This window comes from Chenopodium album, chromosome 8, assembly GCF_948465745.1.
Source record: "Chenopodium album chromosome 8, dcCheAlbu1.1, whole genome shotgun sequence".
Classification (NCBI taxonomy): domain Eukaryota; kingdom Viridiplantae; phylum Streptophyta; class Magnoliopsida; order Caryophyllales; family Amaranthaceae; genus Chenopodium; species Chenopodium album.
Window position 1 is genome coordinate 31,993,293 of NC_137841.1, and position 72,089 is coordinate 32,065,381.

Below are 72,089 nucleotides of genomic sequence, written 5' to 3' on the forward strand. Positions count from 1 at the left end.
TGAAGAAAGCTACCGGATAATACTTTCCATGCCTGAGGAAAGTCGACGTATGAATTTAGCGTCATTCTATGCTTGAAGAAATCCACTGATAATGCCTTCCATGTCTGAGGAAAGCCGACAAAGGAATTTTGTGGTTTTCTATACTTGAAGAAAATCAACCGATAACGCTTTCCATGCCTGAGGAAAGCCGACTTGGCGGTTTTCTATACTTGAAGAAAAAACCCACCGATAACGCTTTCCATGCCTGAGGAAAGCCGACTTGGCGGTTTTCTATACTTGAAGAAAAATCTACCGATAACGCTTTCCATGCCTGAGGAAAGCTGACGATTGCTTAAATTGGTAAGTGTATGATGGTTCGATTATTCTCGAACGTGGGCTGCATATGATTCACAATTTTAAACCGATTTTCTGACCATATTAAATGCATAAAATGCCGAAAAATAGACTTTGACGCTTGCCAGGGGTAAAATGGTAATTTTAGTCCCCCTTAAATATCAGTTGGAATTTTCCGCGTAATTCTAGCGAAAAATAACCGCTCAATAATCTCGAAAAATCAGTCAAACTAGTAAAAAAGGCCAGGAATATTCCCTGACCAAGTGCAGAATTGCCGCGCCACGTCAAATACTTCCCGCGACCGGGAATGTCTCCTGTCAGATGGGACAGAATCCCGTGTAACGGGAACTTTTTCCCCCCTTTTTTTTATTTTGCTGTTTGAATTGGTCAACGTGCCACGTCAAATTGTGCCGTTACAAAATAACGGTAACCGTGGCACGGTTTACGGGGTCCGTTGCACGGTTACTTTTTGCTTTAAAATCACATTTTTGCTTCACATCTTCGCTATTTCTCATCTCCTCTATATTTCTCCATTTTCACTTCTTGCTTACAAAAATTGCCGTGCCACGTTTAAGGTAAACCGCCGGCCGTCAAAGCTCACCGTCACACGGCGGTTCTGCAGATCTTATTTTTTTCTTTTTTTTATTTTTGCTGCGATTTGTTGCTGCTGTTGTTCGCTTCTGTTGTTGCTGTCTCCGCCGGAGCTGCCGTCTGAACCGCCAGAGCTCCGTCGCCTGTGAAGTTCGCCGTGACACGGGACAGCCTCGCCGTGTCACGGATTTTGTTGACCGTGTCGCGGCGGTCCTCCTAGTGGCCGGAAGTTTTTTCGTGCTTTTGGAGTTCGAATTTTCACCAATTTGCTGTAATTTCTTGCTATTTTCCTCATTTTCGACCCTCTACAAGCATCCATGTAAGTTTCCTTTGATTTTTGCTTTAAATTTGCTTTACATAAATAATTTCATGACAAACCCTAAAAAATCAATTTGGGGGTTTTTGATTTTGAAGTTTTATGTTGATATTCTTGCCATGATTTTACTTGTATATGTTCATGTTTTGCTCTTGAAATGGAGAATTGAGCAAATCACCATTTTTGGGTGCTACTTTGTGAAATAATGTTCATGTTTTGCTCTTGAAATGGTGGTGAATCTTGTGAAATGATGTGTTGATTCATATTTTGCGTATGTACTATATTGTCATGGAGAACATAGTATCATGCGGCTAGGAGAACTGTAGTATTAGTTTGTCATGGAGAAACTAAATACCATAATTTTGCAAATTTTTAGCCTTGAGGTAAAAATTTAGCATATAATTAAATAACTTAGGAAATGATGCTAAGTATTTTTATTTTTGCAACTTGAATTAAATGTTTAGGAAATGATGCTAAACATTTAGATTTTGATAATAGCATGCCTAGACGACGAAATTGCGATCTTTTTACCCGCGGCCGCCGTCGGGCTTTCCGGGAGGACACTCCCACTGTCCCTGAGGGCATGGACGACGACGTCTTAGAGTCCGAGCCTCGGACTTCTACGAGTAGGGGTAGGTGGGTTCCACCTCCGTGGACTCCGGACCAGTTGGTTTTCTGCCGTGAAAACCACGTCTCTCATCGCGCACTCTCCGGCATAGTCGATGGCACGCTTCGCCAACATGGTTCCGGAGCCGGCGATTTGATCCCTCGACTTCACCAGGTCATTACGAGGGATCCTGCTACGAGCGCCTTATGGGAATCGGCTGGCTTGGTCGATTTCTACGCGGCGGTTGTAAGGTTTCGCAGCCCCCGGGGTTGCGGCGCGACAGTCGTTCGCGCATTGTTGGAGTATTTCTGGGATACTACCAACACCTTTCATTTTGCTTGGGGGGAGATGACGGTGACCCCTCTAGACTTCAGCATGATCAGCGGGCTGCGCTTCACCGACCGGGCTGTAGGTTAGATGTCCGATCTATCTTGGGGATCGGCTGAGGTAGCTGATTTGTTGGGTCCGATTGTTCAGCACATCAGGACCCGATCAGTATCTCGAGGTGGTCATAGGAGTGGACGATCGAAAGCTGGCTTCAGTTCTAGCTCGCGGCTTCGAGATGGAGGATACGACGGCTGAGCAGCGGGTGCGGATCTTCATCTTGATCCTGATTTCTATGACCCTCTCTCCCAACAGGAGTTCACGCGTGCTCCTTTGTTACCTCCCCACTTTGGCCAGGATCCCCGAGATAGGATCCTATAGCTGGGCCAGTCTTGGGTACGCAGATCTTCTTTTGTCTCTACGTCATGGCTGCCGGCAGCTGGATGACGAGTCCCCTATCCCCGTTGATGGCCTGTGGAGAGTCGTAGAGGTGATGATCTTTTCCCTTTTTGTTTCACTTTAGCTTGTTCGACTCATGTGCTAAAGATTACTTTTATCGCAGCTATGGTTCTATGAGTACTTCCCAGGCTTGGCTCCTTGTCGGCGTCGCGGAGCGGTCCATGATTTCCCTGTCGCGGCCAGCTGGCGTGACCGAGGAGAGTCGCGGGTGGAGTCCGTTCCGGCACTTCGTGGGCTACTACGCCGAGGCACCTCTTCCGTTGGCGTAAGGATTAGTTTTGTTGCGTTCTTTCCTTCTGATGTTGTTTCCGTTGTTTCACGCCTACCCTTTTTTTTAGGGTTTCCAGGTTCCCATCGATGTCCAGTATCGTCCTTGGGCCGGGATGACTGATCTACCTGAGGCCCTGCGTCTTTCAGTGTACCGTACCATTTTGGTTGGTACCGGACGCTTTGTTTGGTATTTCGGGGAGCGAGTCGTCCGTTAGCATAGCGGCGATCGCTTTGTGGCGCCCTTATCTTCGCCAGAGTCGATGCTGGACTCCCGCTTGATTAGAGAGCTGATCAGCAGGGGAGAGCGCTATACTCTTCCATGGAAGGAGCTGGTTCACATGGAGAGTGACTATGCGCGGGACTTGCTTCCCTCTCTAGCTCCTCCACCCCGTCTTTCTGAGGTATGATTTCTTTTGAGAATCTTCTTTACTAGTCTCTGTTTTTAAATAGTCGAATAACTTGATTATTCGATCATATTTTCAGACGACCATCCGCCCTGTGGGGAGGATTGAGATTCCTCCTCAGTCTGTCCGCTATCCAGGGCCGATTGGTATCACGGAGGACCATATTGCTGACGCGCCGGAGGGTTATAGATAGGCGCAGGAGTCTCTGCCCGAGGTCTTTGAGCCGGTGAGTTTTCTTCGACGCTTTATCTATCCTTTTAATACTACTTGTTACTGACTTTTCTTTGTTTTATCCTCAGCCTAACCGCCCGGAGATGATGGTATTCATGAAGCTGGTGGACGCCCTGAAGTATTGCATCATCAAGCTTCGACGTGGTGCGAGTTGTCGGAGCTCTAGCGACGTTCTTGAGGTATCACTTATTTTTTCATTTCTACCATTTGTTTTATTTTGCATTGTTGACACCTTTTGATTTTGTATCTTTCAGGAGCGACGGAGGTCCCGCTTGCGCTCGAGGCCTAGAGACTCGGACGAGGAGGAGCTTGGTCGTGGTAGACGATCTCTTGAGGCTCACCGGCGTTCTCATTTTCAGCGAGAGCCTCAGACTACTCAGCCATTTCAGGAGGCTCAGTGGCAGCAGGGTCAGTCTTCCCAGCGCTTTCCGGGCCAGAGTCAGGGGTAGCGACAGTCGTTTTCACAGCCTCCACAGCCTGAGTTTGGGTCTGTTATGACTCTTTTGGATCCTGGTTCATTTTCAGCTCCGTTATCCAGGATTCCTCCACCGCTGTCGGGCTTGTTCTCTGTTCCGATGTATGGGACGATGCCTTCACCGACGATTTCAGTGTCTTTGGGCCAGTCTACTCCGTTTTCCGGTTGGACGGGTCCTGCCTTGATCTTGGCTACTGCTGGGGCTACGGGGACTAGTAGGGACGCTACTCCCCGTACTCGGATGGTCGAGGGACTCTTCGGTTCGCCGTTCCCATATGCACAGGATGGACCACATGCACAGGGTGGAGATGAGACTGATTCTGGCTCTAGGGACTTTTGACCGAGGGTTTTTGTTTGTACATACTATGATGACACTTGAGGTATTTATGTATTATGACTCTTTGTACATTATTTACAGTTTATGTATTTATTATTGTGTGTTAGTGTGTGTTTGAGACTCCTTGTGTGTGATTGTATATTTATTAATGGTACGACGAAAAAACATAAGTGGAGTAATGGAGGGTACCGACCTTCCCCAAAAGAAAAGAAATAAAAAGAAAAAGAAATAAAAACAAAGAAAAAAAATAAAAATATCTTCTCACCCAGAAAAGGAAATAAAGGAAATAAAATAAATAAATGAAATTACCCTCCCCCAAAAGAAAAAAGAAATAAAGTGATGAATAAATAAAATAAAATAAAATAAAATAAAGATAATAATAATATAGATAAAAAAGGTGAGAAGTTTATTAGCAATAAAACTCTCGAATAAAACTGGAAAATAAACGGTGAAGATAAAAAACTATAAAAAAAATCCGGATAAATACGGGAAAAGATAAAAAAAAAACTGTACACCGTGTCACGGAAAAACTTGCCGTGTCACGGCAAAATTCCACCGTGTCACGGGACGCGTATTAGTCAGCGGTTTGTTTTACGCGTATGAAAAGATAAGTTCTCGGTAGTTTCGAGCGCTTTTGCTATAAAATAAGACAAGATTATTCATGATATGCATAATTACGAAACACAAAATAATTTCGAATTTCATATTTCAATAATCATGTCTCAGAATTTTGTTAATACATTGCGCGACTGGTCTTATTCTTTGACCAATGCTGAAAAAAGAGAGTTAGAATTATTTCATGTCAGGGGTTTACTAGCCCTGCGACACGTAGCTATTGAACATGATTTTCTTAGGGCAGCATTAGATTATTGGAGTCCAGAAACACACTGTTTCAAATTTGATTATGATGAAATCTGTCTTCTGCCGGAGGAATTTGTTGCAATCTTTGGATTTCCTGCTAGAAATCTTATTGCCATGCCTACCCTGCGTGAATATTATTACCAAGATTTTGAACGCCATCTGAATCTAACAGATCTAGATTTAAATAGAATTGTTTGTGGTAATGAAGTAGACTTAGAAAAACTTGCTAATTTATATTTTAATCGCCCTATCTCTGAGTCTTTTCATGCATATCGTAGAAGGGCATATATTTTTTGCATGTTTAGCAAGCTACTATTTGCAAACGGTAGGATAGGACATGCTTGTCTAGCGTCTGTGCTTGAGCATGTTGAATCCGGAAGATCTCCTATGCCGACGTGCCTTGGAGAAACATTTCGTGGTCTTGACGAGGCAAAAGCTGACTAAAAAGCCGTGTCACGGGAATCTGCAATTTTTTTTTTTTTGGGCGTGACGCAGTGCTGAACCGACGCGCGTAATTTATCAACAGAGGGCGGATTTTTTTTTTTTATTTTAAAGTGGCCGGGCCCCCTTGAGGTGTTGCCTACGTATCCTAAAAAGGAATCTGGCCAAACGTAGCTCTATTGGGTCATGAACCCATGCGACTAGGCATAGAATTTCTTGAGTTGATCCAAGTTGGTTAAATTATGGAAGCTGTTACCGTCCATGTCTACCAATTGTGCCGCTCCGCCAGACAGGATGGCTTTAACAATGTACGGGCCTGACCAGTTCGGCCTGAATTTTCCACTTGGATCTAACACATTTTTACGAAGTGCCTTAAGCACTAGGTCACCCTCTTTGATATTTCTGGTCTTGACTTTTTTATTAAAATGTCGTGCCATACGCTGTTGGTAGGTTTGGACATGATGCAAAGCTGCCAAGCGTTTTTCATCAAGCAAGACCAGTTCGTCGTATCTTGCTATAATCCAGTCGACTTCATCTAGTTGGCTTTCCAATGCGATTCGAGCTCGATTGGTTGTACAGCTTCAACTCCATAGACCAAAGAGAAAGGGGTGGCCCCTGTCGATGTACGAACAGAGGTTCGATAACCCCAAAGGGCGAAATGTAGCTTACTTGGCCAATCCTTATAATTTTCTGTCATCTTTTCGATGATAGTTTTCAAATTTTTGTTGGCCGATTCGACTGCTCCGTTTGTTTGTGGTCTGTAAGGTGATGATCGGTGATGTTTGATATGATATTTCTGTAATAATTCCGCGCATTCGGCTTGGAAATGTGTTCCATTATCACTGATCATCTGATGTGGTACCCCATAGCGGCATATGATATTTTTCTCAATGAATTGAGCTACGTGTTTTGCCGTCAGCTTGGCATATGAGGCAGCCTCGACCCATTTGGTGAAGTAGTCGATTGCTACGAGAATGAATTCATGCCCCCCTTGTCCTGGTTGCGTTATTTTTCCAATGATGTCAATGCCCCAAGTGGAGAAAGGCCATGGAGAGGTATACGTGTAGAGAAGCGAAGGTGGAACATGCTGTAAGTTTGCGTAGACTTGACACTTCATACATTTCTTGACGTATTCGTGACAATCTCTGTCCATAGTAGTCCAATATTAACCTTGTCGTTGAATCTTTAAGACTAACATCTTTGCATTCATGTGAGTTCCACATATACCAGCATGAAGGTTTTCCATGGTTTTATGTGCTTCTTTCTTGGTTATACATAAGAGATTCCTTCCCATTGCAATACTCTTATGTAGTTCTCCCAGATGAGCACATACTGTGAGGCCAGGAGCCTCAAAGCACGGCGTGCCCTTTTGTCAGTATTAGGAGGGTATTCTCCTCTTGCCCTTTTGTCCGTACACCATGGCTCTTCGTCTTCTTGCTGTGGTTCTTGTTCATCGTCAAGTGCATGAACATAAGATGGTTCATATCTTCTCTCTATGGTCAGTGGCATTCTGATTATGTCGGCTGGAATTTGCACCATTGATGCTAATTTAGCTAGTGCGTCGGCGAACTGGTTTTCTTCTCTTGGCAAATACGTATATTCCACTTCATCTAGTTGCTCCGTGAGAGTTTCTAAATGAGCTTGATACGTAGCGAGACTTTTACTTCTCACTTTCCATTTCTTGGAGATTTGGTTAATGATTAGTGAAGAATTACCGTAGATTCTGAGTTTCTTAATTCCCAAGGCGACAGTTGTTTCTAACCCCAAAATGCATGCTTCATATTCTGCGGCATTGTTGGTGACATCAAAGTCGAGCTTCATGGAAATTGGGATGTGCTCTTCATTGGGTGGTACGAGCAAGACTCCTACACCACATCCCTTTTGGTTTGAAGCTCCATCGAAATAGAGCGTTCAGCTATCATCTTCGGTCATGAGTAAATCTTCGTAAGGGAAATCGTACTCATCTTCTTCTTTTTCAGCTTCTTTTAGCGGAAAGTCTGCTACGAAGTCAGAAACTGCAGAACCTTTGATGGCTTTTTGTGGCACAAATATCAAGTCAAACTAAGCCAGATTGACTATCCACCTTGATAATCTGCCGTTGAGTGTTGCTTTCTCGAACAAGTATTTGAGGGGATCCATCTTGGACACGACATGCACTGTATGAGTGAGCATGTAATGTCATAGTTTCTGTGCGGCCCATACAAGTGCGAGACACAACTTCTCGAGTGGTGTGTATCGCGTCTCATATTCTTGAAGTTTCTTGCTCAAGTAATAAATTGCATTCTCCTTGCTTTCGATCTCTTGTGCTAGCATTGCCCCCATCGTTTCTCTTGTGACCGTAAGGTAGAGTCGAAGAGGAAAGTCAGGTATTGCTGGCACTAGCACGGGTGGGTTTGCCAAATACTCTTTGATTTTGTCGAAAGCCTTTTGGCAATCATCATCCCATGTGACTGGGACATTCTTCTTAAGCTTCTTGAATATAGGTTCACATATTGCTGTGAGCTTTGATATGAACCTACTTATATACTACAACCTTCCAATGAAGCCTCAAATCTCCTTCTCATTTTTGGGTGGTGGCATGGCCATGATCGCTTTTACTTTTGAAGGATCTATTTCAATCCCTCGAGAACTGATCACATATCCAAGTAATTTGCCTGACGTGACTCCGAATGCACATTTTGCTGGATTTAATCTCATGCTGTACTTACGGAGTCTTTCAAAAAACTTGCAAAGTGAAACAATATGGCCTGGGCGATCCTTAGACTTGAAAATCATATCATCGACATAGACCTCCACTTCTTTGTGCATCATGTCATGTAACAATGCTTTAGCTGCTCTTTGGTAGGCGGCACCCGCGTTTTTAAACCTGAATGGCATTACCGTATAGCAATATGTACCCCATTGCATGATGAATGTGGTTTTCTCCATGTCTTCTTCGGCCATCAATACCTGATTATATCCGGCGTAACCATCCATGAATGACAGGAGTGCATGGTTTGCTGTATTATCGACCAGAATGTCAATGTGAGGTATAGGGAACCCATCTTTTGGGCTTGCTTTATTGAGATCCCTGTAATCAACACACATTCTGACCCTTCCATCCTTCTTTGGAACTGGAACCACATTTGCTATCCATTCCGGATACTTGGATACTCTGATGAAACCTGCGGCCAATTGCTTCCTGATTTCTTCCTTGATTTTGAGAGCAACATCTGGTTTCATTCGGCGCAGCTTTTGTTTGACAGGCTTCATACTTGGAATGAGTGGTATTGTATGCTGAGCTATATCCTTGTCAATTCCTGGCATATCTTGGTATGACCAAGCAAATACATCAACAAATTCACTAAGCAAATTAATTAGCTCTTTGCGTTCATCTTGACTTAGTGTTAATCCAATTTTTACGTCTTTAACAGTCGTATCATTGGAAATGTTAACTGTTTCTGTATCTTCAATAACTGCTGTTTTATTTTCGTGTTCTTCCATTGCTTTTATTATTTCTTTGTCATTTTTATCATTAGCAAAGCAATATTGATCAGGGCTAGGGGAATGGCACGCATCGTAAGCAAAGGTACTCATTTCATTGAATTCATTGGCTAATACATCAAAAGAGGCAAGGTCGGCTGCGACCTCACCAGAATTATTAGGACTAGAAAGAGAGGGACTCAACAAGAGACTTAGGGTTGAACTCTATAGCAGAAACAGGGTCGGCCTCAGACTCTAAGGACTCGTCTACAGACTTAGACTTAGACTCGGACTCGGACCCAGACGATTCAGACTCATCAAACATAGGACCCTCGCCAGCGGTTATTTCCAACTTCTCTCCACTCGGCGTAGTGATCTTCAATGTCTTGCGCCATCCCCTTGAAATGTTGTCAGCTTGGACGATTAACTCGGAGGGATCAAAATCCTTGTTCGCTATGATGGCTTGAACGAGCTCGGAGTTATCATTGCAGACCGGCTTGGATTCATTTTTCTCCATTCCAAAAAGAAGGTTGATTCCTATATCATCAGAGTTCAGGCTAGCTAGCTTCTCGGCTGTGGAGAGCTCTTCATCGATGAAGTCACAATCGAGGAACACCTCGAATCCCGGTTCACGGATCCCATTATGGACAAATGGTTCAGGGAATTCATAGCATGGGAAGTCTTCCCCTTCTTTGATGTACTGGCCATTGAGGGTGAACGGATATGGATCCATGGCCATTTCCATCTTCGTGATTTGCGCGTTGTTGCGAGCCTTCATTTTCAATGCAGCTTGTTTCAGATATTCCTTTGTTGGCTCGAATCCCAAGCCGAAAGTATCCTTTTTGAGCGCACCAGGATGGCCCCAAGATTTAGCCATTTTCTTCTTGAGCCCAAGGGTCATTCCAGGGAAGTGACCGTGCTTCTTCAGAATGGCGTTGATACTGGTGTTTGAATAGGGATCGAAGTCGAGATGGAACTTTTCCTCTTCTTCGATCACAAGAACATCATCTAGTGAAAACCCCCAAAGATCTTCATCTTCTTCGTCATGTTCAACATGGACGATAGGAGTATCAATAACTTGAATGCGCATAGGAGAAGTATTGATAGTAATCGGAACCCCTCCAACTATGGCTTTCACTTTCTGGTGAAGCGATGACGGAATCGCCTTTAGCTCATGAAGCCAAGGGCGTCCTAACAACAGATTGAAAGAGGCCTTAATGTCCACCACCTGAAATTTGGTGCGACGTTCAATGGCCCCAGTAGTTATATTCAATATGATAGTACCCACGGCTTGACGGCGAGTATTATCGTAAGCTCGAATCCCTTGAGTGGAGGGAGTCAATTCTTCATTCTTTATACCGAACTTCTTTGCAGTACGGAGTGGGCACACATTGATTGCAGAGCCATTATCAACCAGGCTCATAGGAACATTCATCTGCCTACACACTACAGTGAGGTGTAATGCCTTATTATGTTGGTCCCCTTCCGGGGGTAGATCCTTATCAGAAAAGGAAATCAGATTGCTAGTACTCGGCAGCTCAGTAGTGAGAAAGTTGACCAATCCTTGAGGAGTCATGTCATCATCGACTCCTATTTTCACCAGAGCATTCATCACAGCCTTTCGATGCTCGTGGGAAGTGGCCAAAAGCTTCCATACATTCATCTCCACCTTGGTCTTTTGCAGTTGTTTGACCACATCGCTATTCACAGGGTCGATGGGATCAACTAAAGGATGTGATTGTGGTGGAGGTGGAGGTGGATTAGGTTGTTGCAACTGTCCACTTCTGGTGAGAACCTTGACCTCAAAGTCCCCCCAAACATCTTCACTGGTGCCGAGAGATGAAGAGGCTATGTCTTTGAGATTGACGTCTTCATCATCACTATCCCAGATCCCATTCACTTCTTCAGTACTTGAGATAAATACAACTTCCGGCAGAGGTTCATTCACAGGTTGAATGAGTATTGACGGATCAAAGGAGACTTCATCTCCCATGATAGCCAAAGCATCAGAAAGAGGACCTGTTTGAATGTTAGGCTTCTTGCCCCCTGGAGGGACAGGAAGTTGGTTAACATCAATCAGGTCTTGGATTGCATCTTTCAGCCTCCAACACTTCTCAGTGTTATGGCCCTTGCCTTGATTATACTTGCAATAAGCATTGGGGTCATAGCTAGTAGTCCTATTCTCAAGTCGAGGTTCTAGAAATGGTCCGATTGGCATAATCAGTCCCTGACCATGAAAACGGTCATAAGCAGCATCATAAGTCATTCCTAAAGGCGTATAAACCCTCCTTTGCCTTTGGAATCTTTGAGGAGGAGCATTAAGGGCCAGCAGATCATTGATGTTGATATTGTTGGTAGCATTATTGGGCTTAGAAGACGAAGAAGAAAGAGTGTCGTTCTTCTTGTTTTTCCAAGTGCTGTTGTTATTGTTACTACCAACAGACTTCATCAGTTCATCTTCGATATTAACTCCAATATCGTATACAGCTTCAAAGGTACTTAGAGGCAGAAACTTTAAGTGTTGCTTGTACTTATGAGTCAGATTGGCAATGAACAAGCGAACCATTTCCTTCTCCTTGGGAGGATCCACCAAGAGCGCAACTGTTTCTCTCCACCTGCTTAAGTAAGTGGTGAAGCCTTCATTCTCTTTCTGTTTGAGAATGGAGAGTTCACGTTCAGAAGTCTTGGCCTAGATGTTACACTTGTACCGGTTCATAAAGCTTTCAGCAACATCCTCCCAGGTAACGACATGCTTGGACTCCAAAGAATAGAACCATTGTTGACAGGCATGCTCTAAGGAAAGAGGAAACACCGTAGGGAAGAGTGTCACATCTACTCCCTTAAGAGCCATAGTTGCGGAAAAAGCCTTCAAATGGAAAAGCGGATTATCAGTAGGCTTGAATTTGGGAATGTCAGCAGTGGAAAACTTCTCAGGAAGCTTCTCTCTTATGGACGAAGAGGTGACAGGCTGTTCCATATAAGTGAACTCTTCAGAAATCTTGCTCATCTGTTCCTTGATCTTGTCCATTGCAGCAATAGTGACATTGTTTTGATTGTCTTGCTCTACAGTGCTGACTCTAGTGGTGAGTGTCTGCATCATGTCAGACAATCTTTCGATTGTCCTGTTGAGGTTCTCAATGTCTTCCTTACTGGCCATTGGTTGAAAGTAGACTGGAGATGGATCTTGTGGAGATGATTGAGGTGGTTTCCTTTTACGCCTATTTGGTATAAGAGGTTGTTAAGGTATGGACTCGAACTATAACAGTCTACCCCTGCTTCTTGTCCAAGTGCTGTGACACCGAAACAAACACACCTTTAATGACTAAACTTAACCTTAACCTATCCGGATTAAAAAATAAATTTTTTTTTTTTTAAAAATCTATAATTTTGAAACTCTAACATGGGAGGATACCATCCGACTTACTCCGAAAAAAAAACGACACAAAAACGAGACTTCCCTAAAATACGGTCAAAAAGTGGTGCACGACTTAAAAAAAGTGTGTGAACACGATATGTGAGTGATTAGGTGAGGTTATAGACGCGTTTTTTGACCGTATAGCTAGACACGACACAAAACTGGACACAGCATTCGCACAAAAATCGAAAAAAAAAAACTGACAGGACACTTTCCTGGGCACCGTGTCACGATGCAGACTGTCGTGACACGGCACAGTCTGCCGTCAGACGGTAGACTTCCCCGTGTCACGGCACTGTTCACCGTGGCGCGACAGAACATGCCGTGACACGGTGCGCAGTTCCAGGTCAGTTTTGTGATTTTTTCAGATTTTAATCGATTTTAGGTCCGTACTAATTACTATGTGAAAATAAAAACCCTCGGTCTTGGGTTAAACAAAAGAGAAAACACATGAGGGTTAGCACAAAACAACCACAAAGCATTTAGGCACGATGATGTAAAAAAAGTTCGCAACCTAGAGTCGAGATCTATGTTCAACTATTGGTCAAGCTTTGGGTGTCAAAAGGGTACCATGGTTAAGAGTTTGGACGCGTTAGCAAGGCTGCCTCCCTTGAGGGTGTATGCCGATGGGCGGCTCCGCGAGTTCGTGATGAAATCGAACTCGACTCCATGGTTTGAGTGGATTTAATAACTCGGATGAACCCTTATTGCCATGAGCGTTTTTTGGTTGATAGAGCTTAAATCCCCCGGGGCTAAGACGCATGTAGAACACATACGTTTTTTCAGAAAAATCGAAGGAAGTCGACTGTGAGAAAAGAAAATAAGACACCGGACTGATTTTAGGACTGCCGTGACACGGCAGAAATTCCCGTGTCACGGTACTGTGCACCGTCAGACGGTGCACTGTACCTTGATACGGCAGATTCTGCCGTGGCACGGCAGTCAGAAAATCTGACTAGTGCCCTGTTTTCTTTTGCGCGCAACCAAGTTATCCAATTTTTCCTACGGGACAGACCTGAACGCGACGTTAAAACGTCTATGCAGATGCAAAAATGCCAAATTAATCACAGAAATATTTTTTCAAGAATCTTTCAAGTCTCATCCACTCATCTTAATTAAATACCGATCACTCAAATCGATAAATAATTAAGAATCCTCCCTAGTGGAGTCGCCAAATTGTAGGCGTCGTTCGAAGTGCGCCAACGTAAAAAGCATGTTGTTAATATGCTTGGCACTCATAGGAAGTGGGAATTGACATTACGATTAGGGACAAATAAAGTAGGGAGCCGCCAAGAAGTTTTTAAGGAACTTGTAAACCGTTCACGGATCATAAAAAGGCAACCACGATAAGGGACAACGATAGGCAACAACGATTGACCCGTGAAGGTTACACCCCATTCATAATCCATGAGATTACTAACTCCATATGGTTCGGAACCACGAAAGGAGGATCGGGGATGATGGTACGAAGTGAGTCATGGAGTCACATTCGCCCGTATTGGCCTCTTCTCGATTCATATATTGAAAAGCATTCCTGTGATCTCAAAGGCATACAAACAATAATTCAATTCGCTCCAAACTATTATTTAACTAAATTGGTTTAATATTAATGAACACATAATTCTAAAATATTGTGATCACTTCAATTAATAATAAGATTAAAAGGATCCTAAACCGGTTGTCTAAATTATCTTATTAGTCGTGATTTTCAATTATATATTCCCTTTAACATGCAATATGGTGATCAAAATAAATATAATAGAACAAATATTAATATTAAAACCAATTTAATCACAATTCCAACAACATAAAATCGTTAGAAAAATAATAATAATAATAAAAGAGCATGATCCTTACTTTGATTCTGTTTGTTTGCAACTACAAAATAATAAACGAGTTAGTAACTTCAAGAAAATAAAATAATAACTAAATTAAATTAAATTAAAGAAAATTAAGTTGATTTTGGGGCCAAACCCTCAAACAATTCTACCTTTCACGCCTTGGCTTAAGGACAGAACCTCGAGTAAAATATGTATTCCTTTGAGTGCTTGAAGAAGGAATTTTAAAGTGAAAAGGGTAGGCTAGTGTTTAGGTTAATAGCATAGAAGAGAAAAAGTAAAAATAATAAAATTCTCGGTGCCCCGTACATCAGAAATGAGGGGGTATTTATAGGGAAAATGTGCTGAGGGAGCACACGGAACCCTAAAATGATAAAAACCCTAAAAAAGTATCCCGTGACACGGTCAGACTATACCGTGACACGGACAGACTGTACCGTCAGACGGTACACATTCCCGTAACACGGTACAATTTTGGAGTGACGCGGGAAATTTTCAGAAAACGGGATGAAAAACGCGTTAAGGGCTTACGCGGAAAGGACACGGAACGTCCCGTGTCACGGCAAACCTCCCCACGGGAAGTCCCACCGTCAGACGGGAAAGATTCCCGTGACACGGTGGCAGTCTGCAGTGGCGCGGGAACTTCCAGTCCCTTTTTCCGTCTAAATTCATTTTTAACCCTAATTTCTTTTGGCTTTTAAAGTGCCGATTGATAATTTCGGGCTATTTTTTGACTTTTATTATTCGGGCTAAAATAAGAAAATAATTAAATAAAAATAAATAAAAGGTTTGGGCCAAAAACAGTAAAATAAAAACGTTTGGACTTAAAATAAGTTGGGCTGAAATTAAAACTATGCTTTTACCAAACATCAAGACTAATCCATGGACCGTTCAAAAGTATGAATTTAATAAAATACGATTTTTTAAGCACTCTCGGGATTAAATACTTAACCCAACCAATAGTGGCGGTGAAAGGTTATTTATCATTGGGTTTGGATTAAATACTAAACTCGACCAATAATGATGTCTACACACATCATTACCCATCCAAGGGGCTCATTAGCCATGAGGGGTGTTAGAAACATCTTCGCCAGTCCAAGGGGCTCATTAGCCCTAAGGGACATCAGACACATCATCGCCCACCCAAGGCGTTGATCATTAGCACTAAGGGGCGTGAGACACATCATCGCCCATCCAAGGGGCTCAATTGCCCTAAGGGGCGTTCGACACATAATCACCCATCCAAAGAGCTCATTAGCCCTAAGGGGCGTCAGACACATCATTGCCTATCAAAGGGGCTCATTAGCTTTAAGGGGTGTCGGACACATATTCGCCAGTCCAAGGGGCTCATTAGCCCTATGGGGCATCAGACACATAATCGCCCATCCAAGGCGCTTATTAGCACTAAGGGGAGTGAGACACATAATCGCCCATGTAAGGGGCTCATTAGCCCTGAGGGGTGTAAGACACATCATTATTCATCCAAGGGGCTCATTAGCCCTCAGGGGCGTTAGACACATCATCACCCATGCAAGGGGCTCATTAGCCCTAAGGGGCGTCAGACACATCATCGCCCATCCAAGGGGCTCATTATCCCTAGGGGACGTCAAACACATCATCGCCTATCGAAGGGGCTCATTATCCTTGAGGGGTGTAAGACACATAATCACCCATCAAAGGGGCTCATTAGCCCTAAGGGTGGTTAGACACTTCATCACCCATGCAAGGGGCTCATTAGCCCTAAGGGGCGTCAGACACATCATCACCCATCCAAGGGGCTCATTAGCCCTGAGGGGTGTAAGAAACATCATCACCCATCCAAGGGGCTCATTATCCCTAAGGGGCGTGAGACACATCATCACCCATCCAAGGGGCTCAATTGCCCAAGGGGCGTCAGACACATCATCGCCCATCCAAGGGGCTCATTATCCCTAGGGGCATTAGGCACATCATTGCCCATTAAAGGGGATCATTAGCTTTAAGGGGCGTGAGATATATCAATGCCCATCCAAGGGGCTCATTAGCCCTAAGGGGCGTCAGACACATCATCGCCCATACAAGGGGCTCAATTGCCCTAAGGGGCGTTAGACACATAATCGCCCATCCAAGGGGTTCATTAGCCCTGAGTGGTGTAAGACTCATCATCGCTTATCCAAGGGGCTCATTAGCCCTCAGGGGCGTCGAACAAATCATCGCCCATCTAAGGGGCTCAATAGCCCTAAAGGATGTCAGACACATCATGGCCCATCCAAAAGGCTTATTAGCCCTAAGGGGTCTCAAACATGTCATCGCCCATCCAAGTGTCTCATTAGCCATAAGAGGCGTCAGACACATAATTGTTTCGGGGTTTTTGTCCCTCGGGAGAGTTACAGCACTGAAACTGGATTCAACTGAGGACGCCTGTACCTGCAAAGCAAACGGACCTCCGGATGGTTGGGGGTCCGCCTCCGAAGATTAAGTCAGCAAACGTTCGGAAATAAAACGTGCGGAAGTAAAGTTATCTGCTTGGATTCCAAGCTCAGGTAAAGTGAGATAAGTGACGTATTGTCTCGTATTGCGTGTCAAAAATTATCTCTCTGTCATAAATGGCATAATGTCCCTATTTATAGGGTCCTTTTGAGAAGTGTGCCATCCTAGGATCTGGTGACCTAGGAATTAGGTCACGCCGTTTTGCGGCGCCTCGGGATTTGGGCCTTAGAAGGCCGCCATCCCAGGGCCAATGCCTGAGTGACACGTGTCACTGTGCCCAAAGGGTTTTGAAGCACTTTTTGTGTGACACGTGTCGCCACCTGAATGGTCCCTGCTGGACCTTCAGTCCACGTAGGACGGAGAAGAGTCCACCCTCCACGTGTCATCATTCCATAGGTGTAAATGGCACCTATACGGAGTACACGTGGCACTTTCTGATTGGGCCACCTGGCCGGGTATAAAACACCCAAATCATTTGCTCCTCACAGGGGTCACGTGCATTGCACGTGACTCCTGTGACAGGTGTTAGTATCTGAGTGGTCAGATTCAAAAATTTACTGGAAGGAAAAAATTAGGGTTTTACCCCCCTATAAATAGTGAGGTTTGACCCCCCCTCTTGGATTCACACCTTGGCAAATCTCTAGAGAATCTTGGACTTTTTGACTTAAAGAATCTCAAAATTCCCTAAGCGTTTTTCAAGCATCCGACACTCGGCTACCAGTCCGACCGTTCTTTAGTCAACCAGGCGTCTTTCTCCCTTCTTCTAAAGGTAACGCCTGTATTTTCTTTTTACTCTTCATTTTTTCTTTGTTTTCGAAAAAATGGCTCCCCAATTGCATGCGGCACGGCGTAGGATAGTGATCAGCCGGTCACCGGGGACGGCTGAATCTAGAACTAGCAGTGCCGAATGCTTGGCCAAAGACCCTGCTTTGCGAACTTCTCCGAATCCGACCGTTTCCGTGTCTGTGCAGGACACTATGGCCAGAATCAAAAGAACAGCAAGGCAGTGTAGCTCCGATGGAGTTTTCTACCATTCGGATGGGTCGACTTTTTTTTCAGACGGCTCAATAAAAGTGCCTCGAAGTGAGCTGTCGGAACACCCTGACAGCCCTTCCTATCTTCCTCCTAACCCCACCTATTACCATTCGCCCACATCTAGTGGAACTCCCAGTGATGGAATCCTGGGGGAGGCGGATGAAGAATATCAACCCGGGCCTTTTGGACAGGTACCGGAAGAGAGTCTAGGGGAGGACCCCGCTGGCACCAGTCGGCGGTCCCCTAACTCTGATGAGAGCTCTGATGACGAGTCGGCAACATCATCTTCTTCAGAGAATGCCTCCGTAACTTCAGAGGAGGCTAGATCAAACATAGATTCTGCTAGAGAGTCCCTGGCAGTGGATAGGGGGGAAAGCTGGGCCGAGCCGAGTGCTTCCAGGCGCTTGGAGAGAGCCCCCTACTATCAGCATGTTCCGCCAGGCAGGCGGAGCGCCATGGCATCCGGCCTTGCCAATTTTAGGCCAAGGTCGTCCTAGGCTATGGCTACACTTTGTCGGTCCCTAACGAGGGCGACACCATAACCTGGCCGAGCCTGGCCAGCTATCAAGACAAAGCATTCGGCTGTTGTGAAGCGGCCTTCCAGGCTGGCCTCCGCTTCCCTCTCCATCCGGCCGTGGAGACGATCTTGGACGGATACCAACTGGGTATCTGGCAACTTGTACCCAACTCCTGGATCAATATTCTGGGGTACGTTGCCGCCTGTGAGATGTTGCAGGTGGAGGCGAGCTTTGAAGCGTTCGCCCACATGCACTATCTGAGCAAGGCGCCTGCTAGGGGCGGCGAGGTGATGGCTGTTGGCAAAGAGAACAAGTGGAAAGACTGGAGGACTAAGTTTTACATAGTCAAGTCTGCCGACAGCCGCCTGAACCAAAAGTATAACAGGTGGAATAAGGATCCACCTCTCCTAGCAGGCAGGAGCGCATTGCCGCCTATTCCCAGGCGGGCAAAGGAGGAGATCATGGACGCGGGGTTGTTTACCGTGTCCTTGTGGACGAATGATGAGGAGGACAAGGAGGTCACCCCTCAATGCTATCTCCCTTTGTACAAGTGGTTTGAAGAAGGGACATTCTTAGCCGCTTGTGGGCTAAGTTCTGAAATGCCGAGAGGTAGTCGGCCGTCTGTTTTATATGCAATTTACTTTTGCTTTTCAGTACCTATTTAATGGTGCTAACACTTGTTCATTTTTGCAGACAAAGCAATGGAGAAGCTCTCGGCCACAAGGAAACCGGTTGTATCTGCTGCTCGATACAGGTCGAATGTCCTAAACAGGGCAGAAGCAACCACTCACACCAAAGTGGATGAGCAGAGAACTGGCGGCACCTCCAAGGTAGGAAATTGTTATACTTTCATTCTTGGCCAATATTTAACTTGCCCGAATGATTTCTAACTTGCGTTTGTCTTGTATTGATGTAGGGTGCGCCTTCCAAATCTCCTTCAAAACCATCCGACCCTAAAATCCAAAAGACTAGGGCGGGTGATGTGAGCGCATTCGGCAAGGGCGGCCGGAAGCACGTTGCTCATAAGCCCAAGAAGGGCCAGACGCCTCTTCTCTCGAAGCTGAAAAGGAGATCAGCAAACCGGATGCCCAGAGGGCATCGAAGGGTGGCTTCAAGCAACCCACCACTGCTGTCGGCTCAGCAGGAGAGAAGAGGAGCCTAGGGAGAGAGGAGGAACAGAAGGACGACGGTAAAACCCATTCGCCTCTATTGTTCTTCCATTTAGATGTACTTAAGTTATTTTTCTAACTTTCTTTCCTTCTCAGTTCCTGTGCAGAGGCCGACTGGTAGTCCAAATGGCCAAGTCCATGCTGAGGGCGGTTGATCCTGACGACAAGGCGTGTGTCAGAGGAGTCGGCACCCTTGACTTGGATGGAATCTTGGGGAACCTCTGCGAGGTATGAGTCTTAGCTCAAGCAATATTTTTTTTTTTTTTTTGTCTTTTTCTGCCTGGTTTTAACCATTCGGCTCTTTTGCAGGCCATGCTGCGCGTCCAAGGGCTCAGGCAACCCCTCAAGGAGAAATCCAAAGAGGTAACAGTCGCTAAAGCTCGGGCCGAGTCCGCCTTGGATCGAGCTCAATTTGATATTGCTCAGAATGAGTATCTGACGCTTGATATGATGTATTCGCAGGCGGAAGCCAATATGCAGGTGAAGAAGGACCTGGACTCGGCCCGCTTGCGCATCACTTCCCTTAAGAAAGAGATTACAACTCTTAAGGAGAAGCTCGAGCCTCTTCAAGATGCCAAAGAAGAGGCCGAGAGAGCCAAGCAGAAGGTGGGCCGCTTGGAGCAGCGCCTCAGCAACCAGGAGCATCAGCTGAAGTCCAAGTTTGAGTCCGTGGCTGATCAAGAGAGAGAGGCTCTTGTTAAGCAAATGATGAGCGATTATGAAGCCATCATGCGGGACACTTGGGCGGCTGTACAGCCGGACTCGGACTATCAGATTTGGAAATCCAAATTTGACGAAGTTAGCAAAGCATTCGACGCTCGCCTTATTGAAGAGGCTGAGAATGCTGAGGCCGAGGAAAGTTCTGGGTCCGACTCTTCTGTGGAGTCGTCCTCTGGTGGCGAGAAGGAGGATCAGGCGGAGGGGTAAGAGAAAAAGGATGAAGAGCAGCCGAAGGACGACAGGTCGGCTGCCACTGAAGAGGCTCTCCCCTGATCACTTAAGCTTTTATGCTTTTCTGCGGTCGAATGGCCATGTACTTTTCTTTTCCGGCTTGCGTGCTGAGTATTTGTATCTTTACCGACCAAGGGGTCGGGTAATTTGACAATCTTTCTGGCTTTGGCAGATAAAAATCTTAACCAAGCGTCTGGTGACGATTGGTCTTTTTAATTTGAATCATTCGGCCATTTGGCTGAAGTTATCCATATTGTTGTCCTTTGCATTTTGAATTTTTCATTGCATGTTTTTGGCTAAGTATTATAACCTGTATACCATGCGAATGTTCTTGCCCCTGGACGGATGTCGAGTGGTTTCGGTTTATTGGATTGATTGACTATGAAATTTTTGATACTTAGAAGAGTATGCATGGTTTCTAAGTCAATCAATCACTATGGTGATTGCCCCAAACCACGCGGCAGACGTCCATCCAGAATTGGCAAACATAAGTGTTCATTCGGCCATTGGCTCGAACTAACTCAAATTTCCAACTTAGCTAATTTGCTAAGGGTAAACCTCTGCCTGTTCTGCCCCATAAGCAAAAACAAGCGCCTCCGGCCATAGGCCTCTTTGAGATAAAATGCTAAGTTTGTAACTTAACCAATTTTCTTTAAAAATAATTGTTCGTCTGTCTTGCCCCATAGGCAAGGATCAGGCGTCATCCGGCCAATAGCCTCAATAAGTGCCAAGTAGTTAACTTAGCTTGTATATTAATCAAATATTCCTCCTATTTTGCCCCTGAGCAATAACAGGCGCATCCGGCTTTATGCCTCGCTTAGCCTCTACTTATGAAACAGTGACCATTTCTGAACTGCGCTAGATAGAAAATTCAGGTCTTTTAGATTTCACTTTCGATTAAAACAAACGACTGCGAATGCTGCCTTAGCATTCGGTAGGGCCGCTTGATATATTCGTAGAGCAATGTGCCACCCAAATGGGAGATGCTTCTCCTCGACAAATTCGCCCAAATGGACGTCGCCGGTTATCTGACTCATGTTGGAGCAGACGGTCATACTCATGTTGGAGCAGACTGTGACCATTCGGTCTCTTTTTGTTTATTAACATCCGGCCATGGGCCTCATCATGGTTTTATCTGGCCTTAGGCCTCTTAAATGATTAAGTAAATATTCGTCAAGTGTTGGTGTAAAATTGATGAATTTCGTAGGAACGACTGTTCTAGAACAATCGGTTCCTTCAGAAGGATTGGAGCGTCTGCTGTTGAGATAAATGCTCTACAAACGTATTGGCCGTCTGTATTGTATACATGAGACTCTAAGAGCTTAAATAAAAAGACAAGTTGGGAAATGAAGGCATATTCTTATTAAAAATACGTGAGATTTACAAAATTGAGGTTTTTACATTCGTACTTAGAAGTAGTACTTTTTCAAGTTGTCTACATTCCAAGTTCTGGGCAGCTGCCTGCCGTCTGGGTCTTCCAGGCGGTAGGTGCCGTCTCTTACTTCCTCATAGATTCGGTAGGGGCCTTCCCAATTTGGGGTTAGCTTTCCCTGTTCGTTCGCCCTACCGACTGCAGGTTGGCGACTTTACACTCAATGACAACAGGGTCATCATGCGGCCGACGGACTTTGCCTCTGTCCTGTTCGGTGATGACAACTTTAGGAAAGGTGGATGTGCTAGCTGTATCCCCCTCCTCAACAGAATTGACCATCTTTCTTAGATGGTCCTTGGTACCCCGAATGGTCGGGCCACCACCGACAAATCCGCCTGCTATGGTGTACACCGGTTCTTCATCAGTTTCGGCACTCACAGCAGGCTGGGGAGTCTTTTTCTTGGACTGCCCCGGATTTGCTTTTGAAGTCACTTTGGACTTCACATAGGACTTCAGCTGTCCTTTGTCGGCCAGACGGTCGAGCTCCCGCTTGAGACTAAAGAAGTCGTTCGTGTCATGGCCAACATCCTCATGGAAATGGCAATGCTTGTTCTTGTTCCGATTTTCAGCGGAACCTTTCATAGCAGTCGGCTTTTCAAGAGTTAGCCGATCCTTAATTTCCAAAAGGATGGAGCAGCGTCCTTGTGGAATTCGTACCTTGGGACGTACGGTTTCCACTCTTTTTTCTTTTTCTGGGCGGTTGATCAGAGTTATCAATGGCCCAGACTTGCTTTTTCTTTTTGCTCTCTTCTGGCTTAGGAGCCGGCTGAGCAGGCCGACTCTCTTTCTGCCGGTCGGACTTCTTATGGTCCGACTGCTTATTGGAGGAGCAGAGTTCGGTCGCCTGTATGTAGGCTTCCGCCTCTCGCAAGGCTCCTTGTAGGGTAAAGATTTGTTTGCGGACGAGTTCGTACTTAAAAGTAGACCCGTCCTTTAGACCCTTAAAGAAGTCTGTGAAGGCGACCTCATTAGACAGCCCATGAATCTGGATTCGGACCAGATTGAACCGCCTGACGTAGGATCGCAAACCTTCTCTATCTCCCTGTTGTACATTGCCCAAGTCAAGGCTTGTCTTTTTGGCAGGGATGTTCATGGAGAAGTTTGATGCAAACAAGAACGCAAGCGTCTTGAAGCTATTTATGCAGCCAGCCGGCAGGTTTCCAAACCACTGCTGGGCTATGCCCTTCAGGGTGGCTGGAAAGCAACGACACCATGCGGCATCATCCAACCCCTGTAAATACATGAGGTGGGTGTATGCCAACAGGTGGTCCTCTGGGTTGGAGGTCCCGTCATAGGCTCCAACCAGAACGTTTTTAACTTTAGCCGGCTGCACGGCTTCAGTTATTTCTCTGGAGAAAGCAGAGGGTTGATCTCCAAGGTGTTGCAGCCTAAGCTGCCAGTCCATCGGATGATAGTCGTATGCCGCATGTCCTCCATAGAGGGTAGGTTGCATGTAAGGTACAACTGGCGCCTGGTACAATGGCTGTGCCATGTACTGGGCGGACTGAATCACATGCGGCCCAGACTGAACCCTTTGGCTGCTTGCTGGGGTCTCATGTACAGACTAGGAAAACCGCACAGAGGTATTCCGAAAGCTATCATGATAAGTCGACGTTGAAGCCGACTCTGATTGCTGGGTTCTCCTCTCCTCAATGTATTGCTGAGCGTCAGAGAACGTTTTCTTGCTACCATCCGGCTGCATATGCCGGATTGGTTTTCTTGCGCCCATTTCTGGGAAACGGAGCCGATTAAGGTCAAATTGGGGCCTGGCCTTCTCCTTAGGAGCAGGATGAGGAGTCGGCTGTCGGTCCCTGACCGACTTCTGTTTGCCAGCTTGGGCTGGCTTCTTGGCCGACTGCTCCTTTTTAGGAGTAGGCGACTTCTTTGAGGCGAGCTGCTTGATTTTACCCCTGAGGCTGCTCAGGAGTGACATTAGCTAATCCCGAGTGACGGGAGTTGATCCTGCCGGCTGGGAAGGATCAATCGGCCGCCCCGAGGGCTTTTTTGGCTGACCAGCAGTTTTGCTTGGTCCTGCCTGAACATGGGGACGCTCTCGCCGTTCCTTACTGCGGATGCGTTTAGAGATGAGGGATCCATTTGGATCCACATAGGTTTCGACATCAGCGTCGTCACCTGAGTCATGGTCCGTTTGGACCAGTACATCATTTGGAGGCCGAATGGCCTCCGAATTTGGTACAGGTTCTTGTGAAGCAATTTCAGAGGTACTCTCCCCACAGACGGCGCCAAATGTTTCGGGGTTTTTGTCCCTCGGGGGAGTTACAGCACTGAAACTGGATTCAACTGAGGACGCCTGTACCTGCAAAGCAAACGGACCTCCGGATGGTTGGGGGTCCGCCTCCGAAGATTAATTCAGCAAACGTTCGGAAATAAAACGTGCGGAAGTAAAGTTATCTGCTTGAATTCCAAGCTCAGGTAAAGTGAGATAAGTGACGTATTGTCTCGTATTGCGTGTTAAAAATTCTCTCTCTGTCATAAATGACATAATGTCCCTATTTATAGGGTCCTTTTGAGAAGTGTGCCTTCCTAGGAACTGGTGATCTAGGAATTAGGTCACGCCGTTTTGCGGCGCCTCGGGATTTGGGCCTTAGAAGGCCGCCATCCCAGGGCCAATGCCTGAGTGACACGTGTCACTGTGCCCAAAGGGTTTTGAAGCACTTTTTGTGTGACACGTGTCGCCACCTGAATGGTCCCTGCTGGACCTTCAGTCCACGTAGGACGGAGAAGAGTCCACCCTCCACGTGTCATCATTCCATAGGTCTAAATGGCACCTATACGGAGGACACGTGGCACTTTCTGATTGGGCCACCTGGCCGGGTATAAAATACCCAAATCAATAATCACCCATGCAAGGGGCTCATTAGCCCTAAGGGACGTCAGACACATAATCACCCATCCAAGGGGCTCATTAGCCCTAAGGGGCTTGAGAAACATTAGCGCCCATACAAGGGGCTCATTATCCCTAGGGGGCGTCAGACACATCATCGCCTATCAAAGGTGCTCATTAGGTTTAAGAGGTGTCAGACACGTCATGGCCCATCAAAGGGGCTTATTAGCCCTAAGGGGTCTCAGACACGTCATCGCCCATCCAAGTGTCTCATTAGCCTTAAAGGGCGTTAGACACATCATCGCCCATCTAAGGGGCTCATTAGCCCTAAGGGGAATCAAACACATCATCGCTCATTCAAGGGGCTTATTAGCCCAAAGGGGCGTCAGACACATCATCGCCATTAAAGGGGCGCATTAGCCCTATGGGGCGTTAGACACATCATTAACCATCTAAGGGGCTCATTAGCCATGAGGGGTGTTAGACACATCTTCGCGTGTCCAAGGGGCTCATTAGCCCTTAGGGGCATCAGACACATCATAGCCCATCCAAGGCGCTGATCATTAGCACTAAGTGGCGTGAGACACATCATCGCCCACCCAAGGGGCTCAATTGCCCTAAGGGGCGTTAGACACATAATTACCCATCCAAGGAGCTCATTAGCCCTGAGGGGTGTAAGACACATCATCACCCAACCAAGGGGCTTATTAGCCCTAAGGGGCGTCGGACACATCATCTCCAGTCTAAGGGGCTCATTAGCCCTAAGGGGAATCAAACACATCATCGCTCATCAAAGGGGCTCATTAGCCCTAAGGGACGTTAGACAAATCATCGCCATCAAAGGGGCTCATTAGCCCTAAGGGGCGTTAGACACTTCATTACCCATCCAAGGGGCTCATTAGCCATGAGGGGTGTTAGACACATCTTCGCCAGTCCAAGGGGCTCATTAGCCCTAAGGGGCATCAGACACATCATCGCCCACCCAAGGCGCTGATCATTAGCACTAAGGGGCGTGAGACACATCATCGCCCATCCAAGGGGCTCAATTTCCCTAAGAGGCGTTCGACACATAATCACCCACCCAAGGCGCTTATTAGCACTAAGGGGAGTGAGACACATAATCGCCCATCTAAGGGGCTCATTAGCCCTGAGGGGTGTAAGACACATCATTATTCATCCAATGGGCTCATTAGCCCTAAGGGGCGTTAGACACATCATCACCCATGCAAGGGGCTCATTAGCTCTAAGGGGCGTCAGACACATCATCGCCCATCTAAGGGGCTCATTATCCCTAGGGGACGTCAAACACATCATCGCCTATCGAAGGGGCTCATTAGCTTTAAGAGATGTCAGACACATCATGGCCCATTCAAGGGGCTTATTATCCCTAAGGGGTCTCAGACACATCATCGCCCATCCAAGTGTCTCATTAGTCTTAAGAGGCGTCAGACACATCATTGCCATTCTAAGGAGCTCATTAGCCCTAAGTAGAATCAGACACATCATCGCTCATCCAAGGGGCTTATTAGCCCTAAGGAACGTTAGAAACATCATCGCCCATCCAACGGGCTCATCAGCCCTAGGGGCATCTGAAACATCATCGCCCATCACAGGGAATCATTAGCCCTAAGGGGCGTGAGATACATCATTGCTCATCCAAGGGGCTAATTAGCCTTAAGGGGCGTGAGTCACATCATTGCCCATCCAAGGGCCTCATTAGCCCTGAGGGATATAAGACACATCATTGCCCATCCAAGGGGCTCATTAGCCCTAAGGGGCATCAGACACATAATCGCCCATCTAAGGGGCTCATTAGCCCTGAGGGGTGTAAGACACATCTTCACCCATCCAAGGGGCTCATTAGCCCTAAGGGGCGTTAGACACATCATCACACATGCAAGGGGCTCATTATCCCTAAGAGGCGTCAGACACATCATCACCCATCCAAGGGGCTCATTAGCCCTAAGGAGCCTGAGAAACATTAGCGCCCATACAAGGGGCTCATTAGCCCTAAGCGGCGTGAGACACATCATCGCCCATCCAAGGGGCTAAATTGCCCATGGGGCGTCAGACACATCATCGCCCATCCAAGGGGCTCATTATCCCAAGGGGGATCAGGAACATCATCGCCCATCAAAGGGGCTCATTAGCCCTAAGGGGCATAATACACATCATCGCCCATCCAAGGTGCTCATTAGCCCAAAGGGGCGTTAGACACATCATTACCCATCCATGGGGCTCATTAGCCATGAGAGGTGTCAGACACATCTTCGCCAGTCCAAGGGGTTCATTATCCTTAAGGGGCATCAGACACATAATCTCCCATCCAAGGCGCTTATTAGCACTAAGGGGCGTGAGACACAAAATCGCTTATCTAAGGGGCTCATTAGCCCTGAGAGGTGAAAGACACATCATCACCCATCCAAGGGGCTCATTAGCCCTAAGGGGCGTCAGACACATCATCACCCATCCAAGGGGCTCCCTAAGGGGCCTGAGACACATCAGCGCCCATACAAGGGGATCATTAGCCCTAAGGGGTGTGAGACACATCATCGCCCATCCAAGGGGCTCAATTGCCCAAGGGGCGTCAGGCACATCATCGCTCATCCAAGGGGCTCATTATCCCTAGGGGCATCAGGAACATCATCGCCCATAAAAGGGGATCATTAGCCCTAAGGGTCATCAAACACATCATCGCTCATCCAAGGGGCTCATTAGCCCTAAGGGGCGTCATACAGATCATCGCCCATCTAAGGGGCTCATTAGCCCTAAGGGGCGTTAGACACATCCTTACCCATCCAAGGGGCGTATTAACCATCAGGGGTGTTAGACACATCTTCGCCAGTCCAAGGGGCTCATTAGCCCTAAGGGGCATAACACACATCATCGCCCATCTAAGACACATAATCACCCATCCAAGGTGCTCATTAGACCTGAGGGGTGTAAGAAACATCATCACCCATCCAAAGGGCTCATTATCCCTAAGGGGCGTGAGACACATCATAACCCATCCAAGGGGCTCAATTGCCCAAGGGGCGTCAGACACATCATCGCCCATCCAAGGGGCTCATTATCCTTAGGTGCATCAGGCACATCATTGCCCATCAAAGGGGATCATCAGCCTTAAGGGGCGTGAGATATATCAATGCCCATCCAAAGGGCTCATTAGCCCTAAGAGGCGTCAGACACATCATCGCCCATCCAAGGGGCACAATTTCCTTAAAGGGCGTTAGACACATAATCGCCTATCCAAGGGGCTCATTAGCCCTGAGTGGTGTAAGACACATCATCGCTTATACAAGGGGCTCATTAGCCCTCAGGGGCGTCGAACACATCATCGCCCATCTAAGGGGCTCATTAGCCCTAAGGGATGTTTGACACATCATGGCCCATCCAAGGGGCTCATTAGCCCTAAGGGGCCTCATACACGTCATCGCCCATCCAATTGTCTCATTAGCCTTAAGGGGCGTCAGACACATCATCGCCCATCTAAAGGGCTCATTAGCCCTAAGGGGAATCAAACACATCATCGCTCATCCAAGGGGCTCATTAGCCCTAAGGGACGTCAGACACATCATTACCCATCCAAGGGGCTGATTAGCCATGAGGGGTGTTAGACACATCTTCGCCAGTCCAAGGGGCTCATTAGCCCTAAGGGGCATCAGACACATCATCGCCCACCCAAGGCGCTGATCATTAGCATTAAGGGGCGTGAGACACATCATCGCCCATCCAAGGGGCTCAATTGCCCTAAGGGGAGTTCGACACATAATCACCCACCCAAGGCGCTTATTAGCACTAAGGGGAGTGAGACACATAATCACCCATCTAACACTAGTAGAAAAAAAGCATTAGGCACCCCCCATATGGCACCGGTTCAGGCTAAACCGGTGCCCAAAACCGGTCCAGAAATGGGCGGGATTTTAGAAGAAGAGAAAAGGCACTGGTTTGGCCTGAACCGGTTCCTAAAATTAAAAAGGCACCGGTTTGAACCGGTGCCAATTGAACCGGACCCAATTCAAAAAAAAAAAAACGCAGACTACCTTCTTCTCCTTCCTCTCTTTCTCTTTCCTCACTATGTTCTCTGGGTACATTAGAGAATTGTGAATACATTAGAGAATTGTGATTATATTAATTAGATAATTAATGACGTTGCTAATCTTTGTTTTTTTAATATATAGATTCATATGTGAATTGAAGCACGAGTTTAATTAGCTTGAGGACTACATATTGAGCTCAAGTGGGTAGTTGCATTGCTATATTGGTATGACTTATAAAATTTACTTAGCTATATTTCTTTCTATTTATCCATTTAATAAAAGTTTATTCATGAAATTGCAACTTGTGTATTGTTTAATTGCAAATAAATACAACAATATGTAGAATACTTGCATCATCATATGCCTAGATACCCGTTCAATGCTTTCTCATTAGGAGAAAGTCTTGAATAGTCCCCGGTTGGGACTGTTCTTGAATGTGTACTCTCACTTAGGTGGTGAATGTATGTTTTCTTTTCGATTTTAAGGAAAATCTTGGCTTACCATTTCCTCGCTATGTTCTCTGGGTACATATGTGGGTAATTAATTATCTACATCGTGTACTTGGAGAAGTAGGGGGAAATGCTGCCGGATTTTCCTTAAAATTGGAAAGTTGACATACATTCACTAGTGAGAGTAGACATTCAAGGATGGGTTAGGTTGGAGTGATAAGGACCCTTTAGAAACATGCATTTTTTCACTATATGAATGGTATATTCACGTTTTGTACTTGAATTTGATTTACATAAAATATGTAGCACTTACACATTATAATTATATGGTGCTATATATATGTTTAGAGACAATTTACTAAATGGAGAAGGATCGTGGTTGGATGTATGGTAGACGCGATATATTGGAATTTTGGAATGGGGTTCAAGAGTTTTGCGAGAGGGCTTTAGCTTATCAACGCACACTGGGAGGCAAAGGCCTTTATTGTCCTTGTGTTGATTGTAATTGTGTGAATGTGGTCGATAGTGTTGAAATCATTAGAGATCATGTATTATGTTGTGGGTTTAGGCAATTTTACCATGTGTGGATTTGGCACGGAGAAAGTGGAGAGTACAGTGGGGATCTTGATCGGAATGATGTGCGTGTTAGAAGCACTGAGATTCATGTGGACAAGGAATACGAGAATGATGAGTATATTGTTGATAATGGTGAGGATGGAGCCGATGAAGATCAGACGGATGAGGTCCAGGATGAACAAGTGGATGAGATGTTGCAAGGTGTTGAAGGTGAAGTGTTTGAATTATTATCGGAGGCTTCCAAAAAGCCTTTGTATCCCGGGTGTAAAAAATACTCCAAACTATCGGTCGTGCTAACACTTTTCAACATTAAGTCGAAGCATGGGTGGACGGACATCAGTTTTACTTCTTTGTTGACCGCATTAAGTGATATGTTGCCTGATGGGAATGAAATTCCTAAGTCTTATTATTACGCAAAGAAGCTCATGTGTCCCTTTGGTTTGGAGTATAAGAAGATACATGCATGTCCTAATGACTGTATTTTGTATCGAAATGAGTATGAAAAACTACAGGAGTGTCCACGATGCAAGCGGTCGCGGTACAAGCGCATGAGTTGCAATCCTGGCACGGAGGGACCTCCTGCTAAGGTGTTGTGGTATCTTCCCATTATTCCAAGGTTTAAGCGTCTGTTCTCAATACCAAAAGACGCTAAAAACTTGAGGTGGCATGCAGAGGGAAGAAAGAAAAACAGAATGCTGAAGCATCCAGCTGACTCTCCACAGTGGAAGAACATTTATTTGAAGTTTGAGGAATTTGGTAATGAAGTCAGAAATTTAAGGCTTGGGTTGTGCACGGACGGGATGAATCCATTTGGCACTCTTAGTACCCAACACAGCACATGGCCGGTACTTTTAGTGATTTATAATTTGCCTCCTTGGCTGTGCATGAAACGTAAGTATGTAATGCTTTCATTGCTAATAACTGGTCCTAAGCAACCTGGAAACGACATAGATGTTTACCTTGCGCCGCTTATTGACGACTTGAGAAAGATGTGGGACGAAGGGGTTTCCGTTTTCGATGCTCATCAGAACGAGATGTTCACATTGCGTGCAGCCCTTATGTGGACCATGAATGACTTCCCTGCATATGGCAACTTGTGTGGGTACAAGGTCAAAGGGAAAAAAGCATGCCCCATATGTATTGATGACACATCAAGCGTATACCTGACTCATTCTCACAAAGATGTGTACCTACGGACTCGAAGGTTCCTTAGGCGTGATCACCCGTACCGTAGGCAGAAAAAGGCTTTTGATGGAACCGTGGAAGAGGATACTGCGCCTAGACCATTGACTGGTGCTGAGATTAGTGCTCGAGTGAAAGGGATACAAACGGTGTTTGGAAAATCAGAAAAAACTGTGGTCTCAGCTGCTCTGTTTAAGAAAGAATCAATCTTTTGGAAGCTGCCGTACTGGAGAGAACATGACGTTAGGCATTGTCTTGATGTGATGCATATAGAGAAGAATGTGTGTGATGCTCTTTTGGGGACGCTTATGAATATCCCAGGCAAAACAATGGACGGAAAGGGTGCACGGTTCGATTTGCAAGAGATGGGGATTCGTCCAGAATTGTGGCCTCAAGAAAAGGTCAGAAAGGGAAAGGAGCCGAGAATAGAAGATGAAAGTGTTTCGAAAAAAGGGAAGGAGAAGAGCAAGGGAAGGGGAAAGGCCAAAGATGCGTCAAAGAATTATTTACCCCCGGCTTGCTATACATTGTCAAAGGTAGAGAAACGTATGTTTTGTGCATGTTTGTACGGCATTAAGGTTCCATCATGGTACTCATCTAACATGAAAAGATTTGTAACCTTAAATGGAGAATTGAAGCTGACAAGTATGAAATCCCATGATTGTCACATTATGATGCAAGTATTCCTACCGATTGCAATCCGTGGAATTCTACCGAAACACGTGAGGGAAGCGATTACAAGCCTTTGTTCGTTTTTCAATACAATTTGTAGCAAAGTTCTTGATCCTTGTACACTAGATGCTTTGCAAGCTGATGTGGTTGTGACTTTGTGCAAATTTGAGATGTATTTCCCACCCTCATTTTTTGACATAATGGTTCATCTGGTTCTTCATTTGGTGCGTGAGATTAAGTTGTGCGGTCCAGTGTTCATGAGGTGGTGCTACCCTTTTGAAAGACACATGGGTACATTACAAGATAAAGTACGGAACCGAGCTCACCCTGAAGGAAGTATAATGCAAGGGACAGTGGGTGAGGAGATAGGTAACTTTGTGGCGGACTATATAGCCCTTGCTCAACCTATTGGTCTTTCTACTTCTCGACATGAAGGTAGACTTGATGGTCATGGCACAATTGGGTCGAAACGAATGTCACCAGACCGAGATCAGTTCTTACAAGCACACCTTTATGTGTTGCACCATGTTTCAGATGTGCACCCATATTTAGACGAGCACATGGCTTGTTTGCGTGCCGAATTTTCATCCAAAGGTGAAAGGGCACTTATGCAGTTGCATAATAAGAAATTTGTTGATTGGTTTCGTGAACGAGTAATGAGTGGATTGAATGATACTAATGTGACCGATACAGTACGGTGGCTTGCGTACGGTCCTAGGGATGATGTCCGTTCATTTGAGGGATATGACATCAATGGGTACACTTTTTGGACCGAGGCTCGTGATTTGAAATCTTCCTCCACCCAAAACAGTGGTGTAACTCTTGTGGCATCGTCAAGGGAGTTTGCAAGTTCTAAGGATAAATCACCTGTCGATGCAGAGTTGTCATACTATGGTCGAATTCAAGAAATATGGGAGCTTGATTATTGTGACTTCACGGTTGCTCTTTTCAAGTGTAAGTGGGTTGATAATATCAGGCGAAACGTCAAACATGAGGACTTTACTCTTGTAGATCTTGGCCACTTGAATGATAGTGCGGAACCATTTATCCTTGCATCTCAAGTTAAGCAAGTGTTCTACGTAACTGACCCAATGGATTCAAAATGGTCTATAGTGCTAGCTGGCAAAAGAAGAATCCTAGGCATTGGAGATGTTGAGGATGAGGAAGAATATGATGCGTTTGATGATTCAGTACCTTTCACTGTTCCTAGACCTGGAGTACTAAATGACATAGACAACGAAGCAGGTTATATGCGATCAGACCACAACGAAGGAATTTCATAATGAGGTAGTTTGATTAAAAGTTAGTAATGGTTTCATTGCAAATATAGTTTAGTTATCATGTATATAGGAGCATAAGTCAGCGAAAATGATATATTTGTAGTTTGAAATTGCCTAAGTGTACTCATTATCATGCATATACAAGGTTATAGGACCATAAGTAGGTGAAACTGGCATAAATAGCTTCTACTTAACCCAACTCCTTTGTTTTGTGTATGAACTAACATTTATTCATTCTAACAACCTATTTTCCATATGTAGATTGAAATTGGCATTTTGTACTCATTATCATGCATATACAAGGTTATAGGACCGTAATAAGTAGGTGAAAATGGCTAAAATAGCTTCTACATAACCATAATAACTATCATGCATATACTTTACTATACACTAATATTGTTTTATGATTGCTTTGACAGGTGCTTATATCTCATGGCGGACGATCATGATCCTCGTTTGGTAGAGGACATTGACGATGATGAGTATGAGGACGAGTACGAGGATGACGACTCCGATGATAGTGATGCTCCTTATGATGTGAATAAGGAGGATGACTTGGGTGAGCCAGAGGATCAGGCTCAAGATGAGTTCGAGCGTAGGCTTGACGATTTTGAAATGTTAGCTGAACGTGCACCGGCCATTGAAAATACAGCACGTGAGATTGTTGGTGAGAACCCGACTCCTGAAAGTCAAGGCCAAGGACAAGATGAAAACAACACAGGTGGTGGAGGGGGGGAAAAGGCACTGGCTGAAAGAAAAACAAGGGGTCCGACGAGAAGCTTTAAGAAACCGGACGGTCCCATGGTCTTGGAGTATGACAACAAAGGCCAACCCGGGCCCAAATGGCGTCGACAATATGCTAATCAAGTTGGCTTATGTTCGCGGAAAATCCCCATTACACTTGTAATGCGGCAAGTACCTCCGGGTTTGATTCAAGCATTTCGGGATGATACAAGGGTAAGTGTGTTTTTGGCACATTTAGACAATTTAAGATACCTTAACCTTATGATTGTTTTTAAATAGAAACCAATAATCGGTTTTAATTTGTGCTTGCAGAGGCAGTTTTCTATTCCTAATGATCCCAAGAAGAAAAGGGTGTTTGTCTCTTTATTAGGGGAAAGATTCAGAGGCTTTAAGACCAAGTTGACTAATCGGTGGATCCATAAGAAGAAGAAGGTGCAAACAAAGAAGAAGAATGCCAAAGAGGATAACCGTCTCCCGTGGCAAATATGGCTGACCGTGTCAAAAGATGATTGGGAAGAGTTCGTTAGAATGAAGAGTCAAAAGAAAGCCATTGTAAGTTTGTGTAAATCTGATGTCAATTGAATAATAGCTTGACACTTTTTGTATTAATGAGACTAACATTTTTTGTTTTGTAGGAACTTCGAGAGCAAAATCAAGCGAATGCAGAAAAGAAGGAATACGTCCATCGCATGGGTCCTAAGACTTTTGCTGAAAAGAGACCTGAGTGGGCCGCTTCGGGTTTATACCCTAAAGCGCTTCTAGTGGCATCGAAGGAACCCTCTAGTTCCACGATCACTACCTTGGTGAGTCGTGCCGGTGATTTCTTTTGTTCTCTCCATTCGTTTGATAAGAAAACCGGAAAATGGTTCATCAAGGGTCCGGAAGCCAAAAAACTGGCGGATAAGCTAGTAAGTTACCTATGAATTGTTGAAATTAAGTCACTTTTGCATCTAACCATTAACTGTTTTACTGACCTCATTTTTCCTTATGCTATAGCTTGAGCACACTCAAGAGATGGTGGAGGGCAAATTTGAACCAAGTATTGAGAATGACCCTTTCACCATGGCTTTGGGAAGGCCATACCATCCAGGACGAGTAGTAGGTTCGGGAGGGTCATTGCTTGGATGGAATAAGGTGATGGGTCCCGAATACACAAAATCGGGTACATCTCGAGCCAGTGTTAACTCACCGGGGGAGTTGGATGCCAAGGTGGCATCAATTAAGGAACAAGTACGCAACGAGATAGTTGGTGAATTGAATGCTTGGGCGAAGCTGATGAACTTACCAACTTTGCCGTTTCTCACTCGTACCCCGGTCGACTCATGTTCTGAACCAAAAGGACAAGGAGAAGGTGATAGACATGGAGGAGATGAGATACGTGGTGAAGATGTGTCACCTCAGGTAAAATCAACTGGGTTATTAAAAGTTTTAAAATACCGAGTTAATTGAGATTTTAGGTGCAATGATTGATGTACTGTTGTAGGTTCCTACTCCTACACATGCGGACTCGAGGGAGCTTGAAAATCCAACACCGCATGAATTTCCAGAGTTACAGGTAATTTGTAACCCTCTACCTTAATGAATTTTGTTATATCTATGCTGTTGTAAAAGTCCTACTTAACTATCTTCTTTTTATATATTTACTTGTGTAGGAAGACACCCGGTGTGCACTTCTAGCCCCGGGGCATGCAAATAGTACCGTGTTGAGTTTGGTGGCGTATGGTAGTGCCCAACCGACGACGGGTGCTACGGCGGGGCCACATCATTACTCGGTTGGGATCGATTCAGTGGTTGCGGGGTTCGAAGACATCCCACTACCCGTACCGATAGAGAAGGTTGAGATAACAGCACTTTGGCAAGCTGTAGGTAGCTTCGTTGATTGGCCACGTGCATGGGTGAAGTTGATTAATAAGGAGGTAAATTAGCTACTCACTTGACTATTTTCTTCATTTCTCAACTTTTAAACTACTTGCATCTCAAAACAACTCATAATCACATATTTATAAGTGTTTGTCATTTGAAATTACATAAAAATCGCCAAGTTCTAAGTTTTTGGGTCAAATTCATAAAAAAAAGCCATTTTGACCCGAAATGGCTACTCACTTGCCTATTTTCTTCATTTCTCAACTTATAAACTCCTTGCATCTCAAAACAACTCATAATCACATATTTATAAGTGTTTGTCATTTGAAATTACATAAAAATCGCCAAGTTCTAAGTTTTTGGGTCAAATTCATAAAAAAAAGCCATTTTGAGCCGAAATGACTACACACTTGCCTATTTTCTTCATTTCTCAACTTATAAACTCCTTGCATCTCAAAAAAACTCATAATCACATATTTATAAGTGTTTGTCATTTGAAATTACATAAAAATCACCAAGTTCAAATTTTTTGGGTCAAATTCATAAAAAAAAGCCATTTTGACCCGAATTGGCTACTAACTTGCCTATTTTCTTCATTTCTCAACTTATAAACTCCTTGCATCTCAAAACAACTCATAATCACATATTTATAAGTGTTTGTCATTTGAAATTACATAAAAATCGCCAAGTTCTAAGTTTTTGGGTCAAATTCATAAAAAAAAGCCATTTTGAGCCGAAATGGCTACTCACTTGCCTATTTTCTTCATTTCTCAACTTATAAACTCCTTGCATCTCAAAACAACTCATAATCACATATTTATAAGTGTTTGTCATTTGAAATTACATAAAAATTGCCAAGTTCAAATTTTTTGGGTCAAATTCATAAAAAAAAGCCATTTTGACCCGAAATGGCTACTCACTTGCCTATTTTCTTCATTTCTCAACTAATAAACTCCTTGAATCTCAAAACAACTCATAATCACATATTTATAAGTGTTTGTCATTTGAAATTACATAAAAATCGCCAAGTTCTAAGTTTTTGGGTCAAATTCATAAAAAAAAGCCATTTTGACCCGAAATGGCTACTCACTTGCCTATTTTCTTCATTTCTCAACTTATAAACTCCTTGCATCTCAAAACAACTCATAATCACATATTTATAAGTGTTTGTCATTTGAAATTACATAAAAATCGCCTAGTTCAAATTTTTTGGGTCAAATTCATAAAAAAAAGCCATTTTGACCCGAAATGGCTACTCACTTGCCTATTTTCTTCATTTCTCAACTTATAAACTCCTTGCATCTCAAAACAACTCATAATCACATATTTATAAGTGTTTGTCATTTGAAATTACATAAAAATCGCCAAGTTCTAAGTTTTTGGGTCAAATTCATAAAAAAAAGCCATTTTGAGCCGAAATGGCTACTCACTTGCCTATTTTCTTCATTTCTCAACTTATAAACTCCTTGCATCTCAAAACAACTCATAATCACATATTTATAAGTGTTTGTCATTTGAAATTACATAAAAATTGCCTAGTTCAAATTTTTTTTTTTTAAAAAAAATAAGCAACTTCCGCCGCACCGGGACACCCGAGGGAGCCGCCCCCGCTGCCGGAACAGCAAAGGCAGCCCCAACGAGGCCACAGCAGCCCCGACAGGTGGCTGCCAAGGCTGTAGCAGCCACGGCAGCCGCCTGTCGAGGCTGCAGCAGCCATGGCAGCCGCCTGTCGAGGCAACAGCAGCCCAGGCAGGCTGCTGCCAAGGCTGCAGCAGACTAACAGCCACCTGCCGTGGCTGCTACAGCCTTGGCAGCCACCTGTCGGGGCTGCTGTGGCCTCGGCACGGGCTGCCTTCGCTGTTCCGGCAGCAGGGGCGCCTCCCTCGGGTTTCCCGGTGGCTGCCGTTGCATTTAAAAAAAAAAAAAAACAATTTAAGCAATTTTCATCATTTCATCAAAAAGTAGCCATTTTGAGCCGAAATGGCTACTTACTTGCCTTTTTTCTTCATTTCTCAACTTAAAAACTTCTTGCATATCAAAACAACTCATAATCACATATTTATAAGTGTTTGTCATTTGAAATTACATAAAAATCGCCAAGTTCTAAGTTTTTGGGTCAAATTCATAAAAAAAAGCCATTTTGACCCGAAATGGCTACTCACTTGCCTATTTTCTTCATTTCTCAACTTATAAACTCCTTGCATCTCAAAACAACTCATAATCACATATTTATAAGTGTTTGTCATTTGAAATTACATAAAAATTGCCAAGTTCTAAGTTTTTGGGTCAAATTCATAAAAAAAAGCCATTTTGAGCTGAAATGGCTACTCACTTGCCTATTTTCTTCATTTCTCAACTTATAAACTACTTGTATCTCAAAAAAACTCATAATCACATATTTATAAGTGTTTGTCATTTGAAATTACATAAAAATCGCCAAGTTCTAAGTTTTTGGGTCAAATTCATAAAAAAAAAAGCCATTTTGACCCGAAATGGCTACTCACTTGCCTATTATAAGTGATTGTGAGTTGAAACTTATTATTTCTCAAACTATTTCAGATTTCCAATGGAAGCAAAACTTCAAAGAGAAAGAGGGTGGAGAAGCCTAAAAGAATTGATCAACCTAAGAAGAAGCTTAGTGAACAACAGTCCAAGAGTGAACAAGCGTCGAAGTTGCACTCTTCGAAAGGTTCACCCATGCCACCTACTCCAATTGTTGAAGACATTGTTCTTCAATCACTCTCTACTGACATGACCTTTCTTCACAACCGTGCTTGTCATTTGGTCGATCCCATGGAAGTTGCACTTCCTAAGGCAATGTTCCACTATGATGAGGATGCAATTGCATGGATCAGCAAAGAAGATGTGAAGGAATTTCTACGTGGTGCAAAGCTTAACATTTCCCTCATTCAAACATTCATGAGGTACTTCAATGCCTACATAAAGTTCATACTTTTTTCAAGTTATTCAAATTGATGGTGATTATCCTACATCTGATAAATTAATCAATGTTCATGCACGCAGAGCACTACAGGAGCACTTAACTGACACTGATTCTCCGTGTAAAGTTGGGTGGTTATGCCCCGAGCAGTTATCCACTACTAAAATCATAGGCAACCCCCATGACGTGTTGTACTATGTTGAACAGAGTATAAGGGAATCAACGCGTGCGGGAGACAAGTTCATATTCGCCCCATGTTATAGAGAGTATGACTAACCATGTCAAATTCAATCGATTTGGCCTCATTATATGTTGACTCCTAAATATTAATTACCTTGTCTATTGTGAACTTATGTAGGGAGCATTGGAGCCTCATGGTGATTTGTAATTCCACTAACACAATTTATCACCTTGATTCAGCTCGATCATCGGAGAAGTGGCTCGTGAAGTCTATATTGCAAAAGTAAATATAGATAGCAACCTATAGTGATGATTATTGCTAATAATAACTAATTTAGTAATCATACGCTTAATCAAATTTGATTGTATTTTTTATACTACAGTGTTATGAAGAAGCTACATTGTCGTGCTCCAAAGGGTCCAACATGGAAGACACCGTTGGTAATTTACATGATATTATTGTGATTATCTTGAAAATCTATGGTAGTAAATATTTGCTCATTTCCTTTGCATGTTTCACTGATGTGATTTGTTTGTCATATGCTAGTGCGCACAACAAGAGAATGGACTTGATTGTGCTTTGTATGTGATGAGATTCATGCTTGACATTGTGACTCATTGTACGGACACTCAACAGCTTGATGAGGTAAGTCCTAAAATTTCTTGAAATTCTATATTGATGTGATTTCTAGCCTTAGACACCTATTATCCAACAATGACATGTTATGAGAAACAAAAAGGCTATTTCACAAGAAAGGTAGAAAATGGGTTGAATAGAAGTCATATGGGCCATATTAGGGCCATTTTGTGTTAATATGCTCTTTTGATGTGATTTCTTTCCTTATACACCTATAACTAGATAATATTGACATGTTATGAGATAAATAAAGTTCATTTAATAAGAAATGTAGGAAATGGGCAAAGTAAGGTCATATAGGCCATATTCGGGCCATTTTGGGTAAAAACCGTCATAAACCTTAATAAAATGCTCTCCTATATAATTTTAGGGCTTACACACATACAACTACCCAACATTGACATGTTATGAGAAAGAAATAGTTCATTTGATAAGTAATGTAGAAAATGGCTGGGCTACATAGAAGTCATATAAGCCCTATTTGGGCCATGTTGAGTAAAATGCGTTGTTAAACTTCTTGAAATGCTATATTGATGTGATTTCTAGCCTTAGACACCTAATATTATCCAACAATGACATGTTATGAGAAACAAAAAGGCTATTTCACAAGAAAGGTAGAAAATGGGTTGAATAGAAGTCATATGGGCCATATTAGGGCCATTTTGTGTTAATATGCTCTTTTGATGTAATTTCTTTCCTTATACACCTATAACTAGATAATATTGACATGTTATGAGATAAATAAAGTTCATTTAATAAGAAATGTAGGAAATGGGCAAAGTAAGGTCATATAGGCCATATTCGGGCCATTTTGGGTAAAAACCGTCATAAACCTTAATAAAATGCTCTCCTATACAATTTTAGGGCTTACACACATACAACTACCCAACATTGACATGTTATGAGAAATAAATAGTTCATTTGATAAGTAATGTAGAAAATGGCTGGGCTACATAGAAGTCATATAAGCCCTATTTGGGCCATGTTGAGTAAAATGCGTTGTTAAACTTCTTGAAATGCTATATTGATGTGATTTCTAGCCTTAGACACCTAATATTATCCAACAATGACATGTTATGAGAAATAAAAAGGCTATTTCACAAGAAAGGTAGAAAATGGGTTGAATAGAAGTCATATGGGCCATATTAGGGCCATTTTGTGTTAATATGCTCTTTTGATGTGATTTCTTTCCTTATACACCTATAACTAGCTAATATTGACATGTTATGAGATAAATAAAGTTCATTTAATAAGAAATGTAGGAAATGGGCAAAGTAAGGTCATATAGGCCATATTCGGGCCATTTTGGGTAAAAACCGTCATAAACCTTAATAAACCTTAATAAAATGCTCTCCTATACAATTTTAGGGCTTACACACATACAACTAGCCAATATTGAAAAGTTATGAGAAAGAAATAGTTCATTTGATAAGTAATATAGTAAATGGGCTATATAGAAGTCGTATAGGTAATATTTGATTAAATACATATTTTTTGCCTAATTAATTATTTTTAAAATAATGTTTTTGTATTTCAAGTTTTGCAAGGTCCAAATGGATGGTCCGTTGACAATCAAGGAGCTTAATGAAGTTCGTGACATGTTGGCGTCTTTCATCACCTTCAACATGTAAATGGCATGCATTGTAATTGTAAATTATTTATGTTAACTTTTGAAAAATATATAACTTATTAATCATTATATATGTGTACTTACTATTATTTGTATATATGTAAGCAACTTTTTTTTTTTTTTTTTTTTTTGTATTGCGTTTGGGAATATTTATATCTATATATATATATAATTGAATTCTTGTATCTAATATTATTTTTGTATATAATAATTAATAATATTATTATTAGTTATTATAATAATAAAATTATTAATTATTATATTTAATATAATTGCTGGAATTACAGGGTATTATTATTGCAGGTTTTTTTTAAAAAATATTATTGCACGATGGAAAAAAAAAACGAAAAAAAAAAATATATACAAAAGGCACCGGTTAGGCAGAAACCGGTGCCTAAACTATCCACCACCCAAAAAAAAAATGGCGGGAGAGCAGTATTAGGCACCGGTTAACCGGTGCCTATTTCACCCTATGGCACCGGTTAACCGGTGCCTATTAAACCCTATGGCACCGGTTTTGAACCGGTGCCAAATAGGGGGTTTTTGGCACCCCTCAAATAGGCAGCGGTTCAAACCGGTGCCTTAGACCGGGTTTGAACCGCTGCCTAATGCGTTTTTTCTACTAGTGTAAGGGGCTCATTAGCCCTGAGGGGTGTAAGCCACATCAATAGCCCTAAGTAGAATCAGACGCATCATCGCTCATCCTAGGGGCTCATTAGCCCTAAGGAATGTTAGAAACATCATCGCCCATCCAGGGGTCTCATCAGCCCTAGGGGCATCAGAAACATCATCGCCAATCACAGTGGATCATTAGCCCTAAGGGGCGTGAGATACATCATTGCTCATCCAAGGGGCTAATTAGCCTTAAGGGGCGTGAGTCACATAATTGCCCATCCAAGGGGCTCATTAGCCCTAAGGGGCGTTAGACACATCATCGCCCATGCAAGGGGCTCATTAGCCCTAAGGGGCGTTAGACACATCATCACACATGCAAGGGGTTCATTATCCCTAAGGGGCGTCAGACACATCATCACCCATCCAAGGGGCTCATTAGCCCTAAGGGGCCTGAGAAACATTAGCGCCCATACAAGGGGCTCATTAGCCCTAAGCGGGGTGAGACACATCATCGCCCATCCAAGGGGCTCAATTGCCCAAGGGGCGTCAGACACATCATCGCCCATCCAAGGGGCTCATTATCCCAAGGGGGATCAGGAACATCATCGCCCATCAAAGGGGATCATTAGCCCTAAGGAGCATAAGACACATCATCGCCCATCTAAGGGGCTCATTATCCCGAAGGGGCGTTAGACACATCATTATCCATCCAAGGGGCTGATTAACCATGAGGGGTGTTAGACACATCTTCGCTAGTCCAAGGGGCTCATTAGCCCTAAGGGGCATAAGACACATCATCGCCCATCCAAGGGACTCATTAGCCCTAAGGGGCGTTAGACACATCATTACCCATCCATGGGGCTCATTATCCATGAGAGGTGTCAGACACATCTTTGCCAGTCCAAGGAGTTCATTATCCCTAATGGGCATCAGACACATAATCTCCCATCCAAGGCGCTTATTAACACTAAGGGGTGTGAGACACAAAATCACCTATCTAAGGGGCTCATTAGCCCTGAGGGGTGAAAGACACATCATCACCCATCCAAGGGGCTCATTAGCCCTAAGGGGCGTCAAACACATCATCACCCATCTAAGGGGCTCCCTAAGGGGCCATCCCTGCCAAAAAGACAAGTCTTGACTTGGGCAATGTACAGCAGGGAGATAGAGAAGGCTTGCGTTCCTACGTCAGGCGGTTCAATCTGGTCCGAATCTAGATTCATGGGCTGTCTGAAGAGGTCGCCTTCACAGACTTCTTCAAGGGTCTGAAGGACGGGTCTACTTTTAAGTACGAACTCGTCCGCAAACAAATCTTTACTCTGCAAGGAGCCTTGCGAGAGGCGGAAGCCTCTATACAGGCGACCGAACTCTGCTCCTCCAATAAGCAGTCGGACCATAAGAAGTCCGACCGGCAAAAAGAGAGTCGGCCTGCTCAGCCGGCTCCTAAGCCGGAAGAGAGCAAAAAGAAAAAGCAAGTCTGGGCCATTGATAACTCTGATCAACCGGCCCAGAAGAAGAAAAAGGAGTGGAAACCGTACGTCCCAAGGTACGAATTCCACAAGGACTGCTGCTCCATCCTCTTGGAAATTAAGGATCGGCTGACTCTTGAAAAGTCGAATCCTATGAAAGGTTTCGCTGAAAATCGGAACAAAAACAAGCATTGCCATTTCCATGAGGATGTTGGCCATGACACGAACGACTGCTTTAGTCTCAAGCAGGAGCTTGACCGTCTGGCCGACAAACGACAGCTAAAGTCCTATGTGAAGTCCAAAGTGACTTCAAAAGCAAATCCGGGGCAGTCCAAGAAGAAGACTTCCCAGCCTGCTGTGAGTGCCGAAACTGATGAAGAACCGGTGTACACCATAGCAGGCGGATTTGCCGGTGGTGGCCCGACCATTCGTGGTAACAAGGACCATCTGAGGAGGGGGAAGCAGCAAGCGCATCCACCTTCCCTAAAGTTGTCATCACCGAGCAGGACAGAGGCAAAGTCCGTCGCCCGCATGATGACCCTGTTGTCATTGAGTGCAAGGTCGCCAACCAGCTGGTTGGCCGAATTCTGATTGACACATGAAGATCCTCTGACCTCATCAGCCTCAAATGCTTATCCAATCTCAAGTACAAACCGGATAGCATGATGGAGGTCACCCAAACCCTTGTTGGGTTTAGGGGAGGACTTGTGCACCTAGTCGGACGAATTGACCTACCTGTCCGCCTGGGAAGCAGGGGAGACGGTTGGCACATGACCATCCGTTTCCTAGTGGTTGAAGAGCTCATGGCTTACAACCTCATCTTTGGCCGTCCCACTCTTAATGAGTGTAAGGCCGTCATCATCCCTGCTCTCATGCTACTAAAGTATGAGAAGGATGATGGAATAGTCGGTTCCTTTAATGGGGACCAAAACACGGCTCGATAGTGTTACCTCTCGGACGTCAAGCCCGCGGCCGTAGCATCTGGTCGGGGCTAGCAAACAATCGACCTCGACGATGTCGAGGAAGATCAGTCGGCCCCACCAGACGGAAAGAAAAGAAAGACTGATCAGCTTGTGGTGGTCAAAAAAGAAAAGCAATAGCAATCAATGACCAGGGAACGGTCGGATGATCTTCGTCCCTAGCCTGCTGGTGAACACATTGATATCCCTCTAGACGACAGCCGTCTAGAGCGAACTGTTAAGGTGGGGAAGATTGCTTTTACAAAGCTGGGTGAAAGCCTTCACAAGCTGCTAAGGGAATTCAAAGACATCTTTGCCTTTGAAGTGGAGGAGATGCCAGGCATCAGCCCGGATCTCGCTGTCCACAAAATCGCCGTGGATCCTAAAAAGAAGCCCATCCGGCAAAAGAAAAGAAACCACGGCGAAGAAAGAAGTCAGGCGGCAGCTGCCGAAGTAAAAAAGCTGTTAGACGCCAAGTTCATTCGACCGTGCAATTTCCCTGAGTGGGTAGCTAACGTTGTGTTAGTAAAAAAGCCGAATGGAACTTGGCGGATGTGTGTTGACTACACATACCTCAACAAGGCATGGCCAAAGGATAGCTATCCATTGCCTAAGATCGACAGTCTGGTCGACTCAACAGCCGAACATGCCCTGATGAGTTTCATGGACGCCTATTCAGGTTTCCATCAGATCCCTCTGTGGAAAAAAGATCAAGAAAAGACGGCATTCGTCACTGATCAGGGGTTGTTCTGTTATACGGTGATGCCGTTTGGTTTGAAGAATGCGCCTGCTACCTTCCAACGAATGATTAATACGGTCTTCATTAATCAAATCGGAAGGAATGTAGAGGCGTACATCGATGACATGATAGTCAAATCCAAACAACAGGCGGATCACCTTGCTGATCTCCGAGAAACATTCGCCACACTCAGGCGGCACAAGGTCATGCTTAACCCAAAAAAGTGTGTCTTTGGTGTTAAGTCTGGGAAGTTTCTCGGATTTTTGATTGACCAAAGGGGAATAGAGGCCAACCCTGAGAAAATACAGGCGGTGATCGACATGCAGTCGCCCCGTACTATGAAGGAAGTGCAAAAACTAACAGGTTGTCTGGCGGCCCTGGGGAGATTCCTCAGTCGGTCAGGCGACAAGTGCCTCTACTTTTTCCAGGCAATCAAAAAGAAGACAAACTTTGAATGGGGGGATGACGCAGAGGCGGCCTTTCAAAAGTTAAAGACTCATTTGCACTCTTTGCCGAGGCTTGTTAACCCTCTGCCCAAAGAAACGCTCTTCATGTACTTGGCCGTCTCCGATCATGCCCTCAGCGCTGTTCTTTTAGCTGAAAGAGACGGCACTCAGCTCCCGTTCTAGTTCATCAGCCATGTTCTCAGGAACGCTGAGCTTGGGTACCCCATGGTTGAAAAATTTGGTCTCGCTCTTTTCATGGCCATCAAGAAATTGAAACCCTACTTCTTGGCACATGCGGTAGTGGTCTATACTGACCAGCCGATCAAGCGGCCACTCACAACCTTGGAGTCTTCTGGACGAATGCTCAAATGGGCGATTGAAATGCAAGGACTAGAAATCACTTACGAACCAAGGAAGGCAATAAAGGGAAAAGCATTCGCTGACTTTATTGTCGAAATGACAAGGCCGGTTGTTCCGGACATTTCAGACCAGGTTTGGAAAGTGTATGTGGATGGGAGCTCCACTGTTAACGGCTGTGGTGCGGGGATTATCTGTCAGTCTCCTGAAGGAGATAAGTACGAATACGCACTACGGTTCAAGTTCCAGGTCTCTAACAATGAGGCCGAGTATGAGGCCATGCTGGCCGGCATCCGGTACTGCAAGGCGGCAGGGGCAAAGAAGATATCCGCCTGCTCTGATTCTCAACTGGTTGTACTCCAGGTTAATGGAACGTACGAGGCCACTCATCCGGCCATGATAAAATATTTGCAGGCGGTCAAGAATGAAGTTGGGTCACTTGAAGAATTTCATCTAACTCAAGTGCCCAGGTCTTCAAACAATCAGGCGGATGCTCTGTCCAAACTGGCATCATCCGCCTCCTGTGAAATGCCTCGGTCAGTTTTCTGGGAGGTCATGGAAAAAAGGAGTATATCTGAGCAAGACCCCATTGGAATTCTTGACCGAAGCTCAACCTGGATGGACAGCATCCGGGCCTATCTTGCAGACGACACGCTCCCTGACTCACCACATGAGGCCGCTGTTCTGAAAAAACGAGCAGCTAACTTCGAGTTGCGACAAGGCAAACTCTTCAGGGCTGGCTTTTTGAAACCCCTGTTGAAGTGTGTTACCCCTGAGAAGGGTAAGGAAGTCCTCAAAGAGTTGCATTCGGGATTCTGCGCCTCTCATATAGGCGGCAGATCCCTCGCGGCCAAGGCCAGGCGGCTTTACTTCTGGCCAACTCTGGATTCGGATGCCATGGAAATGGTGAAAAAATGTGACAAATGCCAAAAATTTGGCAAGCTCATCCATCGTCCGGCTACAGACCTAACGGCCATCCACAGCCCAATACCCTTTGCCAATTGGGGCATGGACATTCTTGGGCCATATACGACTGCACCAGGCGGCAAGTGCTATATATTGGTGGCTGTGGATTACTTTACCAAGTGGGTAAGGGCGGAGGCAGTCAAAAACATCAAGACTAAAGACGTCATTTCCTTCATCTGGAGGAATATAATCACTCGTTTAGGGGTGCCCATGTCTATGGTTTTTGACAATGGTCCTCAATTTGAGACGCCTCAACTCAAGACTTGGCTGGGAGACCAGGGGGTCTCAAGTTTCTTTGCATCAGTCGGCCGGCCGCAAGCAAACGGCCAGGTCGAAGCCTTCAACAAGTTAATCTCAGACGGGATTAAAAAGAAAATTGAGCGAGCTGGTGGCCTTTGGGCGGATGAATTACCACACGTCCTCTGGTCCATCAGAACGACTGCTAAAGGGGCAACTGGAGAAACCCCATTCCTTATAGTGTATGGAGCAGAAGCTGTTCTACCCATTGAGCACTATGAGCCGACTCTTCGAATCATGTTGTATGATGAAGAGGCGAACTGGGAGGCCATGCGCCTAGCATTGGACTCACTACCAGAACGCAGGGGCAATGCTGCCTTGCGCCATGAGATATACCGTTTGAGAATGACTCGGGCTTACAACAAAAGAGTACACAAGCGTCCTCTCAAAGTGAGGGACTTTGTGCTACGGAAAATGGAGGCAGTCGGTAGGGCGAATGAACAGGGAAAGCTAACCCCAAATTGGGAAGGCCCCTACCGAATCTATGAGGAGGTAAGAGACGGCACCTACCGCCTGGAAGAACCAGACGGCAGGCAGCTGCCCAGAACTTGGAATGTAGACAACTTGAAAAAGTACTACTTCTAAGTACGAATGTAAAGACCTCAATTTGGTAATCTCAAGTTTTGTTAATGAGAATATGCCTTCATTTCCCAACTTATCTTTTTATTTAAGTTTTTTTAGTGTCGCCTGTACCAAATACAGACGGCCAATATGTTTGGAAAGCGTCTGTCCCAACAGTAGACGCCCCAATCCCTCTGAAGGAGCCGATTGTTTTAGAACAGTCGTTCCTACGAAATTCATTAAGTTTATACCAACACTTGACGAATATTTAATCATTTAAGAGGCCTAAGGCCAGATAAAATCATGATGAGGCCCATGGCCGGATGTTAATAAACAAAAGAGACCGAATGGTCACAGTCTGCTCCAACATGAGTATGACTGTCTGCTCCAACATGAGTCAGATAACCAGCGACGTCCATTCGGGCGAATTCGTTGAGGAGAAGCATCTCCCATTTGGGTGGCACATTTCTCTACGAATATATCAAGCGGCCCTACCGAATGCTAAGGCAGCATTCGCAGTCGTTTGTTTTAATCGACAGTGAAATCTAAAAGACCCGAATTTTCTGTCTGTTCTAGCGCAGTTCAGAAATGGTCACTGTTTCACAAGTAGAGGCTAAGCGAGGCATAAAGCCGGATGCGCCTATTATTGCTCAGGGGCAAAACAGGCGGTATATTTGATTAATATACGAGTTAAGTTAACTACTTAGCACTTATTGAGGCTATTGGTCTGATTACGCCTGATCCTTGCCAATGGGGCAAGACAGGCGGAAAATTATTTTTAAAGAAAATTGGTTAAGTTACAAACTTAGCATTTTATCTCAAAGAGGCCTATGGCCGGAGGCGCTTGTTTTTGCTTATGGGGCAGAACAAGCAGAGGTTTACCCTTAGCAAATTAGCTAAGTTGGAAATTTGAGTTAGTTTGAGCCAATGGCCGAATAAACACTTATGTTTGCCAATTCTAGATGGACATCTGCCGCGTGGTTTGGGGCAATCACCATAGTGATTAATTGACTTAGAAACCATGCATACTCTTCTAAGTATCAATAATTTCTAAGTCAATCAATCCAATAAACCGAAACCACTCTACATCCGTCTAGGGGCAAGAACATTCGCATGGTATACAGGTTATAATACTTAGCCTAAAACATGCAATGAAAAAGTCAAAATGCAAAGGACAACAATATGGATAACTTCAGCCAAATGGCCGAATGATTCAAATTAAAAAGACCAATCGTCACCAGACGATTGGTTAAGATTGTTATCTGGCAAAGCCAGAAAGATTGTCAAATTACCCGACCCCTTGGTCGGTAATAATACAATTACTCGGCACGCAGGCTAGAAAAACAAAGTACTTGGCCATTCGGCCGCAGAAACAGAAAAAATAAAAAGCTTAAGTGATCAGGGGAGAGCCTCTTCATTAGCAGCCGGCCTGTTGTCCATCGGCTGCTCTTCATCATTTTTCTCTTGCTCCTCCGCCTGATCTTCCTCCTCACCACCAGAGAACGACTCCCCAGAAGAGTCGGACCCAGAGCTTTCCTCGGCCGCAGCATTCTCAGCCTCTTCAATAAGACGAGCGTCAAATGCTTTGCTGGCTTCATCAAACTTGGATTTCCAAGTCTGATAGTCTGAGTCCGGCTGCACAGCCGCCCAAGTGTCCCGCATGATGGCATCATAATCGCTCATCATTTTCTTAACAAGAGCCTCTCTCTCTTGCTCAGCCACGGACTCAAACTTGGACTTCAGCAGGTGCTCCTGGTTGCTGAGGCGCTGCTCCAGGCGGCCCACCTTCTGCTTGGCTCTCTTGGCCTCTTCTTTGGCATCTTGAAGAGGCTCGAGCTTCTCCTTAAGAGTTGTAATCTCTTCCTTAAGGGAAGTGATGCGCAGGCGGGCCGAGTCCAGGTCCTTCTTCACCTACATATTGGCTTTCGCCTGCTAATACATCATATCAAGCGTCAGATACTCATTCTGAGCAATATCAAATTGAGCTCGATCCAAGGCGGACTCGGCCCGAGCTTTAGCGGCTGTTACCTCTTAGGATTTCTCCTTGAGGGGTTGCCTGAGCCCTTGGACGCGCAGCATGGCCAGCAAAAATAGCCGAATGGTTAAAACCAGGCGGATAAAGACTTGCGCAAATAAAAAAAAAAAAAAAAAAAAGAGAGAATTGCTTAAGTTAAGACTCATACCTCGCAGAGGTTCCCCAGGATGCCATCCAAGTCCAGGGTGCCGACTCCTCTGACAGACGCCTTGTCGTCAGGATCAACCGCCCTTAGCATGGACTTGGCCATCTGGATTATAGTCGGCCTCTGCGCAGGAACTGAGAAGGAAAGAAAGTTAGAAAAATAACACAAGTATATCTAAATGGAGGAACAATAAAGACGAATGGTTTTTACCGTCGTCCTTCGGTTCCTCCTCTGTCCCCAGACTCCTCTTCTCTCCTGCTGAGCCTACAGCAGCGGTGGGTTGCTTGAAGCCACCCTTCGATGCCCTCTGGGCATCCGGTTTGCTGATCTCCTTTTCAGCTTCGAAAGAAGAGGCGTCTGGGCCCTTCTTGGGCTTATGACCAATGTGCTTCCGGCCGCCCTTGCCGGATGCGCTCACATCCCCGCCCTTGTCTTTTGGACCTTAGGGTCGGATGGTTTTGAAGGAGATTTGGAAGGCGCACCCTACATCAACACAAGATAAACGCAAGTTAGAAATCATTCGGGCAAATTTGATATTGGTCAGAAATGACAGTATAACAATTTCCTACCTTGGAAGTGCCGCCAGTTTTCTGCTCGTCCACTTTGGTGTGAGTGGTTGCTTCTGCCCTGTTTACAACATTCGACCTGTATCGAGCAGCAGATACAACTGGCTTCCTTGTGGCCGAGAGCTTCTCCATTGCTTTGTCTGCAAAGATGAACAAGTGTTAACATCATTAAACAAATACTGAAAAGCAAAAGTAAATTGCATATAAAACAGACGGCCGACTACCTCTCGGCATCTCAGAATTTAGCCCACAGGCGGCTAAGAATGTTCCTTCTTCAAACCACTTGTACAAAGGGAGATAGCATTGAGGGGTGACCTCCTTGTCCCCCTCATCATTCGTCCACACGGAAACGGTAAACAACCCCGCGTCCATGATCTCCTCCTTTGCCTGCCTGGGAACAGGCGGCAATGCGCTCCTGCCTGCTAGGAGAGGTGGATCCTTATTCCACCTGTTATACTTTTGGTTCAGGCGGCTGTCGGCAGACTTGACTATGTAAAACTTAGTCCTCCAGTCTTTCCACTTGTTCTCTTTGCCAACAGCCATCATGTACCCCTTGCAAGTGGTCAAGGTGTACCAGCCCTCACCGCCCCTAGTAGGCGCCCTGCTCAGATAGTGCATGTGGGCGAACGGTTCAAAGCTCGCCTTCACCTGCAGCATCTCACAGAGCTATCGTTTTCAAGGAACACACAACACTTTACCTGAGCTTGGAATCCGAGCAGATAAACTTTACTTCCGCACGTTTTATTAGCGAACGTTTACTAACTTAATCTTCGGAGGCGGACCACCGACCATCCGGCGGTCCGTTTGCTTTGCAAGTACAGGCATCCTCAGTCGAATCCAGTTTCAGTGTTGTAACTCTCCCAAGGGACAAAAACCCCCGAAACAAGCCTCGTCTAACGTTTGGCCTTCATTTCTTCAACCCACATTCACTTAACCCTGGGATTGGAAGATGTGTAATTGTATAACATTCAAAAAGCAAGTAAAAAAAAAAAAAAAAAAAGAAAGCAGCAAAGCAACAATAAAACAATGTCTAAAGGCAAGTGTTCCAATGTCTTTGATATGAACATGTCTCAAATTGCGTCTCTCATCGAGTGCTCGGTACCGTACCTGAGAAACATGAATGCTAAGTGAGTGATGGACCGCATGATCTGAGATTGCCTACATTGATTCAAAATAATGAAAAAAAAAAAAGAAAAAGCTCAAAGGAAAAAAAAAATATGTTGAAAATAAACTTGCAAAATTCAAAATTTTCAAATACACAATTGCATATCTTGGGGATTCTCTCAGCTCTTGAGCCTTTTACCCCTTTCTTCCTTAAACCATCAACTTAACCACATTACAACCCTTGAAAGACCTCTTTGAGGTGTACATACACTTGTGCAAAGTTCGGTTAGAGCTACGTTCGGCCTGATTCCTAACGGATACGTAGGCAACCTCACATCGAGGTGCGGCCACATTCATATTCATATGCATGCATGATCGAGTCAAAGAATATCCAATGCTTATCCCTACCCATTTAGAGCTAGACTTTGGGGCTTGAACCCAAATCACATTAGCTTACTTAGCTTGAAGAGTCATCATCTTTAACTCTTCTCACATATCTTTCCATCGCTATAACCCTTACAGCCAGCGTTAGTATCCATTCACACACTTCACTCACACATCCATATCCATCATCCTTCCCTTTAAGAGCCCTTTATCATGAAATCTTGTTTCAACACTGTGCATGTTTCATCATATTTAAAGACAACATTCAGTAGAAGAAACATTGTATACTTGCTTAGCTTCCTGACCTGAGCAATATTCATTGTTTCATGCATCGCATAATGTGCTGAGAAACATTTATATATCACTGATGTTTAATCATACAAAGCATATCGTGCTTAGCTCCTTGACCTAAGTAACGTTCATTATGCAATAATCACTATACGTGCTTAGCTTCCAGACCTAAGTGACGTTCTAAATCGCTTCTTTACACCATATATGATGCTTAGCTCCATGACTTAAGTTCATTCATCTATAGTGTCACATGATGTAATTGTCCTTAGCCTCCTGGCCTAAGAACATGCATCATGCATACATTATTTTCAGGACAAGCAATTCAATCCATACGATTCATTTCGTCTTGCTGAAGGAGGAAGTTCAAAACTTCTTTCCTTTTCATTATTTTATTTTGGGGAAGTTCAAAAACTTTTTCCAAGTTTTCATCGAAGGAAGTTCGAAAATAAAAGTTCAGTTTTCACATCTTTCTTTTTCGGGAGAAAGTCGGTACCCTCCACTCATGACAAAAATTGACGGAAAATTTTTGCTTTTGCATCTTTGTTTGCTTGTGTCTGCACACACACATATACACACACACACACTCACAACTCATACACATGTCATGTCACATCAAGTCAAACTTGGTAAAGTTAGTGGTCAAGTCAATCACAGTATGTACGAGTCCATTGGCAAATTTATTTTTGCATGTCTTATCTACAGCCCACGTCCGGGGACAAGCGGACCATCTACAGCCCACGTCCGGGGACAAGCGGACCACCATCATTTCATGACGCAAGGTTCTCGATACACAGAGACTTGCAATCTCATCATCTTTCGACTTTCCTCAAGCATGGAAAGTATTATCCGGTGGATTTTTCTTCAAGTATAGAAAACCACCAAATCGGCTTTCCTCAAGCATGGAAGGCATTATCGGTGAAATTCTTCAAGCATAGAATGACACCATATTCATCAGTCGGCTTTCCTCAGGCTTGGAAAGCGTTATCGGTGGATTTTTCTTCAAGTATAGAAAACCGCCAAGTTGGCTTTCCTCAGGCTTGGAAAGCGTTATCGGTGGATTTTTCTTCAAGTATAGGAAAACTGCCAAGTCGGCTTTCCTCAGGCTTGGAAAGCGTTATCGGTGGATTTTTCTTCAAGTATAGAAAACCACCAAATTCCTTTGTCGGCTTTCCTCAAGCATGGAAGGCATTATTGGTGAAATTCTTCAAGCATAGAATGACACCAAATTCGTTCATTGACTTTCCTCAGGCATGGAAAGTATTATCCGGTAGCTTTCTTCAGGCTTAGAAAGCTACCAAACTCTTCAGTCGGCTTTCCTCAAGCATGGAAAGCATTTCAACAAACGTCATCCGGTGGATTCCTTCAAGCATAGGAAAATACCGAACTCATTTGTCACCGATACATTGGTGTCATATACGTATTCTATGCCTTTACTCTTTTATCTGTAGAACTAACACTTTTCTGCAGGTATCGGCGTATACAGAATGATTTAGGATCGCAGAACGTCTTTAATCATTCTCCGTCCCTATCGACTACTTTGACTATCGTTTTCGAAACTGACGTTTCTAAAAACTCAGTCAAAGTGGGGCTTCTATAGACACCTAAAAATGTCTCCCCAAAACCAAACCCGATGATGAACAACCTTTCACCGCCACTATTGGTCGGGTTTAGTATTTAATCCCGAGAGTGCTTAAAAAATCGTATTTTATTAAAATCATACTTTTGAACGGTCCATGGATTAGTCTTGATGTTTGGTAAAAGCATAGTTTAAATTTCAGCCCAACTTATTTTAAGTCCAAACCTTTTTTATTTTATAGTTTTATTACTTATTTTTGGCCCAAACTCTTTATTTATTTTTATTTAATTATTTTCTTATTTTAGCCCGAATAATAAAAGCCAGTAAAAGCCTGAAATTATCAATCGGCACTTAAAAAGCTGAAAGAAGTTAGGGTTAAAAATGAATTTAGACGGAAAATGGACTGGAAATTCCCGCGCCATGGCAGACTGCCACCGTGTCACGCGAATCCTTCCCGTCTGACGGTGGGACTTCCCGTGACACGGGAGGTCTGCCGTGACACGGGGCGTTCCGTGTCCTTTCCGCGTAAACCCTTAACGCGTTTTTCACCCCGTTTTCTGAAAATTTCCCGCGTCACTCCAAAAGTGTACCATGTCACGGGAAAGTGTACCGTTTGACAGTGGGGCTTCCCGTGTCACGGTACAGTCTGACCGTGTCACGGGATACTTTTTTAGGGTTTTTATCATTTTAGGGTTCCGTGTGCTCCCTCAGCACATTTTCCCTATAAATACCCCCTCATTTCTGATGTACGGGGCACCAAGAATTTTATTATTTTTACTTTCTCTCTTCTATGCTATTAACCTAAACACTAGCCTACCCTTTTCACTTCAAAATTCCTTCTTCAAGCACTCAAAGGAGTCCATATTTTACTCGAGGTTCTGTCCTTAAACTAAGGCGTGAAAGGTAGAATTGTTTGAGGGTTTGGCCCCAAAATCAACTCTATTTTATTTTATTTAATTTAGTTATTATTTTATTATTTTCTTGAAGTTACTAACTCGTTTATTATTTTGTAGTTGCAAACAAACAGAATCAAAGTAAGGATCATGCTCCTTTTATTATTATTTTTTTGTCTAACGATTTTATGTTGTTGGAATTGTGATTAAATTAGTTTTAATATTAATGTTATTCTATTATTGATCACCATATTGCATGTTTAAAGGGAATATGTAATTGAAAATCACGCCTAATAAGATAATTTGGACAACCGGTTTAGGATCCTTTTAATCTTGTTATTAATTGAAGTGATCACCAAATTTTTAGAATTATGTGTGCATTAATATTAAACCAATTTAGTTAAATAATAGTTTGGAGCGAATTGAATTATTGTTTGTATGCCTTTGAGATCACAGGAATGCTTTTCAATATAAGAATCGAGTAGAGGCCAATACGGGCGAATGTGACTCCATGACTCACTTCGTACCATCATCCCCGATCCTCCTTTCGTGGTTCCGAACCATATGGAGTTATTAATCTCATGGATTATGAATGGGGTGTAACCTTCACGGGTCAATCGTTGTTGCCTATCGTTGTCCCTTATCGTGGTTCCCTTTTTATGATCCGTGAACGGTTTACAAGTTCCTTAAAAAACTTGTTGGCGGCTCCCTACTTTATTTGTCCCTAATAGTATTATGTCAAATCCCACTTCCTATGAGTGCCAAGCATATTCACCACATGATTTTAATGTAGGCGCAATTCGAGCGACGCCTACAAGGGGCTTATTATCCCTAAGGGGTCTTAGACACATCATCGCCCATCCAAGAGTCTCATTAGCCTTAAGGGGTGTCAAACACATCATCGCCCATCTAAGGGGCTTATTAGCCCTAAGGGGCATCAGACACATCATCGCCCATCCAAGGGGCTCATTAGCCCTAAGGGGCGTTAGACACATCATCGCCCATCCAAGGGGCTCATTAGCCCAAAGGGGCGTAAGACGCATCATCGCCAATCTAAGGGCCTCATTAGCCTTAAGGGGTGTCAGACACATCATCGCCCATCTAATGGGCTCATTAGCCCTAAGGGGAATTAGACACATCATTGCCCATCCAAGTGGCTCATTAGCCCTACGAGGCGTTAAACACATCATCGCCCATCCAAGGGGCTCATTAGCCCGAAGGGGCGTCAGACGCATCATCGCCCATCTAAGGGCCTCATTAGCCCTAAGGGGCGTTAGACACATCATTACCCATCCAAGGGGCTCATTAGCCTTGAGGGGTGTCAGATACATCATCGCCAGTCCAAGGGGCTCATTAGCCTTAAGGGGCATTAGACACATCATCGCCCATCCAAGGCGCTCATTAGCACTAAGGGGCGTGAGACACATCATCGCCCATCCAAGGGGCTCAATTTCCTCAGGGGCGTTAGACATATAATCGCCCATCCAAGGGGCTCATTAGGTCTGAGGGGTGTAAGACACATCATCACCCATCCAAGGGGCTCATTAGCCTTAAGGGGCGTCAGACACATCATCGCCTATTTAAGGGGCTCATTAGCTTTAAGGGGTGTCAGACACATCATGTCCCATCCAAGGGGTTTATTAGCCCTAAGGGGCGTCAGACACATCATTACCCGTCCAAGGGTCTTAATAGCTCTCAGGGGCGTCAGACACATCATCGCTCATCTAAGGGGCTTGTTAGCCCAAAGGGTGGTCAGACACATCATGGCCCATCCAAGGGGCTCATTAGCCCTAAGGGGCGTGAGACACATCATTGCCCATCCCAAGGGATCATTAGTCCTAAATGGCTTCAGTCACATCATCGCCCATCTAAGGGGCTCATTAGCCCATAGGGGCATCAGACACATAAGCGCCCATCTAAGGGGCTCATTAGCCCTGAGGGGCGTGAGACACATCATCGCCCATCCAAGGAGCTCAATTGTCCCATGGGGCGTCTGACACATTATTGCCCATCCAAAGGGCTCATTAACCCTAGGAACTTCAGACACACCATCGCCCATTAAAGGGGATCATTAGCCCTGAGGGGCGTGAGATACATCATGGCCCATCCAAGGGGCTCATTAGCTCTAAGGGGCGTCAAACACGTCATCGCCCAGCCAAGGGGCTCAATAGCCCTAAGGGGCGTTAGACACATAATCGCTCATCCAAGGGGCTCATTAGCCCTCAGGGGCGTCATACACATCATTGCCCATCTAAGGGGCTCATTAGCCCTAAGGGGTGTCAGACACATCATGGCCCATCCAAGGGGCTTATTATCCGTAAGGGGTCTCAGACACATCATCGCCTATCCAAGGGTCTCATTAGCCTTAAGGGGCGTCAAACACATCATCGCCCATCTTTAGGGATCATTAGCTTTAAGTAGTGTCAGACACATCATGGCCAATCCAAGGGGATTATTAGCCCTAAGGGGCGTCTAACACATCATTACCCATCCAAGGGTCTTATTAGCCTTACGGGGCTTTGGACACATCATCGCCCATATAAAGGGCTCATTAGCCAAAAGGGGTATCAGACACATCAGCGCCCATCTAAGGGGCTCATTAGCCCTAAGGGGCGTGAGACATATCATCGTCCATCCAAGGGGCTCAATTTCCCCAACGGGCGTCACACACATCATCCCCCATCCAAGGGGCTTATTAGGTCTAGGGGCATCAGACACATCATTCCCCATCCAAGGGGATCAATTGCCCTAAGGGGGGTTAGACACATAATCACCTATCCAAGGTACTCATTAGCCCTGAGGGGTGGAAGACACATCATTACCCATCCAAGGGGCTTATTAGCCCTAAGGGGCGTCAGACACATCATCGCCAGTCTAAGGGGCTCATTAGCCTTAAGGGGTCTCATGCACATCAGCGCCCATCCAAGGGGCTCAATATCCCTATGGGCATCAGGCACATCATCGCCCATCATAGCGGATCATTAGCCCTAAGGGGTGAGAGATATATCAATGCCCATCAAAGGGGCTCATTAGCCTTAAGGGGCGTCAGACACATCTTCGCCCATCCAAGGGGCTCACACATAATCGCCCCTCCAAGGGGCTCATTAGCCTGAGTAGTGTAAGACACATTATCGCCCATCAGAGGGGCTCATTAGCCCTCAGGGGCGTCGAACACATCATCGCCCATCTAAGGGGCTCATTAGCCCTAAGGGGTGTCAGACATATCATGGTCCATTTAAGGGGCTCATTAGCCCTGAGTGGTGTAAGACACATCATCGCTTATCCAAGTGCCTCATTAGCCCTCAGGGGTGTCGAATACATCATCGCACATCTAAGGGGCTTATTAGCCCTAAAAGATGTTAGACACATCATCGCCCATCCAAAAGTCTCATTAGCATTAAGGGGCGTCAAACACATCATCACCCATCCAAGGGGCTCATTAGCCCTAAGAGACGTCAGACACATCATCGCCAGTCTAAGGGGCTCATTAGCCCTAAGGGGAATCAAACACATCATCGCACATCCAAGGGGCTCATTAGCCCTAAGGGGCGTCAGACACATCATCGCCATCAAAGGGGCTCATTAGCCCTAAGGCGTGTTAGACACAACATTACCCATCCAAGGGGCTCAGTAGCCATGAGGGGTGTTAGACACATCTTCGCCAGTCCAAGGGGCTCATTAGAACTAAAAGGGATCGGACACATCATCGCCCATCCAAGGCGTTGATCATTAGCACTAAGGGGCGTGAGACACATCATCGCCCATCAAAGGGGCTCAATTGCCCTAAGGGGGGTTAGACACATAATCACCCATCCAAGGGACTCATTAGCCCTGAGGGGTGGAAGACACATCATCACCCATCCAAGGGGCTTATTAGCGCTAAAGGACGTCATACACATCATCGCCAATCCAAAGGTTCCATTAGCCCTAGGGGGCATGGAACACATCATCACCCATCCAAGGGGATCATTAGCGCTAAGGGGCATCAGACACATCATCGCCAATCCAAGGGGCTCATTAGAACTAAGTGGCGTGAGACACATCATTGCCTATCCAAGGGGCTCTATTTCTCTAAGAAGCGTCAGACACATCATCGCCCATCCAAGGGGCTCATTAGCCTTATGGGCATCGGACGCATCATCGCCCACAAAGGGGATCATTAGCCCTAAGGGGCATGAGATACCTCTTTGCCCACCAAAGGGCTAATTAGCCTTAAGAGGCGTGAATCACATAATTTCCCATCCAAGGGGCTCATTAGCCCTGAGGGGTGTAAGACACATCATCGCCCATCCAAGGGGGTCTTTAGCCCTAAGGGCGTCAGACACATCATCGCCCATCTAAGGGGCACATTAGCCCTAAGGGGCATCAGACACATCATCGCCCACACAAGGGGCTCATTAACCCTATGCGGTGTGAGACACATCATCGCCCATCGAAGCGGCTCATTAGACCTAAGGGGCGTCAGACACATCGTCGCCCATCTAAGGGGCTCATTGGCCCTAAGGGGCGTCAGACACATCATTACCCATCCAAGGGGCTCATTAGTCCTGAGAAGTGTCAAACACATCGTTGCCAGTCTAAGGGCCCCATTAGCCCTAAGGGGCATCAGATACATCATCGCCCTTCTAAAGGGCTCATTAGCCCCAAAGGGCATCAGACACGTCATCGCACATCCAAGGGGCTCATTAGCCCTAAGGGGCGTCAGACACATCATCGCCCATCCAAAGGGCTCATTAGCTTTATTGGGCGTCAGACACATCATCGCCCATCCAAGGCGCTCATTAGCCCTGAAGGGTGTCAGACACATCATCGCCAGTCCAAGTGGCTCATTAGCCCTAAGGGGCATCAGACACATCATCACCCATCCAAGGCGTTCATTAGCACTAAGGGGCGTGAGAAACTTCATCGCCCATCCAAGGGGCTCAATTTCCCTAAGGGACGTTAGACACATAATCGCCCATCCAAGGGGCTCATTAGCCTTGACGGATGTAAGACACATCATCACCCATCAAAGGGGCTCATTAGCCCTAAGAGGCATCAAACACATCATCGCCCATCTAAGGGGCTCAATAGCCCTAAGGGGTGTCAGAAACGTCATGGCCCATCCAAGGGGCTTATTAGCCTTAAGGGGAGTCACAAACATAATTACCCATCCAAGGGTCTTATAAGCCTTAAGGGGTGTCATACACATCATCACCCATCCTAGGGGCTCATTAGCCCATCCAAGGGTCTTATTAGCCTTAAGGGGCATCAGACACATCAACGCCAATCCAAGGGGCTCATTAGCCTTAAGGGGCGTTAGACACATCATCGCCCATCCAAGGGGCTCAATTGCCCTAAGGGGCGTCAGACTCATCATTGCCCATCAAAGGGGATCATTATGCCTAAGGGGCGTGAGATATATCATTGCCATCCAAGGGGCTCATTAGCCCTAAGGGGTGTTAGACACATCATTGCCCATCCAAGGGGCTCATTAGCCCTGAGGGGCGTCAGACACATCATTACACTAGGTGAAAAAAGGCAATTGGCAGCGGTTCAAACCCGGTCTAAGGCACCGGTTTGAACCGCTGCCTATGTGAGGGGTGCCAAAAATATGGTTTTGGGCACCGGTTCAAAACCAGTGCCATAGGGTGTAATAACCGGTGCCTAAAACTGCTCTCCCGCCATTTTTTTTTTTGTGGTAGATAATTTAGGCACCGGTTGCTGCCTAACGGGTGCTTATTAACCAATTTTTTTTTTCGTTTTTTTTTTCCATCGTGCAATAATATTTGAAAAAAAAAACCTGCAATAATAATAACCTGTAATTCCAGCAATTATATTAAATATATTAATTAATAATTTTATTATTATAATAACTAATAATAATAATATTATTAATTATTACAATAAGATACAAAAATAATATTAAAAACAAAAATTCAATTATATATATAGATATAAATATTCCCAAACGCAATACAAAAAAAAAAAAAGTGGCTTACATATACAAATAATAGTAAGTACATATATAATGAATAATAAGTTATATAGTTCAAAAGTTAACATAAATAATTTACAATTACAATGTCATTTACATGTTGAAGGTGATAAAAGACGCCAACATGTCACGAACTTCATTAAGCTCCTTGATTGTCAACGGACCATCCTTTTGGACCTTGCAAAACTTGAAATACAAAAACATTATTTTAAAAATAATTAATTAGGCAAACAATATGTATTTTATTAAATATTACCTATATGACTTCTATATAGCCCATTTACTACATTACTTATCAAATGAACTATTTCTTTCTCATAACATGTCAATATGGGATAGTTGTATGTGTGAAAGCCCTAAAATTGTATAGGAGAGCATTTTATTAAGGTTTATGACGCTTTTTACTCAAAATGGCCCGAATATGGCCTATATGACCTTACTTTGCCCATTTCCTACATTTCTTATTAAATGAACTTTATTTATCTCATAACATGTCAATATTATCTAGTTATAGGTGTATAAGGAAAGAAATCACATCAAAAGAGCATATTAACACAAAATGGCCCTAATATGGCCCATATGACTTCTATTCAGCCCATTTTCTACCTTTCTTGTGAAATAGCCTTTTTGTTTCTCATAACATGTCATTTTTGGATAATATTAGGTGTCTAAGGCTAGAAATCACATCAATATAGCATTTCAAGAAGTTTAACAACGCATTTTACTCAAAATGGCCCAAATAGGGCTTATATGACTTCTATGTAGCCCATTTTCTACATTACTTATCAAATGAACAATTTCTTTCTCATAACATGTCAATTTTGGGTAGTTGTATGTGTGTAAGCCCTCAAATTGTATAGGAGAGCATTTTATTAAGGTTTATGACGCTTTTTACTCAAAATGGCCCGAATATGGCCTATATAACCTTACTTTGCCCATTTCCTACATTTCTTATTAAATCAACTTTATTTATCTCATAACATGTCAATATTATCTAGTTATATGTGTATAAGGAAAGAAATCACATCAAAAGAGCATATTAACACAAAATGGCCCTAACATGGCCCATATGACTTCTATTCAGCCCATTTTCTACCTTTCTTGTGAAATAGCTTTTTTGTTTCTCATAACATGCCATTGTTTGGTAATATTAGGTGTCTAAGGCGTGAAATCACATCAATATAGCATTTCAATAAGTTTTAGGACTTACCTCATCAAGTTGTTGAGTGTCCGTACAATGAGTCACAATGTCAAGCATGAATCTCATCACATACAAAGCACAATCAAGTCCATTCTCTTGTTGTGCGCACTAGCATATGACAAACAAATCACATCAGTTAAACATGCAAAGGAAATGAGCAAATATTTACTACCATAGATTTTCAAGATAATCACAATATCATGTAAATTACCAAGGGGGTCTTCCATGTTGGACCCTTTGGAGCACGACAATGTAGCTTCTTCATAACACTGTAGTATAAAAAAGTACATTCAAATTTGATTAGTCGTATGATTACTAAATTAGTTATTATTAGCAATAATCATCACTAGGTTGCTATATATATTTACTTTTGCAATATAGACTTCACGAGCCACTTCTCCGATGATCGAGCTGAATCAAGGTGATAAATTGTGTTAGTGGAATTACAAATCACCATGAGGCTCCAATGCTCCCTACATAAGTTCACAATAGACAAGGTAATTAATATTTAGGAGTCAACATATAATGAGGCCAAATCGATTGAATTTAACATGGTTAGACTTACTCTCTATAACATGGGGCGAATATGAACTTGTCTCCCGACCGCGCTGATTCCCTTATACTCTGTTCAACATAGTACAACACGTCATGGGGGTTGCCTATGATTTTAGTAGTGGATAACTGCTCGAGGCATAACCACCCAACTTTACAAGGAGAATCAGTGTCAGTTAAGTGCTCCTGTAGTGCTCTGCGTGCATGAACATTGAATAATTTATCAGATGTAGGATAATCATCATCAATTTGAATAACTTGAAAAAAGTATAGATTATGTGGGCATTGAAGTACCTCATGAATGTTTGAATGAGGGAAATGTTAAGCTTTGCACCACGTAGAAATTCCTTCCCATCTTCTTTGCAAATCCATGCAATTGCATCCTCATCATAGTGGAACATTGCCTTAGGAAGTGCAACTTCCATGGGATCGACCAAATGACAAGCACGGTTGTGAAGAAAGATCATGTCAGTAGAGAGCGATTGAAGAACAATGTGTTCAACAAGTGGAGTAGGTGGCATGGGTGAACCTTTCGAAGAGTGAAACTTCGACGCTTGTTCACTCTTGGACCGTTGTTCACTTAGCTTCTTCTTAGGTTGATCAATTCTTTTAGGCTTCTCCACCCTCTTTCTCTTTGAAGTTTTGCTTCCATTGGAAATCTGAAATAGTTTGAAAAATAATAAGTTTCAACTCACAATCACTTATACATATGTAATTATGATATGGTTTGAGAATGTATAAGTTTAGTAGTTGAGAAATGAATAAAATAGGCAAGTGAATAGCCATTTCGGCTCAAAATGGCTTTATTTTGATGAATTGGACCCAAAAACTTAGAACTTGGCGATTTTTATGTAATTTCAAATGACAAACACTTATAAATATGTGATTATGAGTTGTTTTGAGATGCAAGGAGTTTATAAGTTGAGAAATGAAGAAAATAGGCAGGTAAGTAGCCATTTCGGCTCGAATTGGCTTTATTTTGATGAAATGCGCCAAAAAAAATTAGAACTTTGCTTCTTTTATGCAATTTCAACTCACAATCACTAATACATATGTAATTATGATATGGTTTGAGATGCAAGCAGTTTATAAGTTGAGAAATGAATAAAATAGGCAAGTGAGTAGCCATTTCGGCTCAAAATGGCTTTATTTTGATGAATTGGACCCAAAAACTTAGAACTTGGCGATTTTTATGTAATTTCAATGACAAACACTTATAAATATGTGATTATGAGTTGTTTTTAGATGCAAGAAGTTTATAAGTTGAGAAATAAAGAAAGTAGTCAAGTGAGTAGCCATTTCGGCTCAAAATGGCTTTATTTTGATGAATTGGACCCAAAAACTTAGAACTTGGAAATTTTTATGTAATTTTTAATGACAAACACTTATAAATATGTGATTATGAGTTGTTTTGAGGTGCAAGGAGTTTATAAGTTGAGAAATAAAGAAAATAGTCAAGTGAGTAGCCATTTCGGCTCAAAATGGCTTTATTTTGATGAATTGGACCCAAAAACTTAGAACTTGGCGATTTTTATGTAATTTCAAATGACTAACACTTATAAATATGTCATTATGAGTTGTTTTGAGATGCAAGGAGTTTATAAGTTGAGAAATGAAGAAAATAGGCAAGTAAGTAGCCATTTCGGCTCGAATTGGCTTTATTTTGATGAAATGCTCCAAAAAAATTAGAAATTTGCTTCTTTTATGCAATTTCAACTCACAATCACTAATACATATGTAATTATGATATGGTTTGAGAATGTATAAGTTTATTAGTTGAGAAATGAATGAAATAGGCAAGTGAGTAGCCATTTCGGCTCAAAATGGCTTTATTTTGATGAAATGATGAAAATTGCTTAATTTTTTTTTTTTAAATATGCAACGGCAGCCGCACTGGGACACCCGAGGGAGCCGCCCCCGCTGCCGGAACAGCGAAGGCAGCCCGTGCCGAGGCCACAGCAGCCCCGACATGTGGCTGCCAAGGCTGTAGCAGCCACGACAGGTGGCTGCCAGTCTGCTGCAGGCTTGGCAGCAGCCTGCCTAGGCTACTGCTGCCTCGTCAGGCGGCTGCCATGGCCGTAGCAGCACAGGCAGCACCTGCCGAGGCTGCAGCAGCCATGGTAGCCGCCTGTCAAGGCTGCAGCAGTCTGGCAACCACCTGCCGTGGCTGCTACATCCTTGGCAGCCACCTGTCGGGGCTGCTGTGGCCTCGGCGCGGGCTGCCTTCGCTGTTCCGGCAGCAGGGGCGGCTCCCTCGGGTGTCCCGGTGCGGCGGACGTTGCTTATTTTTTTTAAAAAAAAAAAATTCACAACTTGGCAATTTTTATGTAATTTCAAATGACAAACACTTATAAATATGTGATTATGAGTTGTTTTGAGATGTAAGGAGTTTATAAGTTGAGAAATGAAGAAAATAGGCAAGTAAGTAGCCATTTCGGCTCGAATTGGCTTTTTTTTTATTAAATGCGCCAAAAACATTAGAAGTTTGCTTCTTGTATGCAATTTCATGTCACAATCACTTATACATATGTAATTATGATATGGTTTGAGAATGTACAAGTTTATTAGTAGAGAAATGAAGAAAATAGGCAAGTGAGTAGCCATTTTGGCTCAAAGTGGCTTTATTTTGATGAATTGGACCCAAAACCTTAGAACTTAGCGATTTTAATGTAATTTCAAATGACAAACACTTATAAATATGTGATTATGAGTTGTTTTGAGATGCAAGGAGTTTATAAGTTGAGAAATGAAGAAAATAGGCAAGTAAGTAAATAATTTACCTCCTTATTAATCAACTTCACCCATGCACGTGGCCAATCAACGAAGCTACCTACAGCTTGCCAAAGCGTTGTTATCTCAACCTCCTCTATCGGTACGGGTAGTGGGATATCTTCGAACCCCGCAACCACTGAATCGATCCCAACCGAGTAATGATGTGGCCCCGCCGTAGCACCCGTCGTCGGTTGGGCACTACCATACGCCACCAAACTCAACGCGGTACTATTTGCATGCCCCGGGGCTAGAAGTGCACACCGGGTGTCTTCCTACACAAGTATATATATAAAAAGAAGATAGTTAAATAGGACTTTTACAACAGCATAGATATAACAAAATTCATTAAGGTAGAGGGTTACAAATCACCTGTAACTCTGGAAATTCATGCGGTGTTGGATTTTCAAGATCCCTCGAGTCCGCATGTGTAGGAGTAGGAACCTGCAATAGTACATCAATCATTGCACCTCAAATCTCAATTAACTCGGTATTTTAAAACTTTTAATAACCCAATTGATTTTACCTCAGGTGGCACATCTTCACCACGTATCTCATCTCCTCCATGTCTATCACCTTCTCCTTGTCCTTTTGGTTCAGAACATGAGTCGACCGGGGTACTAGCGAGGAACGACAAAGTCGGTAAGTTCATCAGCTTCGCCCAAGCATTCAATTCACCAACTAACTCGTTGCGTACTTGTTCCTTAATTGATGCCACCTTGGCATCCAACTCCCCTGGTGAGTTAACACTGGCTCGAGATCTACCCGATTTTGTGCATTCGGGACCCATCACCTTATTCCATCCAAGCAATGACCCTCCCGAACCTACTACTCGTCCTGGATGGTATAGCATAAGGAAAAATGGGTCATTCTCCACACTTGGTTCAAATTTTCCCTCCACCATCTCTTGAGTGTGCTCAAGCTATAGCATAAGGAAAAATGAGGTCAGTAAAACAGTTAATGGTTTGTACAGTGATTAGATGCAAAAGTGACTTAATTTCAACAATTCATAGTTAACTTACAAGCTTATCCGCCAGTTTTTTGGCTTCCGGACCCTTGATGAACCATTTTCCGGTTTTCTTATCAAACGAATGGAGAGAACAAAAGAAATCATCGGCACGACTCACCAATGTAGTGATCGTGGAACTAGAGGGTTCCTTCGATGCCACTAGAAGCGCTTTAGGGTATAAACCCGAAGCGGCCCACTCAGGTCTCTTTTCAGCAAAAGTCTTAGGACCCACACGATGGACGTATTCCTTCTTTTCTGCATTCGCTTGATTTTGCTCTCGAAGTTCCTACAAAACAAAAAATGTTAGTCTCATTAATACAAAAAGTGTCATGCTATTATTCAATTGAGATCAGATTTACACAAACTTACAATGGCTTTCTTTTGACTCTTCATTCTAACGAACTCTTCCCAATCATCTTTTGACATGGTCGGCCATATTTGCCACGGGAGACGGTCATCTTCTTTGGCATTCTTTTTCTTTGTTTGCACCTTCTTCTTCTTGTGGATCCACCGATTAGTCAACTTGGTCTTAAAGCCTCTGAATCTTTCCGCTAAAAAAGAGACAAACACCCTTTTCTTCTCGGGATCATTAGGACTAGAAAACTGCCTCTGCAAGCACAAATTAAAACCGATTATTAGTTTCTATTTAGTAACAACCATAAGGTTAAGGTATCTTAAATTGTCTAAATGTGCCAAAAACACACTTACCCTTGTATCATCCCAAAATGCTTGAATCAAACCCGGAGGTACTTGCCGCATTACAAGTGTAATGGGGATTTTCCGCGAACATATGCCAACTTGATTAGCATATTGTCGACGCCATTTGGGCCCGGGTTGGCCTATGTTGTCATACTCCAAGACCATGGGACTGTCCAGTTTCTTAAAGCTTCTCGTTGGACCCCTTCTTTTTCTTTCATCCGGTGCCTTTTCCCCCCCTCCACAACCTGTGTTGTTTTCATCTTGTCCTTGGCCTTGACTTTCAGGAGTCGGATTCTCACCAACAATCTCATGTGCTGTATTTACAATGGCAGGTGCACGTTCAGCTGACATTTCAAAATCGTCAAGCCTACGCTCGAACTCATCTTGAGCCTGATCCTCTGGCTCACCCAAGTCATCCTCCTTATTCACATCATAAGGCACATCACTATCATCGGAGTCGTCATCCTCGTACTCGTCCTCATACTCATCATCGTCAATGTCCTCTACCAAAGGAGGATCATGATCGTCCGCCATGAGATATAAGCACCTGTCAAAGCAATCATAAAACAATATTAGTGTATAGTAAAGTATATGCATGATAGTTATTATGGTTATGTAGAAGCTATTTTAGCCATTTTCACCTACTTATTATGGTCCTATAACCTTGTATATGCATGATAATGAGTACAAAATGCCAATTCCAATCTACATATGGAAAATAGGTTGTTAGAATGAATAAATTTTAGTTCATACACAAAACAAAGGAGTTGGGTTAAGTAGAAGCTATTTATGCCAGTTTCACCTACTTATGGTCCTATAACCTTGTATATGCATGATAATGAGTACACTTAGGCAATTTCAAACTACAAATATATCATTTTCGCCTACTTATGCTCCTATATACATGATAACTAAACTATATTTGCAATGAAACCATTACTAACTTTTAATCAAACTACCTCATTCTGAAATTCCTTCGTCGTGGTCTGATCGCATATAACCTGCTTCGTTGTCTATGTCATTTAGTACAACAGGTCTAGGAACAGTGAAAGGTGCTGAATCATCAAACGCATCATATTCTTCCTCATCCTCAACATCTCCAATGCCTAGGATTCTTCTTTTGCCAGCTAGCACTATAGACCATTTTGAATCCATTGGGTCAGTTACGTAAAACACTTGCTTAGCTTGAGATGCAAGGATAAATGGTTTCGCACTATCATTCAAGTGGCCAAGATCTACAAGAGTAAAGTCCTCATGTTTGACGTTACGCCTGATATTATCAACCCACTTACACTTGAAAAGAGCAACCGTGAAGTCACAATAATCAAGCTCCCATATTTCTTGAATTCGACCATAGTATGACAACTCTACATCGACAGGTGATTTATCCTTAGAACTTGCAAACTCCCTTGACGATGCCACAAGAATTACACCACTGTTTTGGGTGGAGGAAGATTTCAAATCACGAGCCTCGGTCCAAAAAGTGTACCCATTGATGTCATATCCCTCAAATGAACGGACATTATCCCGAGGACCGTACGCAAGACACCTTACTGTATCGGTCACATTAGTATCATTCAATCCACTCATTACTCGTTCACGAAACCAATCAACAAATTTCTTATTATGCAACTGCATAAGTGCCCTTTCACCTTTGGATGGAAATTCGGCACGTAAAAAAGCCATGTGCTCGTCTAAATATGGGTGCACATCTGAAACATGGTGCAACACATAAAGATGTGCTTGTAAGAACAGATCTCGGTCTGGTGACATTCGTTTCGACCCAATTGTGCGATGACCATCAAGTCTACCTTCATGTCGAGAAGTAGGAAGACCAATAGGTTAAGCAAGGGCTATGTAGTCCGCCACAAAGTTACCTATCTCCTCACCCACTGTCCCTTGCATTATACTTCCTTCAGGGTGAGCTCGGTTCCGTACTTTATCTTGTAATGTACCCATGTGTCTTTCAAAAGGGTAGCACCACCTCATGAACACTGGACCGCACAACTTAATCTCACGCACTAAATGAAGAACCTGATGAACCATTATGTCAAAAAATGAGGGTGGGAAATACATCTCAAATTTGCACAAAGTCACAACCACATCTGCTTGCAAAGCATCTAGTATACAAGGATCAAGAACTTTGCTACAAATTGTATTGAAAAACGAACAAAGGCTAGTAATCGCTTTCCGCACGTGTTTCGGTAGAATACCACGGATTGCAATCGGTAGGAATACTTGCATCATAATGTGACAATCATGGGATTTCAGACTTGTCAGCTTCAATTCTCCATTTAAGGTTACAAATCTTTTCATGTTAGATGAGTACCCTGATGGAACCTTAATGCCGTACAAACATGCACAAAACATACGTTTCTCTACCCTTGACAATGTATAGCAATCCGGGGGTAAATAATTCTTTTCATCCTTCCCTTTACCCTTAACTTTCTTCTTTGACGCATCTTTGGCCTTTCCCTTTCCCTTGCTCTTCTCTTTCCCTTTTTTCGAAACACTTTCATCTTCTATTCTCGGCTCCTTCCCCTTTCTAACCTTTTCTTGAGGCCACAATTCTGGACGAATCCCCATCTCTTTAAAATCTAACCGTGCACCCTTTCCGTCCTTTGTTTTGCCTGGGATATTCATAAGCGTCCCCAAAAGAGCATCACACACATTCTTCTCTATATGCATCACATCAAGACAATACCTAACGTCATGTTCTCTCCAGACAATGCCTAACATCAAGACAATGCCTAACGTCTATATGCATCACATCAAGACAATCCCTTTCACCCGAGCACTAATCTCAGCACCAGTCAATGGTCTAGGCGCAGTATCCTCTTCCACGGTTCCATCAAATGCCTTTTTCTGCCTACGGTACGGATGATCACGCCTAAGGAACCTTCGAGTCCGTAGGTAGACATCTTTGTGAGAATGAGTTAGGTATACGCTTGATGTGTCATCAATACATATGGGGCATGCTTTTTTCCCTTTGACCTTGTACCCACACAAGTTGCCATATGCAGGGAAGTCATTCATGGTCCACATAAGGGCTGCACGCAATGTGAACATCTCGTTCTGATGAGCATCGAAAACGGAAACCCATTCGTCCCACATCTTTCTCAAGTCGTCAATAAACGGCGCAAGGTAAACATCTATGTCGTTTCCAGGTTGCTTAGGACAAGTTATTAGCAATGAAAGCATTACATACTTACGTTTCATGCACAGCCAAGGAGGCAAATTATAAATCACTAAAAGTACCAGCCATGTGCTGTGTTGGGTACTAAGAGTGCCAAATGGATTCATCCCGTTCGTGCACAACCCAAGCCTTAAATTTCTGACTTCATTACCAAATTCCTCAAACTTCAAATCAATGTTCTTCCACTGTGGAGAGTCAGCTGGATGCTTCAGCATTCTGTTTCTCTTTCTTCCCTCTGCATGCCACCTCAAGTTTTTAGCGTCTTTTGGTATTGAGAACAGACGCTTAAACCTTGAAATAATGGGAAGATACCACAACACCTTAGCAGGAGGTCCCTCCGTGCCAGGATTGCAACTCATGCGCTTGTACCGCGACCGCTTGCATCGTGGACACTCCTGCAGTTTTTCATACTCATTTCGATAAAAAATACAGTCATTAGGACATGCATGTATCTTATTATACTCCAAACCAAAGGGACACATTAGCTTCTTTGCGTAATAATAAGACGTAGGAATTTCATTCCCATCAGGCAACATATCACTTAATGCGGTCAACAAAGAAGTAAAACTGATGTCCGTCCACCCATGCTTCAACTTAATGTTGAAAAGTGTTAGCATGGCCGATAGTTTGGAGTATTTTTTGCACCCGGGATACAAAGGCTTTTTGGAAGCTTCCGATAATAATTCAAACACTTCACCTTCAACACCTTGCAACATCTCATCCACTTGTTCATCCTCGACCTCATCCGCCTGATCTTCATCGGCTCCATCCTCACCATTATCAACAATATACTCATCATTCTCGTATTCCTCGTCCACATGAATCTCAGTACTTCTAACACGCACATCATTCCGATTAAGATCCCCACTGTACTCTCCACTTTCTCCGTGCCAAATCCACACATGGTATAATTGCCTAAACCCACGACATAATACATGATCTCTAATGATTTCAACACTATCGACCACATTCACACAATTACAATCAACTCAAGGACAATAAAGGCCTTTGCCTCCCAGTTTGCGTTGATAAGCTAAAGCCCTCTCGCAAAACTCTTGAACCCCATTCCAAAATTCCAATGTATCTCGTCTACCATACATCCAACCACGATCCTTCTCCATTTAGTAAATTGTCTATAAACATATATAGCAACATATAATTTATAATGTGTAAGTGCTACATATTTTATGTAAATCAAATTCAAGTAAAAAACGTGAATATACCATTCATATAGTGAAAAAATGCATGTTTCCAAAGGGTCCTTATCACTCCAACCTAAACCATCCTTGAATGTCTACTCTCACTAGTGAATGTATGTCAACTTTCCAATTTTAAGGAAAATCCGGCAGCATTTCCCCCTAGTTCTCCAAGTACACGATGTAGATAATTAATTACCCACATATGTACCCAGAGAACATAGTGAGGAAATGGTAAGCCAAGATGTTCCTTAAAATCGAAAAGAAAACATACATTCACCACCTAAGTGAGAGTACACATTCAAGAACAGTCCCAACCGGGGACTATTCAAGACTTTCTCCTAATGAGAAAGCCTTGAACGGGTATCTAGGCATATGATGATGCAATTCAAGTATTCTATATATTGTTGTATTTATTTGCAATTAAACAATATACAAGTTGAAATTTCATGAATCACCTTTTATTAAAGGATAAATAGAAAGAAATATAGCTAAGTAAAGTTTATAAGTCATACCAATATAGCAACTACCCACTTGAGCTCAATATTTAGTCCTCAAGCTAATTAAACTCGTGCTTCAACTCACAAATCTGTTAAAAAAAAAAAACAATATAAAAAAATAAACCTAATTAATAAATATATGTCGAAGCAATCAGTAGGAGGGTAAGTAAAGGGAACAAACATAACTCCCACAAACTAATTAATAAATATAAAATAACAGTGCAAATTTTTTATAAAAATAATAAAAAAAATATATAAAAATTAAAGGGGCTAAGTGCCAAAATAGTTGTATGCTTTAAATCTTAATGATCCCAATCAATCTGGTCCAGCTTGAATCCCATTAGATAATTTTCTATACTACGTTAATCTAGGTTAGTGATCATTTTTTTGCAAACATTGTATAGTTATGAATCAGATTTTACTTGAAATAAATTCTTGGAACCAGCTAGTAGGATATAGGTTTTGCAAAAATAATTAACACATTACCTCAGGTTTGCAACAAAACAACCGCTCTCAAATTATTTACAAAACAATAGCTCTTAATTTAATGATTACCTCTCGCAACCCCGGGTTCGCAGCAAGCCAAAGCCCACACATCACAGCTTTTGCT

General features: G+C 43.7%; 2 long non-coding RNA genes across 2 annotated transcripts; both read left to right on the top strand.

Moving 5' to 3' along the window:
* Positions 1–35,050: 35,050 nt before the first annotated feature.
* LOC145556008 (uncharacterized) lies at positions 35,051–35,535 on the top strand. The gene is made up of 3 exons (XR_014091671.1): positions 35,051–35,127; positions 35,210–35,281; positions 35,379–35,535. It is a non-coding gene; the product is annotated as an uncharacterized LOC145556008 (long non-coding RNA).
* Positions 35,536–38,337: 2,802 nt separating this feature from the next.
* Positions 38,338–38,950, top strand: LOC145556009 (uncharacterized). The gene is made up of 3 exons (XR_014091672.1): positions 38,338–38,513; positions 38,614–38,796; positions 38,889–38,950. It is a non-coding gene; the product is annotated as an uncharacterized LOC145556009 (long non-coding RNA).
* The last annotated feature ends 33,139 nt before the right edge of the window (positions 38,951–72,089 follow it).